This window comes from Mytilus californianus, unplaced genomic scaffold (assembly GCF_021869535.1).
Source record: "Mytilus californianus isolate M0D057914Y unplaced genomic scaffold, xbMytCali1.0.p SCAF_5, whole genome shotgun sequence".
In the NCBI taxonomy this organism is placed as follows: Eukaryota; Metazoa; Mollusca; class Bivalvia; order Mytilida; family Mytilidae; genus Mytilus; species Mytilus californianus.
This window is the reverse complement of record NW_026262701.1, coordinates 116,849,605-116,918,859: the sequence shown is the minus strand read 5'-3', so window position 1 is coordinate 116,918,859 and position 69,255 is coordinate 116,849,605. Positions and strand designations below refer to the sequence as shown.

The 69,255-nt window shown below is 32.4% G+C and overlaps 2 protein-coding genes across 2 annotated transcripts; one reads left to right on the top strand and one right to left on the bottom strand.

Annotated features, from left to right (window-relative positions):
- Nucleotides 1–24,555: 24,555 nt before the first annotated feature.
- On the bottom strand, nt 24,556–54,006 carry LOC127700778 (mitochondrial import receptor subunit TOM70-like). Its single transcript, XM_052204431.1, has 12 exons — nt 53,758–54,006; nt 43,515–43,694; nt 42,529–42,655; nt 40,806–40,915; nt 39,831–39,973; nt 38,983–39,187; nt 35,063–35,197; nt 34,102–34,207; nt 31,883–32,016; nt 31,339–31,436; nt 29,997–30,119; nt 24,556–28,173 (listed from the first exon to the last, which is right to left on the bottom strand). Exons 1-12 carry the CDS (start codon nt 53,995–53,997, stop codon nt 28,002–28,004), a joined length of 1,773 nt encoding a protein of 590 aa, XP_052060391.1. The 5' UTR covers nt 53,998–54,006; the 3' UTR covers nt 24,556–28,001.
- Nucleotides 54,007–54,218: 212 nt separating this feature from the next.
- On the top strand, nt 54,219–68,475 carry LOC127700784 (phospholipid scramblase 3-like). Its single transcript, XM_052204440.1, has 7 exons — nt 54,219–54,285; nt 57,898–58,052; nt 58,564–58,647; nt 59,283–59,484; nt 61,670–61,784; nt 64,483–64,579; nt 65,528–68,475. Exons 2-7 carry the CDS (start codon nt 57,923–57,925, stop codon nt 65,626–65,628), a joined length of 729 nt encoding a protein of 242 aa, XP_052060400.1. The 5' UTR covers nt 54,219–54,285; nt 57,898–57,922; the 3' UTR covers nt 65,629–68,475.
- The last annotated feature ends 780 nt before the right edge of the window (nt 68,476–69,255 follow it).

The following is a 69,255-nucleotide window of genomic DNA, read 5'->3' as shown; positions in this document are numbered from 1 at the left end:
CATAACATATCCATCTGAAAACTGAAACTGAAAACCCCTTAATAGCTATTTCTTGTTTCACTGACTACTGGACAATACTATGTATAAGGGTTAAACATTTAAAGATTCATTTATTATGTAAAAACAGTTTTGATTTTCATACATGTTAACTCTTACCATGCTGAATTCTTTTCAGAAAATGTCTAATTTTCGTTTATTTTCAAAAATATTCAAATTACATGCAAATGAGCTTTAACTTGCTGCTGATGCATATTGATTCCTTTAAATCTAAGCTAGTGGATCACGGGGCAGGGTGCTTGGGATGAGGAGGTGGGGGTGGGTGGGCGGTAATTTGCCCCAAAGTTGGTCATCAGGTGCAAAAAGCGTCAATTTTTTGACGATTTTCGTCCCCTTTCTTGAACAGGAAGACCGTGGGGTGCTGATAGATGTATCCCACTGTAGTCTGCATGTAGCGTGGACCCCAGTGAACACATTAATCAGAAAAAACTAAGGTGGGAGTCAAACTGATCTGGGTACAGCAATCTAAAGAAGGTCATTTGCACAAAAAATGCGGAATTTCTCGATTTTTTCCGATTTTTGGCTTCAACTGGATCTGCAACCGGAAGTAGTCGTTCAATAAGTAGATTTCAATAATAAACACGATCAGTAGTTATATTCCCGCGGGTTGACACTATTTTAGAAAGTTTTAGGCCTCTGAACTGCGTGTGTCAGACACCGAAGTGAAGCCTACCTCTCCAGAAAAACCAGTTTTATCCGATTTCAATTTTCCAAGTTCGTATTTGAGCTCAAAATGCACCTTAAACATAAGAAACATGACAATACAAATCCTCAGGTTGAGGGAACATGCATCAACTTCGAAATTAATGTCATAAAGTTGACCTCCAAAAGTATGGAGAGCCATTGGAGCCAAATAAAGGTAGTTTAGGTAAGACCGTCATATTACGGTCACCGCATGGTTAGGGTTAATTAACATGGTTGTTTTGAATTTTGATATAAAGCACTAAATCCATCGGATGGTGGATGTGTACTGATTGATACTTTAGTCTTAGATACATGATTTTTAATTAGTTATTTGCTTTGAACTAGCTGTCAGTAACTACGAGTACTGTCATATCTTTCCTTAGTTTTTTTGTGGGATGTATAGATACGCTGTCACGTCCGGTCTGTGTTTTCGGTAGATTTTTCTGCTTTGTTTTGATCTGATGAGTTAAACCCTTTTCAACTGATTTCTAAAGTTTATTCTTATGTTGTACTGGTATACCACTGTCCCAGGTTAAGGGAGGGTTTGTCGCCAGTAAACTAGTTCAACCCCACCACATTCTGCATGTGCTTGCATGCATGTGCAAGTCAGGAGCCTGTAGTTCAGTGGTTGTCGTTGGTTCATGTCTGTCATATTTGTTTTATAGCCGAATATACGTTATGGGATTTTCTCATTGTTGAATGCCGTACGATTGCCAATAATTGCTTTTAACCACTTCATTTGAACTTTGGTGAATAGTTGTCTCATTGGCAATCATACCACATCGCCTTTTTTTATACTGAATTAAATTAATTGTGTCTGTTTGTTTTGTTCACGCATCGTTGTCAATATAATGGAATTTGATGCGACTGTCATACAAGTGAGAGTTTTAGCTAGCTATAAAACCAGGTTCAATCCACCATTTTCTACATAAGAAAATGCCTGTACCAAGTCATGAATATGACAGTTGTTATCCATTCGTTTGATGTGTTTGAGCTTTTGATTTTGCCATTTGATTAGGGATTTTCCTTTTTGAATTTTCCTCGGAGTTCGGTATATTTGTGATTTTACTTTTTAAAAGGTTTAAACAACTGAACCAAACCAAAAAGAAAATCAGGACAAGCATATTGAAAATATATAGAAAACATAATAACCCCAGAAGATAATGAGGACATCCGATCACCAACAAAACGATTCTGGGCCTACATCACTAACACAAAGTGATAAAAATTGAGTAGCACTACTTATTAGAAGTTAGTAACTGATCCAATAAACAAAGCAAATACCGGTATTCTAAATGATCAATTCCAATAGGCCTTCTCCGCTGCATGTCCAATCAGTAAAAGATATTTTGACAGAAAACATTCATGACAAATCTACCAGAAAACTATCCAAACTGCGATAATATAATCATCACTAATAATGAAGTGGAAAAGCAACTACAATCTTAACTCACATAAGGCTGCTAGACCAGACAGCATCGAATCAATGCTACTGAAAGAACTAGCTAGTGAAAATGCTCCGATCCTAAATATAACCATCATTTACAATTTGTCAATGGAGAAAGGATACCCGATGACCAGCGAACTTCAAATGTCAAGAAAGGTCAGAAATAAATACCAGCAAACTATAGGCCAATATCCCTTACACGCATCTGTTTCAAAATAATAAAACAAATAGTAAACAGCAATATCATGAAACATGCAGAGATGAATAACATCCTACACCCTCTACAACATGGCTTTAGAACAGTAATGAACGTGGATAATTGCTAAGGCGGTTTATGTCACGGCTCCCACAAAAAGTACGATTTAATGTGTATCAGATGTCATTAGATAATTGATTTTTGTTCAGACGAATTTGTTTAAGAAGTTGGAAACTTTTTACAATCGTAAGATGTCAAATTCTGCAAATACTGCAAATAAATCAAGTGAAAACTCAGAGGTAAACCAAGACAAAAACAATATGGCGGACACCATTGAAAAGGGTGAGACCTATTCTTCAATCTTACAAATACAAAACACCAAAAACAATTATGATGTTGAGGATGTAAAACCAGTTTTCATATTAGAAAGCGACCTGTTTGGTAACAATAAACCAAGCAGAGATCAGTTTCTAACACATATAGAACTATACAAAACCATCGATGCTACAATCTGCCCAGCCAGCCATCTAAAAGGGTTACAGCGTGTTCGAGGTTTATGGAGAATCTATTTTGATTCTGAGATCGATAGAGAATCCCTCATTACATCAGGCATAACAATTCGAAACAAATATATCCAGGTTTACACTAGAAACCCAAGGATAATTGTTAATGAAAGACCAACTTACCTGAAAATACGGGTTAAAAATGTTCCTTGTTCCGCCGTGGATGGACAGATTGAGCGAAGCTTAGAATTTCACGGATGTGAGGTTTTTAATATGTATAGAGAACGGTTGCGGGTAGATGGTCTGTTATCAAATTGCCAAACCGGTGACCGAATCGCAATGGTAGCTCCTCTAAGTAAAGCTTTACCAAGATCTGTAATTATTGGTAAATACAGAGCAACAGTTATTCACCAAGGACAAGAAAATCATAATCATGCTGAAATCTCATGCAATAAATGTCTACAGAAAGGTCATAAATTTTCGCAGTGTCCAAATGACTGGGTTTGTCTTCATTGTAACAAACAAGGACACAGACAAGCAGAGTGTGATTCGCACCTAAGTGAAAGTGACGACACAGAAGAAGATAATTCAGATGAGGATAAATCGGAAACAGAAAATCCTGTGCAGATATCACAATCAATACTGCAACCAATCCCCAAAGGAACTAAACCAAGATCACCTACTATCGCTCCACTTAATAAAGATCAAACTGCCACTTCTACCAATACAAATACAGACAAAGATGATACGTACAATCATGACCCAGTATTGGAAGATATAAATATTAACACTTCCACCGATGGCTCACAGAAAAAAAAAAAGAAAAAAAAACTGACTAATAATCAAAAAAAGGCACAAGGAGATATAAGCCAATATTTCCAAGGAACGAACCAAACTCCAAGAAATAAAACTGATAAGAGAAATGCAACAACCCCAACAGAAGAGTATCAAGAACGTACAGGTCCTGCACAAAAGACAAGTAAAACGTAGGACCAGTACCATATGTAAATCTATTACAAAACAATTGTAAAATAGTTAAAACAGTACAATGTTCAAATATAAATATATGTACATAGCATTTATTATTTTTATTTTATTAATTAAAAAAAACAAAAAAAATGAATGTGATGCAATGCCAGATTGCATACATTCAAAAGAAAATGACTATTTGAATGTCAAACATATGTATGTCATAAAAAAGATTTATGTTCCAAACAATCACCTGTTAGTATGGTACGCTATAAATAGAACATTACAATTTGAATGTATATTTGGTAAAAACAAAATCATTGATATTAATATTGTAAGAAATTTCTATATCCAACAATTATTATTCCATGTGAAAAGAAATCCATCAGTCACATATGCCACGTTTATAATCCAGAGTGGTAATATATTTCAAACTTCTTTGCAATGTATAGAAAAGGAAAACCCAATTCTATTTTTAGAACACGAAACACAATTTATAGCCATCCGTGTTTTCTTAATATCCGTATGTAAATCCAATAATAGTACTTTTCATTCTCGGTTAATACTTGGAATACGGTATATCACAAAGCCATCATTGAAATTGTTTTCTTTAAATAACGTCTGGTGTTCGGACATATCACTTCAACTTGCTAATCCGAATCTGGGTCATTGTCTGACGGAAGTCAAAGCCAAGTGCGGTCTGAAAATAGATAATGAAATAATATCAAAACAATGTGTAGTTTTCATATTAAACATGTTAAAATGATTACTTACAACAATATTGTAAAAATATTGACAAAGTTATGTATAATGTGTATATTAATATTAATACAAACTGTATGTGCATGCTGTAAACACAAATGCTGTTTATATTATGTATGAGAAAACTTTTACATTTTTAATTTGATATTTATGACAAACAATGAGTGAAAGCATACATATATGTTCATTAAATTGTCAAGGTCTTGGTTCAAAAGATAAAAGACAAAGGCTTCATACATGTATGTGGATGAAGTATCAACACTGTAATATTTTATTTGTACAAGAAAGTCATTTCACTTCTACTTTAGAGAAACAATTTAAAAATGAATTCAAAGGTGATATATATCACAGTTATGGAAATTCACAATCAAGAGGAGTATCAATTTATATTAGCAATCACACAGATTATCAATTAATTGATAAATTTCAGGATGAGGAGGGGCGAATAATTTTGATCAATATAGAAATTTCAGAAAGTATAAGATAAGATAAGATAAGATATTTTATTTCCAATTATGGGCCCCAAAGGGCATAAACATTACAACATCAATAATTTTTTCATAATACAATACAAACAATGAGATAAAAAAGAAAAGAAAAGTTAAACGAGAACTATTTAAGTTCTTAAAGAATACGTAGATAAAGAATCTATAGTATGTTGTTTTTTTTAATACTAATGCATTTTATTGCAAGTGTGGTTGATATAGATAACAAACAAGCAGCCCAAAAAGAAAAAAAAGAAAAATAGATATCCACATATGTATAGTACACAAAGAGTTGGATCAATTAAATATATAATAATTAGCCAAAAAGAAAGTAGAAATTAAACATGTCCATGACTCATCCTGTGTCAGCAGCAAATAGGAAAGCATTATGGTTTCCTTAAGGCAGCTGACACCAGGGGGCGATACCTTATGGGCCATAGGCATGTAAAATGTGTGTAAATGTCTCTTTCCTACCTGTATCAAAAGCAAACAAGGAAGCATCATAGGTAACTTGATTATATATACTTTAGTTAATATTTATGCACCAAATCTTCCCAAAAATAGAAATGCCTTTTTCAAAAAAGTAAATGACATGATACAGAAAAACAGTTTAGGGATGGTCATAGTTGGGGGAGATATGAATGATACACTATCTAATATTGACAGCAAAAAAAATAGCAGAAATAAAAAAAAACAAAAACCAGTCAACAGTTTAAAAGGGTTAATCAAAACACATAAGTTAATAGACATTTGGAGAGATATACACAGTACCAATATACAATTTACATGGAGACGGAAAAATAAGATAAATGAAGCTTCACGCATAGATTACTTTCTTGTTTGTTCAGAAATAAGGTCACATATATATTCAGCAGATATAAGACCTGCACTTATTTCGCATACAGATCACCAAGCTATATCGCTAAAGGTAAAAGGGAGATCACAATCAAAAGGGAAAGGATATTTTAAAATTAATAATAGTATCTTGGATAATATAGAATATAAAAATATAATAAAAGGTCTTATTATGAAATATAAAAATAAAACAAAACTTACTGATAATATAGGACTTCAATGGGATCTGTTCAAAATTGAAGTTCGAGAACATACTGTTGCATACTGTAAAAGAAAAGCAAATCAAAATATAAGTGAAATACACATATTGGAAAATAAGATTAAAAAACTAAATGAAAGTATAAACAGAAATTGTAAAGATGATGTTATTAAACATTTTCAAGAAGAATTAATTTATAATGAATGTAAACTAAGAAAACTTTATGAAATAAAAAGTAAAGGAGCTCAAATAAGGTCAAGGATACAATGGGTAGAAGAAGGAGAGAAAAATACTAAATTTTTTTTGGGGTTAGAAAAAGCTAGACAAACTAGAAAGACTATAACTGCCTTGAAAGATGACAAAGGAGTTGTACAGACAGAATCTTCTAAAATTTTACAAATAGAAAAAGAATTCTATCAAAATATTTATAATAGTACAAATCCAGATGTGAAATCCATAGATAATTATATTAATGATACAAATATTGATCATAAATTAAATACACAAGAAAGTGAGATAATGGAAGGTACTTTAACCATTGAAGAATGCACGAATTCATTATTCAAGATGAAATTGAACAAATCACCAGGAATTGATGGACTAAGTGTTGAGTTCTATAGAACCTTTTGGGATGAATTAAAAGAATTTGCTGTATCTACATTTAATTATTCATATAAAAAAGGGGAGTTAACGAGTTCTCAAAAATTAGGAGTTATTTCTCTTATACATAAAAAGAATGATCCGCTTTGTTTAAATAATTATAGACCCATAACTTTATTAAATATTGATACAAAATTAATTGCATATTCATTGGCTCAGCGCATTAAAAATATCCTACCAAAAATTATTCATAAAGATCAAAATGGCTATGTTAAAAATAGATATATAGGTTATAATATTAGACAAATCCAGGATATAATTGATTATGCAGAAAGATTTAATATAGAGGGGGTACTACTATTTTTAGATTTCTCAAAAGCATTTGACTCTTTAGAATGGGATTTTATGATTTCAGCTTTAAAAAAATTTGGATTTCAAAATTCTATGCTTAAATGGATTAAGACTTTATACACAGATATTAAAAGCGCAGTAATAAATAATGGATGGATATCTGAACCCATTAACATTCAACGTGGAATCCGACAAGGATGTCCGTGCAGTGCGATAATTTTTGTTATAGCAGTAGAGATATTAGCCTGTAAGATAAGGCAAGACCATAATATTAAAGGCTTTGAAATTAAGATAGATGGGAAAACACATTCATTAAAAATCAGCCAACTTGCAGATGACACGACACTTTTTCTAAAAACACAAAAAGACATTTCAAAAGTTTTAAATATGATTGAAATCTTTGGCACATTATCAGGGCTTAAATTAAACAGATCAAAAACAGAAGGCATTTGGTTGGGTAAACATAAACACTGTAAAGAAAAATATGAAAACATCAACTTTACAGACAAACCAGTGAAATGTTTAGGAGTTTTTTTTGGTTGTAATAAAAATGTGTGTCAAAAACTCAATGCTGAAAAACAATTAGAAAAATCTGAGAAAATAATTAAAAACTGGGAGAAAAGAAATCTAACATTATTGGGGAAAATAACAGTTATCAAATCACTGATTCTACCCAATATTACTTTTTTAGCATCTGTTTCACACATAGAAAAAGAATATATTGATAAATTTAAAAAAATTATTTATCAATTTTTATGGAAAAGCAAAATAGAAAAAGTTAAACGTAAAGTATTAAGCTATGAATTGCTAGATGGTGGTCTAAAAATGATTAACATAGATAAATACATAGAATCCATCAAAATTGGATGGATTAAAAGATTAATATATGGAGATTTAGCCAACTGGAAAGTTATACCATTATTTTATTTTAATAAATTGGGCAAGAACTTCCTTATCTTTCATATGAACATTGATGGCATTAACTCAATTCCAGGTTTAAATAAGTTGCCAGAATTTTATTTGAATGTAGCAAAAGCATGGGTAAAAAACAAAAAAATAGAGCAGCCTAAAAACTTTAAATCTATTCGTCAACAAGTAATTTGGGGAAATCAATTCATTAAGATAAAAAAAAAAGTCTTTTATTTCAAAACTGGATAAATAGCAATATCATCTATGTAAACGACATTATAGATGAAAATGGTAACATATTGGAGAAACATATTTTGCAAAAGCTCAGGATTAAATATAATTGGATGTCAGAATTTTCTCAATTGAAGAAAGCCTTTCCAAACGAATGGCTTAATATTTTACAACAAGAAAATTCAAAGAAAACTAAAGTAAAGACAAATTATGTTTTATACATTAAGAATAATTGTAATTATATAGAAAAATTAGAAACTTTAGACACTAAAAAAATTTATAATATATTTATTCAGAATGAGATTGAAATGCCTGTTGGTTTTAACCGATGGAAAACAGTGTTAAAAATTGAGTATATTCATAGTTCAACATGTAATATATTAAAATTTGTTCATCATTATTTGAAAGAAAATAAGTATAAAGTGTTTCGTTGGAAACTGTTACACTTTATTCTACCTTGTAAAACTTTATTAAAACAGTGGAATATCTGCAATACTTCAAATTGTCATTATTGCAATACCACTGAGGATTATGATCATATGTTTCTGAAATGTCACTTTCTTGATGACTTCTTAAGTAAAATAAAAAATCTTCTTGAAAAACTGAATATTGATAATAATATTCTAACATTGAAGAATTTAGTATTCGGTTATAAAATTAATGATGAACAATATTATGAAATCAATTATTTGATTACATTAATAATGTTTTGTATATATAAAGCTAATTACATGTCTGAACAGAAAACAGAATCTATAAATGTGTATGCTGTATTTAAAGCAGAATTTATGTATAGTTACAAACTGCAGGCAAAATGTAAGAATACAAAATATAAATGTATTCTAGATAAAACTGCCAAATTGTTAAAATAATGTCTTTGTTTGAGAAGTATATGATCTAGCAAAAATAAATGGATGAATAAATTAATAAAAGAGAAAAATTTTACGAATTACACATCTGGAACTGATCAAGTATATAAATTCTACCTATCACCGCTACTGTACATGTACATGTGATGATTGACAAACAAATGATTGATAACGAGACTATTTACCGTTACAAAAAGAAGATTAAAAAATGAAATATTTATTTAATCTTAATCTTCTTTATACTATAGAAAAATTTTAATTCAGACATACCTGTGAATATGCTATATCACATCTGTTTATTTTTTTATTTTTTAAGTCATGGCCGGTGTGACAATATTTGTTTCAAAACCAGGAAGATGTTTGATAGAAAAACAATTCACCCGTTTACGGAGGAAATATGAATAATTTCCGGATACAATACCCAAAAATAAATTATTGCTAGATGATATATATAGTAAATTGTAAAACAAATAAGTACCATTGATATATACTTGTTAATTTCATTGCTGATAATTTTATAAATTAACTGTTAAATTAAAACTAATGTTAATTTAATATAATGATGCTTACCAGAAACAACCCTGGATTTCTGGTATTAACAAACAGGGACTCTTCACTGGAATGCTGGACTAGTGAAGTACATTGTTAACAGCAGAAAGTGCAATTAGTTGTTGTTGAATAAAAAAAAAAAAAAAAACAACATGGCTTTAGGAGTAAAAGATCATGCGAATCAATTTCTTGAATGTATTGATGATATTTATAGATTATCGAAGGTTGGGAAAAGCTTTGGAAAATGGAGTTCCACCCTGAAAAATGCATCGTCCTCACAGTCACAAAAAAGAAAAATCATATCAAGTAAGTCTACAAGCTTCACTGTCATACTCTGGAGCATGAAACATTAACCAAATACCTGGGTTGCGCCATCGCAAATGATCTAGATTGGAGAGAACACTTTAAAAAAATCACACGTGAGGTCAGCCGAAGCCTTGGTTTCTTACATCGAAACCTTCATATCAGTTCAAGAGCATGCTAATAAAATACTGGTAAGACCACAAATGAAATATGCAACGACAGTATGGGAACCGTACAAGCAAAACCACATGGATAAAATCGAAAAAGTACAAAGAAGAACTGCACGACAATATGTAACCAGCAGACATAGAAATAGATCAAGTGTCAGCAACATGATAAATGAACAAGTATGAAAGATTACAAACAAGGCGAAAAAAAGCTGGACTCATCATGTGTTACAAAATAACAAATAATCTTGTAGCCAAGAGTGAATTCTTACAATCAAAGATCTGATAGCTTTGATGGGGGGAAGAAGATACACAAAAGGATAACTTGAATTACAGTGATAGCAGACCACACTAACCCAGACTACTCTGTGCCAATGTTTCTTTCAACATAATGTTTTATTCCAAAAATAATATATTTCACCAAAACAGATTTAACTAGATATAAAAATCGTCGAAGACGCTTGCCTGGTTTAGATAAAGAAACTAAACAAGAGGCTCTCAAAAGCCTGAAATGCTCACCTGTATTTCAGAGGAGAAGATTTTGAAATGTTAGCAAACTTGATAAACAAATTGTGTAAAATTGTCTTTAAAGGGCAATAACTCCTTAAGGGGTCAATTGACAATTATGGTCATATTAACTTTTTTGTAGATCTTACTTTGCTGAACATTATTGCTGCTTACAGTTTATATATATCTATAATAATATTCAAAATAATAACAAAAAACTGCAAAATTTTGTTAAAAACTACCAATTCGGTGGCAGCAACCCAACAATGGGTTGTTCGATTCGTCTGAAAATTTCAGAGCTGATAGATCTTGACCAATTGAACAATTTTATCCCGTGTCAGATTTGCTCTAAAAGCTTTAGTTTTTTAGATATAAGCCAAAAACTGCATTTGACCCCTATGTTCTATTTTTAGCCATGGCGGCCATGTTTGTCGATGGATCAAAACTTAGGATACAATTTATAAACTAGATACCCTAAGGAACATTTAGTTAAAGTTTGAAGGTATTTGGCCCAGTAGTTTCAGAGGAGAAGATTTTTGAAATAGTTTACGACGACAGACGACGACGGACGCCAAGTGATGGCATAAGCTCACATGGGGCCCTTCGGGCCCAGGTGAGCTAAAATTGATACAAAAACTAAATTGATGAAGACGCTAGAAGCAAGTATATAACAAGAAATGATTGTAACAGGATGCTGTTACGAAGTCTCCCAAACGAAGCTCCCATAATTCGTCATTCCCAGTTGTCTACTGTCTGAACAGATTACACATTTATAACACCATAAAAAAATATAGGTTGTTTCTAAATATCATTTCATTTACTTATCAATAAAAGTTCCACATAAAGTTTTAATAAGATAGAGAAAATATATGAAATCCTTCTGAAATTCTTTAAAAAAAGGAAACTTTTACATTAAATTTAGTATTAATTTAAATGTTCTTATGATTGTGATTTTATTTCCTGTGAAATTCTCTCTTACATTCATAAATCAACATTTTCATCATTTATAACTGTATTTCACATGACTTTTCACTGTAGTAATATTAAAAGTTTCAATTGGTCAAATAGAGAAGGTAATCTAATTATAAATATTCACTCAATCAGAAGACCCAAATACTGAATTTTTATAAAATTTGAACACAGGATTTCTTATTGCACAGTTTCTATGGTCTTAACATTAAATATAAATAAATTATATTAAAATTTGTAAACATTTATTTCTAAGCATCTTTTTATATTAGAGAGAGAGCTATCTTTGTTCTGATTTTAATGAAATTCTGGAGTAAAAAAAGGATAGGCACTGAAACAATTTTTCAATCATTTGTAACATCAAAAAACCGATAGAAAGAGTATAAAATGTTTCACCAAATGAAAACTTTTTAATCTAAATCATGTAAAACATTAAACAATATGATACATTATTATGATAAGCTTTCAAAACAATTTCATGTAAATTAATCAAACAGATGAAGTAGGTTTCATTATCTTAAACAATCATATATTATTTAATTTGATTGATTGGTGTTTAACGCCACTTCAGCACTAATTCTGCTATTTCGTAGCGTTCAGTTTTTGTTGGTGGAGGAAGCTGGAATGCCAGGAGAACACCGCCGACCTTCGGTAGGAAAACTCACAGTCACAATCCTAGTCAATTAAGATTGGAGTCCAGCACACCTACCAGATGCAGGATTCGAACTCACAACTTCAGTGTTGACAGGCTTGTGATATAGCAGTAATTAGACTACTTAGACCACAGGTCACAGAGGTCCCGAAATAATCATATATATATGAAGTAAGGTAGCATCCAAACAAATTTCATCTAAAACAAACATACATTTGATCTCTAGTGGAGAGTTGTCTCATTCATGCATTGGCAATCATACCACATCTTCTTAATTTTAGATGAAGTAAGTTGACATTCCAAAAATATTCCAACTACAACAACCATACAGATGAAGTAATTTATCATCCAAAAATATTTCATCTAGAACAATCATAAATGAAATGAGGTAACATCTGAAATCATTTCATCCAAAACAATCATAAATGAAATAAGGTAACATCTGAAATCATTTCATCTAGAACAATCATAAATGAAATAAGGTAACATCTGAAATCATTTCATCCTAAACAATCATAAAAGAAATGAGGTAACATCTGAAATCATTTCATCCAAAACAATCATAAATGAAATAAGGTAACATCTGAAATCATTTCATCCAAAACAATCATAAATGAAATAAGGTAACATCTGAAATCATTTCATCCAAAACAATCATAAATGAAATAAGGTAACATCTGAAATCATTTCATCCAAAACAATCATAAATGAAATAAGGTAACATCTGAAATCATTTCATCCAAAACAATCATAAATGAAATGAGGTAACATCTGAAATCATTTCATCCAAAACAATCATAAATGAAATAAGGTAACATCTGAAATCATTTCATCCAAAACAATCATAAATGAAATAAGGTCATCTGAAATCATTTCATCCAAAACAATCATAAATGAAATAAGGTAACATCTGAAATCATTTCATCCAAAACAATCATAAATGAAATAAGGTCATCTGAAATCATTTCATCCAAAACAATCATAAATGAAATGAGGTAACATCTGAAATCATTTCATCCAAAACAATCATAAATGAAATGAGGTAACATCTGAAATCATTTCATCCAAAACAATCATAAATGAAATAAGGTAACATCTGAAATCATTTCATCCAAAACAATCATATATGAAATAAGGTAACATCTGAAATCATTTCATCCAAAACAATCATAAATGAAATGAGGTAACATCTGAAATCATTTCATCTAGAACAATCATAAATGAAATAAGGTCATCTGAAATCATTTCATCCAAAACAATCATAAATGAAATGAGGTAACATCTGAAATCATTTCATCCAAAACAATCATAAATGAAATAAGGTAACATCTGAAATCATTTCATCCAAAACAATCATAAATGAAATGAGGTAACATCTGAAATCATTTCATCTAGAACAATCATAAATGAAATAAGGTCATCTGAAATCATTTCATCCAAAACAATCATAAATGAAATAAGGTAACATCTGAAATCATTTCATCCAAAACAATCATAAATGAAATAAGGTAACATCTGAAATCATTTCATCCAAAACAATCATAAATGAAATAAGGTAACATCTGAAATCATTTCATCCAAAACAATCATAAATGAAATAAGGTAACATCTGAAATCATTTCATCCAAAACAATCATAAATGAAATGAGGTAACATCTGAAATCATTTCATCCAAAACAATCATAAATGAAATAAGGTAACATCTGAAATCATTTCATCCAAAACAATCATAAATGAAATGAGGTAACATCTGAAATCATTTCATCCAAAACAATCATAAATGAAATAAGGTAACATCTGAAATCATTTCATCCAAAACAATCATAAATGAAATAAGGTAACATCTGAAATCATTTCATCCAAAACAATCATAAATGAAATAAGGTAACATCTGAAATCATTTCATCCAAAACAATCATAAATGAAATGAGGTAACATCTGAAATCATTTCATCTAGAACAATCATAAATGAAATAAGGTCATCTGAAATCATTTCATCCAAAACAATCATAAATGAAATGAGGTAACATCTGAAATCATTTCATCCAAAACAATCATAAATGAAATAAGGTAACATCTGAAATCATTTCATCCAAAACAATCATAAATGAAATGAGGTAACATCTGAAATCATTTCATCTAGAACAATCATAAATGAAATAAGGTCATCTGAAATCATTTCATCCAAAACAATCATAAATGAAATAAGGTAACATCTGAAATCATTTCATCCAAAACAATCATAAATGAAATAAGGTAACATCTGAAATCATTTCATCCAAAACAATCATAAATGAAATAAGGTCATCTGAAATCATTTCATCCAAAACAATCATAAATGAAATAAGGTAACATCTGAAATCATTTCATCTAGAACAATCATAAATGAAATAAGGTAACATCTGAAATCATTTCATCCAAAACAATCATAAATGAAATGAGGTAACATCTGAAATCATTTCATCCAAAACAATCATAAATGAAATGAGGTAACATCTGAAATCATTTCATCCAAAACAATCATAAATGAAGTAATATATATGCAAAAGCAAGATGTAAAATTCAATACATTGTATTTAAAAACAAATATTTCAAATTAACAATAATTGCTTTCTAAACATTAAGTTTTATCATTGTATTTATATTGTTTTATCTCAATTTATAATTTACTTACCACCAAACACTATAAGAATAAGTCACATAAAATATATGTAATCTTATGTAAAATGCTTTTAAATTTCAAAAATGTGTAGGCACAAAAGACATAAATAAAATAATCTGTGCTTGTATAGACGTAGCCTGAGTTGATGTTGATATTCAAAACTACAGGACGATCTCTTCCTTGCTTCCCAATGTATTGGAAAAACTATGAATGTGGTTCGTGTTTACTTTAAATCCTTCAGTAAATATCAAACAATTAACCATGCAAAGAAAAAGAATTTTCACAGGTATGTTTACAAGCTTACCTTGGGTTACCTGTAATTTAACATACCATGGAGTAATTAAGGTTCCATACAAAAGTTCGCTATTTTCTTTTTGTTGATCTAACTTCTATAGTTAAATTTAAATGATTGTTATAAAAGGCTAACATCATTAACTAAATAATGAAAATCAGCCCTTGAAGAAGTACATTACAACAGGGCTTCAAGACAGTAATCAAATTACACTATTTAACCTCGTACATAATCATCAAAAGTCATGGATATGAATTAAAATTGAGAATTAAAAATTATGAATTCAAAATCTTTTTTTCCACTTCAAGTCTTAGCACACAAAAGATTTATAATTTTTTTCTATTTTTGTGAGAGAAAAAAATAATCTAAAGAAATCATTAAAATTGAATGAATTATTGAATTACCACTAATTGTCTTCATTGCTAATTCATAAATGTAATAAGTCTTCTGATATGGCTTCAGCTGTTAAGGTGTAAAAAGTATCAAGTCAAAATCATTAAAATATAATGAATACATTTATCTCTATTTTTTAAAACATATCTGATTAACTCAGTTATTCCACTTCCCAATAAATTCTTAAAGATATTCAAGTAAAACCAGTAAACCTTAAAATGATCAAATATAACAAGTGGATAAAATTTATGGTATCAGCTAATCTGCATAAAATGTATTAATATTATCTGAATAATGCTGGATTTATGATAACACCTGTACCCTGCCCAGAGATAATGTCACCATTGTAAGGTGTCAGAGGTGACACTGTTGTTTAATTATCTAAATCACTCTCCATGTTTCCATCTAGGGGTGAATATATAATCAGGTATTAACCTTAACAAATGTTTCCTTATTGGTAATCAATTATATCTAGTATGGAGCCTTTCTGCAGCAGATCACAAAGTCGAGATAAAAGGATGTATAACACAAAAAAAGGATAACAGGTATTCTAAATATATTGGACAGTACAGCAGAACAAAATAACACCTTTGAAGAAGAAAAAACACATGGCCTAACAAAAACAGCAGTTAGAATTCAGAAACCATGATATAAAAACATTATAACACCAAAATTGTGCTTTTAATATTATACACATAGTGTACTCTGGGACATAATATTAGTATAACAGTCCCTGGTGTACTTTAGTCTCAAAATTTCAAAAACAAATCCCAAATAGAACAAAGAAAAGGCATTATTATTGTTTGGATTACCCCAAAATCTAGTCGTCCATTGGTTAATATAGTCGTCCGTAGGTTGATATAGTCGTCCGTTGGTTGATATAGTCAAGTGTTGGTTAATCTAGTCGAGCCTGACATCACAAAGTCCAGTGAAAATTGGTTTGTTCCTGTATAGTTATATGCATTAGTGATGTCTGGGGACTGACCATGTATATCATTCAAATCTTCTTGACATGCCTAATAAGACTATATATGGTTTAGGGGTGGGGATCTCAACCATTTATAAGATATTAGATCATTGGGGGTGGGGGGACCCCTGGGGACTGACCCTATATATCTTTTGAATCTTTATGACATGACAAAGAGGAATATATATGGTTTAGGGGTGGGGATCTCAACCATTTACAAGATATAAGAACTTTCTCAAATGGCAGGGGGTGAGGGTGATCCCTGGGGACTGACCCTATATATCATTCAAATCTTCTTGAAATGACGAATAGGAATATATATGATTTAGGGGTGGGGATCTGGACTATTTACAAGATATTAGATCATCAGGGTGGGGGGACCCCTGGGGACTGACCCTATATATCATTGGAATCTTTGTGACATGACGAATAGGAATATATATGGTTTAGGGGAGGGGATCTCAACCATTTCCAAGATATTAGAACTTTCTCAAATGGCAGGGGATGGGGGTGACCCCTGGGGACTAATCCTTCATTTCATTTGATGGACTGTATCATGACAAACCAGAATATATATGGTTTAGGGGTGGGGATCTTGACCACTTACAAGATATTAGAACTTTGTCAAATGGCAGGGGGTGGGGGTGACCCCTGGGGACTAACCCTTTATTTCATTTGATGTGCTTTATCATGACAAACCAGAATATATATGGTTTAGGGATGGGGATCTCAACCATTTCCAAGATATTAGAACTTTCTCAAATGGCAGGGGATGGGGGTGACCCCTTGGGACTAACCCTGTATATCATTCAAACCATCTTCGCATGACAAACCAGAATATATATGGTTTAGGGGTGATAGATCTTGACCACTTACAAGATATTAGAACTTTCTTAAATGGCAGGGGGTGGGGTGATCCCTAGGGACCAACCCTGTATTTCATTTGATGTGCTTTATCATGACAAACCACAATATAGATGGTTTAGGGGTGGGGATCTTGACCACTTAGAAGATATTAAAACTTTCTCAAATGGCAGGGGGTGGGGATAACCCCTGATGACTAACCTTTTGTTTCATTTAATGTGCTTGATCATTTAGAACATTTTCAATTAAAAAGATTGGGTCTATCACAAACGGTTTTCAATTTATAATCATTTGAAAATTTTTACAAATAAAATGCAATACGGTTCTATAGTAAAACCCTCTTTTTTTACCCCTCAAAGTACCCCTTTACAAACCCCATTGCACAAACAAAACCCTGATTGCACCACTAGACATATTAGTCTAACATATTGTAGAACCCTAAGTTAATCTGACAAGCGGTTTTGGAGAACGGGTGCAGACAAGTTCATTTAAAAAAGTGGCGGAAAAGGAAGAGGGAAGAATAATAATAATAATAATAAGAACTGAGCAAAAACAATAAGTCTTCCCAAACTTCGTTTGGGAGACTTAAATATGACAAATATAACTATCAAAGTGAGTAGCGTTTGCAACCGTGCTTCTAATGTTTGATAATGAAAGTCTCTTTTTACATCCATGGAGCTGTCTATTTTAGAAGTAAAATTTGATTTTTATAAAAAGGCTCTAGTAAAATTCGGGCCAAATTGTCACTGCACTTTAATAAAATTTTATCAACGCATGCGTTCTACCAAATCAACTTAAAAATCATTCGGTTAGAGTAAATAGAAAATCTCGATTTACGTTAGGTTGAAGATTAAAAGGGAGATACTAAAACATTAAAACAACGAGAACGTAACACCTAACTGTACATTTGTTTCGCTGTCTTGGTTTCAGAAAATAATGCACACTATTTTACTAAACTTGCAACCGATCATGTGTACAAATCGGTATTGAGATGAGGCATGGAAGTTATAAAATTATAAAGTCAAACGAAGAGATACGGTAACACTTCTGGTTCGTGATCTTAGAAACAGCAAAGCAGTATAGGATTTCAGAGGACTGGAAAATCTTCTTCCCCAAAAAACTAACAAGAAGCTTCAGTCGCACAGGACATCATACATACTTATTACAGCCAGCCACCAAAAATTGTAGGAAATAGTCCTTCATTGTAAACACGGTCAAGGACTGGAACAAACTGCCTCCTGATATCACAGCAGTCTCTTAAGATATGCAAGTTTCAAGTGACCAACACCTCTAATTTATCAAATAAACAATATAGTTTTCCCGTTTTTAGTCTTTTGCAACTTGACATGTTGAATTGGGCAGTATTTATTACTATCTATCTGTGGGTATTAAATGGAAATTATACAAAAATGAGGCGCTTTTGGAAAACAAAAACTAGAGGCTCTCAAGAGCCAGTGTCGCTCACCTGATTCTACTTTGGTTTTGGAAATCATGTAAAAATAGATTAAAATCATAACAGATACCCTAATAATGAGTGAGGCCAAATTTGGTTTAATATTGGTCCTGTAATTTAATAAAAAAATCCTGGTGGCCATCTTGAACAGTAATTCGGCAACAAAGTAGCAACACTTCATCAGCACCTCATAAGAAACATTTATGCCATGTTTTGGTTTCATTCCATTCAGTGCACCCCAAGAAGAAGCATTTGTATGTATTTCCCATAGGGTCTTATGTTAAAGGAAGTCCCCCCATTGGCGGCCATCATGGATGAAGGATCAACTTCAAAGTAACAAAACTTAGTCAGCACCTCATAAGGAACATTCATGTCATGTTTGGTTTCAATCCATTCAATATGTGGTTCTCTAAAAGAAGACATTTTTATGTATTGTCCATAGGGTCCTTTGTTAAACATTGTCCCCATCTGGCGGCCATCGTGGATGAAGGATCAGCTTCAAATTAACAACACTTGGTCAGTACCTCAAAAGGAACATGCATGCCATGTTTGGTTTCATTCCATTCAATGGTTCTCTAAAAGAAAACATTTGTATGTATTTCTCATAGGGTTCTATGTTAAACTAAGTCCTCCGCTGGCAGCCATCTAAGATTATGGAGCGGCTTCATAGTAACAAAACTTAGTCAGCACCTCATAAAGAACATTCATGCACTGTTTGGTTTCATTGCATTTAGTGGTTCTCTAAAAGAAGACATTTGTATGTATTTCCCATAGGGTCCTATGTTAAACTAAGTCCCCCGCTGGCGGCCATCTTGAATGATGGATCAGCTTCAAAGTAACAACACTTGGTCAGCACCTCATAAGGAACATTCATGTCATGTTTGGTTTAATTCCATTCAGTGGTTCTCTAAAAGAAGACATTTGTATGTATTTCCCATAGGGTCCTATGTTAAACTAAGTCCCCCGCTGGCGGCCATCTTGGATTATGGATCGGCTTCATAGTAACACACTTGGTCAGCACCTCATAAGGAACATGAATGCCATGTTTGGTTTCATTCCATTCAGTGGTTCTCTAAAAGAAGAAGTTTGTATGTACTTCCCATAGGGTCCCATGTTAAACTAAGTCCCCCGCTGGCGGCCATCTTGGATAATGGATCGGCTTCAAAGTAACAACACTCAGTCAGCACCTCATAAGGAACATTCATGCCATGTTTGGTTTCATTCCATTCAGTGGTTCTCTTAAAGAAAACATTTGTATGTATTTCTCATAAGGTCCCATGTTAAACTAAGTCCCCTGCTGGCGGCTATCTTGGATTATGGATCGGCTTCAAAGTAACAACACTCGGTCAGCACCTCATAAGAAATATTCATGCCATGTTTGGTTTCATTCCATTTAGTGGTTCTCTAAAAGAAGACATTTGTATGTATTTCCCATTGGATCCAATGTTAAACTAAGTCCCCCGCTGGCGGCCATCTTGGATTATGGATCCGCTTCATAGTAACAACACTTGGTCAACACCTCATAAGGAACATTCATGCCATGTTTGGTTTCATTCCATTTAGTGGTTCTCTGAAAGAAGAAATTTGTATGTATTTCCCATAGGGTCCTATGTTAAACTAAGTCCCCCGCTGATGGCCATCTTGGATGATGGATCGGCTTCAAAGTAACAACACTTGGTCAGCACCTCAAAAGGAACATGAATGCCATGTTTGGTTTAATTCCATTCAGTGGTTCTCTAAAAGAAGACATTTGTATGTATTTCCCATAGGGTCCTATGTTAAACTAAGTCCCCCGCTGGCGGCCATCTTGGATGCTGGATCATCTTCAAAGTAACAACACTTGGTCAGCACCTCATAAGGAACATTCATGTCATGTTTGGTTTAATTCCATTCAGTGGTTCTCTAAAAGAAGACATTTGTATGTATTTCCCATAGGGTCCTATGTTAAACTAAGTCCCCCGCTGGCGGCCATCTTGGATTATAGATCGGCTTCAAAGTAACAACACTCGGTCAGCACCTCATAAGGAACATTCATGCCATGTTTGGTTTCATTCCATTCAGTGGTTCTCTAAAAGAAGACATTTGTATGTATTTCTCATAGGGTCCCATGTTAAACTAAGTCCCCTGCTGGCGGCCATCTTGGATTATGGATCGGCTTCAAAGTAACAACACTCGGTCAGCACCTCATAAGAAACATTCATGCCATGTTTGGTTTCATTCCATTTAGTGGTTCTCTAAAAGAAGACATTTGTATGTATTTCCCGTAGGGTCCAATGTTAAACTAAGTCCCCTGCTGGCGGCCATCTTGGATTATGGATCGGCTTCATAGTAACAACACTTGGTCAACACCTCATAAGGAACATTCATGCCATGTTTGGTTTCATTCCATTCATTGGTTCTCTAAAAGAAGACATTTGTATGTATTTCCAATAGGGTCCTATGTTAAACTAAGTCCCCCGCTGACGGCCATCTTGGATGATGGATCGGCTTCAAAGTAACAACACTTGGTCAGCACCTCATAAGGAACATTCATGCCATGTTTGGTTTCATTCCATTCAGTGGTTCTCTAAAAGAAGACATTTGTATGTATTTCCCATAGGGTCCTATGTTAAACTAAGTCCCCCGCTGGCGGCCATCTTGGATGATGGATCGGCTTCAAAGTAACAACACTTGATCAGCACCTCATAAGGAACATTCATGCCATGTTTGGTTTCATTCCATTCAGTTGTTCTCTAGAAAAAGACATTTGTATGTATTTCCCATAGGGTCCTACGTTAAACTAAGTCCCCCTCGCTGGCGGCCATCTTGGATGATGGATCGGCTTCAAAGTAACAACACTTGGTCAGCACCTCATAAGGAACATTCATGCCATGTTTGGTTTCATTCCATTCAGTGGTTCTCTAAAAGAAGACATTTGTATGTATTTCCCATAGGGTCCTATGTTAAACTAAGTCCCCCGCTGGCGGCCATCTTGGATTATGGATCGGCTTCAAAGTAACAACACTCGGTCAGCACCTCATAAGGAACATTCATGCCATGTTTGGTTTCATTCCATTCAGTGGTTCTCTAAAAGAAGACATTTGTATGTATTTCTCATAGGGTCCCATGTTAAACTAAGTCCCCTGCTGGCGGCCATCTTGGATTATGGATCGGCTTCAAAGTAACAACACTCGGTCAGCACCTCATAAGAAATATTCATGCCATGTTTGGTTTCATTCCATTTAGTGGTTCTCTAAAAGAAGACATTTGTATGTATTTCCCTTAGGGTCCAATGTTAAACTAAGTCCCCTGCTGGCGGCCATCTTGGATTATGGATCGGCTTCATAGTAACAACACTTGGTCAACACCTCATAAGGAACATTCATGCCATGTTTGGTTTCATTCCATTCATTGGTTCTCTAAAAGAAGACATTTGTATGTATTTCCAATAGGGTCCTATGTTAAACTAAGTCCCCCGCTGACGGCCATCTTGGATGATGGATCGGCTTCAAAGTAACAACACTTGGTCAGCACCTCATAAGGAACATTCATGCCATGTTTGGTTTCATTCCATTCAGTGGTTCTCTAAAAGAAGACATTTGTATGTATTTCCCTTAGGGTCCTATGTTAAACTAAGTCCCCCGCTGGCGGCCATCTTGGATGATGGATCGGCTTCAAAGTAACAACACTTGATCAGCACCTCATAAGGAACATTCATGCCATGTTTGGTTTCATTCCATTCAGTTGTTCTCTAGAAAAAGACATTTGTATGTATTTCCCATAGGGTCCTATGTTAAACTAAGTCCCCCTCGCTGGCGGCCATCTTGGATGATGGATCGGCTTCAAAGTAACAACACTTGGTCAGCACCTCATAAGGAACATTCATGCCATGTTTGGTTTCATTCCATTCAGTGGTTCTCTAAAAGAAGACATTTGTATGTATTTCCCATAGGGTCCTATGTTAAACTAAGTCCCCCGCTGGCGGCCATCTTGGATGATGGATCATCTTCAAAGTAACAACACTTGGTCAGCACCTCATAAGGAACATTCATGTCATGTTTGGTTTAATTCCATTCAGTGGTTCTCTAAAAGAAGACATTTGTATGTATTTCCCTTAGGGTCCAATGTTAAACTAAGTCCCCTGCTGGCGGCCATCTTGGATTATGGATCGGCTTCATAGTAACAACACTTGGTCAACACCTCATAAGGAACATTCATGCCATGTTTGGTTTCATTCCATTCATTGGTTCTCTAAAAGAAGACATTTGTATGTATTTCCCATAGGGTCCTATGTTAAACTAAGTCCCCCGCTGACGGCCATCTTGGATGATGGATCGGCTTCAAAGTAACAACACTTGGTCAGCACCTCATAAGGAACATTCATGCCATGTTTGGTTTCATTCCATTCAGTGGTTCTCTAAAAGAAGACATTTGTATGTATTTCCCTTAGGGTCCTATGTTAAACTAAGTCCCCCGCTGGCGGCCATCTTGGATGATGGATCGGCTTCAAAGTAACAACACTTGATCAGCACCTCATAAGGAACATTCATGCCATGTTTGGTTTCATTCCATTCAGTTGTTCTCTAGAAAAAGACATTTGTATGTATTTCCCATAGGGTCCTATGTTAAACTAAGTCCCCCTCGCTGGCGCCCATCTTGGATGATGGATCGGCTTCAAAGTAACAACACTTGGTCAGCACCTCATAAGGAACATTCATGCCATGTTTGGTTTCATTCCATTCAGTGGTTCTCTAGAAGAAGTTCAAAATGTAAAAAGTTAACGACGACGGACGACGACGGACGCCAAGTGATGAGAAAAGCTCACTTGGCCCTTCGGGCCAGGTGAGCTAAAAAGTGAAAAATGTAATATTTTGACCAAAGATAGATTGGATTAGGTTTCCATGTATATATATTATCTAACCATCTCTGCCTACTCTAAACACCAAAACCAATATTTTTATATATAGGTTAATAGTAAATATTAAACATTTTTAATTTATTTTACTTCATAGGTTGTAAATCAATTTACTACTTCAAACATGTGTGGCTGCATTCCATAAAGAATATTTCTGGAATAAAGAAAATCTGCAGTCACAAGAAGAGCATATGGAGAGTGATCTTATGTAGTCCTACTTAATCAAAAATGAGAAGAACATACCAAGAGGGTAATCACAAATGACAGGTGAAAGAAAAACAGACAACACGGTCAAAAAAATAATGGAGAAAGCAAAAAACAAAAGTCTACAAATACTACACAGAAAACTAAATACTGAGCAACACCAACCCTACAACAAATCAAGGGAAATCAGTTGCTCCAAAAGAAGTAAGGAGTTTTTACTAGACTAGTGGCAACCATTGTGTTGTTCATGTCATGGCAAGTATAATATTTGGTGATAAAGTCATATTTGGTGATGTCATAATCTAGGGAGAGAAAAAAAAGACCTCTCATTTCCAACATGGTCAGACAAGAAGTCAGAACTATGCAATCTTGGTATAACAATTTGCTCTAATTTTTTCTGCTTATTCAACTGTTATTAAAAAGAACAAATTAAAATACTATTCTATTGGTATAATATTATTTCAAATATTATGTCTCATGTATATTCAGACCATATCCCTTTGTTTTCGAATAATTTGTGTTCATAATTCAATTAACAAAAATATAAGAACAACTAATGTAATAAAGCTACAACAAATCTTTAATAAGTGCAACATCAGCATGTTCCTACCACATCTGTATAATTCTGGTATCAAGTTCACTTCAAATATACAAATATTTTATTCACACAAATAAAAACAAAATCTCTCTCAAACCAAATAACAAAGTCAATGAAATATAATCATATATTACGGTATAAAAACTTAAATAAGGTTTTCAGAATGGCTACATTGTGGTATTGACCACAACTAAAACCGTCAAATGTATGTAGATGAAGATTTTGATGTAATGATATTTATAAATTAAGTTTGGTTATACAGGTTTTGATATTCTGATCTACATGTATTTAAATATAGACATCCTTCAAAGATTTTCTGCTATTTATTTTCAACACATCACCTACATTAATTATGTATCTATAGAAATTTTCTTTACAAGCATCTGCAATTCATATCAATTTAAGTGCAGTAATGAGAACATGTATCTTTCAAGGGGAACAAGGATTTTTGAAAGGGTGGCATAATTCCAGAAAACAGAATATATACTGCCAAGCGGAGGGAGGCAAATTTTTTGGGGACAATTTTATGCTAAAAAATGTTTTAATTTTTAAATCAAAAAAGGGGGCAGGGATACAATGTACATAGATCCTCCCATTAATCCACCACTACCCTTGAGTTGGCTCATTACGCTTGTCTGTTTAGTCTGTCCATTATGTGACATAACTGTAAATGAATGGACTTAACAGATGAATGAAATTACAGCCAGCATTGTATATACAACATTAACAAATAAACTTGTTAACAAAGGAAAATACATTTTATCACTTTTTCTACACAACTCAGACTGGAGATAATATGTATTTTTATATAAACTCATTTGTTATTTCTTTTCGAACATAATATGTATAATCCCAATATATCCAACTGAGATGAATAATCTTTAAGATGAATTTGATCGAGTTTTCTGTTTAAAAAATTTAAAACATATCTGTAAATCTAAAATTTGAAAAAAGTTTTAAACATACCACTATTTTGTGTTTGGTTTTTTATTTCACCACATTTTGATGATCTTTAAACCTCGGCAAGTGATAAAGCGACACACACAGTTGTACAAAAAACGAATATTATTATAATTGTACCCCTAACTTCATGTTTTAAAATTTATTTTTTTTTTTTTTTTTTTTTCAGAATGTCATTGTTGTACATTGTGATACAAAACAAACAACTAAACTCTGCTTACATATTTTGGTTCATTTTAATGTCAGGTCAATGAGACATCAAAAATATACAAAAGAACAAACATATAGAAGACAAGGGGGGGGGGGGGGGGGGAATTGTCACATTATCTATCACAGAGAAGACGTCTTAACTGCAAACAAAATGCTATTATTACATATTATTTAAAACAGCATTTGACATAATTAAGATTCACACAGCAAGCTTATGAGTGATTCCATCAAAATATACATGAATTTTAATGTGCGTATTGTTATGCGTTTACTTTTCTACATTGGCTAGAGGTATAGGGGGAGGGTTGAGATCTCATAAACATGTTTAACCCCGCCGCATTTTTGCGCCTGTCCCAAGTCAGGAGCCTCTAGCCTTTGTTAGTCTTGTATTATTTTTAATTTTAGTTTCTTGTGTACAATTTGGAGTTTAGTATGGCGTTCATTATCACTGAACTAGTATATATATTTGTTTAGGGGCCAGCTGAAGGACGCCTCCGGGTGCGGGAATTTCTCGCTGCATTGAAGACCTGTTGGTGACCTTCTGCTGTTGTCTGTTCTATGGTCGGGTTGTTGTCTCTTTGACACATTCCCCATTTCCATTCTCAATTTTATTGCTCTTTACATCTAATATCACAACTTTGGTGTTTATTTCTCTTAGTGAAAACATTTGAGAACTGTTTTAGTTGAATTTATGAATGGCTTACTATTCTCTCTCGCTCGGAGTACCATATTTGCTAAATGGACAAATCCCAAAGAGGAATATAATAATATAGAAAATAAAACTTTTATATTCACAAATTTATAGACAATAACAAAACATGAACTAACAGATGCATTATTTGCTAGAAAAATATTTGATGAACTCAACAAAAACTTAATAAATAAAAAGAAACGAGCTGACAGGTTTTATCAAATATTTCAAAAATATTAAATGAAAAGTTTTGTCACTATACTCATTTGCAATATAAAATAGAGACGATAAATTTATTGTACAAAATATACAATCTATGATAAATCTAAATCTTATGAGCTGTCTCCCCTCATAAATGACCTCTTGAATTTTTACATTCATCAATGTTTTCTGAGTTTTTATTTTCTTAATTACATGCACCACAAAATTATATAGTTTTAAATTCTGCAGGTAAACGGAAATTCAAGCCAACAAACAGCATTTCTGTATTAAAATTTGCAATAAAATCTATCAGCAGATTGGTAATCCTAAGCAGCCACATTTTTTTTAACTGCGCAACTACTTATAACATGATTGACAACAAGATGAGAGGACAATCCCCATTTCATGTATCTTAGAATAAAGTAAACATGATTAATCTTATGTAATTCAAGATACTTGAATAAGCTATTGGTCCTCTTAACCTTGTGTTTTCTACCAAACTTTAATATCAAAAGTACAATGAAACCTGTCTATAAATTTGGCCCATCAGAGGTGTATATTTCATAAAATCACAAACAACTAAGATTTTGGCCTATCAGCACTGTATGTTGCACACAGATCAAATGATTTGGAACCTTGTGAGCTGTATATCATATAAAGATCAAATAAAACTAAGACAGCAATGATAAAGGTTTACTACTAATTGTAAATTTTTACCAGTGTTCTCCCCAGAGCCTTTTAGCATCATGGTAATGTGATGCTATATTTCTAGAACGTGATGCTATCTAAAATTAGTTTCTTAGAGATTGTGTTATGGATGTGATGCTATAGTTTCTAGAAAAGATGGTATTTCATAATTTCCTGTTTACAAGGATGATATAAGAAATTTCTAAGGAGAACACTGTTTTACACATGTAAAGTTCCTCACAATTCAATTCTGACAGGTTTCTGTTTTTAGTAATGGAACTAGTGGTGTAAAGTGGGTTTTTTCACAAAGCTTAAATTTGGTAATTTCAAAAGCCAAATCTGTTTGCAAGGTCTTACTTTCACATTTTTCTTGATATTGATCATCTTTTAAGATCAAATTATATGTGGGGATATTTTCATGATTTTCTCTTCATTAACCCCAAAACTAGCCAAAATAAACCCTTTGCGAAATATCCCATTTTACAGTATTGTCTTACAATTTTTTTTTTAACATTTCAATCTTGCAGTTATTTTCAAACTGTTAATAACAAAACACAAAATAACTTTTAGTTCATAAAGAAATTTCCTTCTGTTTATCTGTAGATCTAAAATATCTAAATGTCTGATTCACAATTTACACAAACTCTGGTTCCTTTTTCATTTATGGCATTCCCATACCCATTGGGCCAGGTAATGTGATTCCTAAATTTTTTGCAACCTTCAACTGAGCATGTGCAGCATCTAGTAATGAATATAGATGTGCCATCTCTGATTCTGTTCTGGATAAATGTATTGCTTTCTGGAACAAGTCCATAGCTTTCTGCATGTTTGATCTAAAATAAAGTAGATAACAAATTTATAATACCATATAATTTTAGACACAAGTTTTACAACTTAATAATGTCTCTGGAGAAGACATTATTAAGTTGTAAAACTTGTGTCTCATCCATTTGTTTAGTTTCTGAACAATAAGATATGTTTAAATTATATAATTTTAGTTCACTGTATAAATCTAAACAACTTACAATTCTTTTGGATTGAAGCCCTCTGAGTCAGGGCAAATGTACAGTAATTGAATACACTATTGATATTGATGTAAAAGTATCATGCTTACACAATTCACAATTACAGGCGTTTAGGATGAAGTTCACAGATTATGAAAATGTAATAATTGTGAGAGTTTCTGTCGAAAAGAATGAACTGACCTTTGTTATTTCTAGTTATCGCATTTCCAATCAGCACTTTTAAAAGACAAATTTCATAATCCTGCATTTTCCCGTACTTTTCCAAAGATGCTACAATGCTTATTTACTGATTTCACAATAAGCCCGAGTTGTTTGTTCAATGATGTCATATATTAGACCAATATTGTTTTTAATAGTATGTGAACTTACTTTCTTACTGAAAAAATTTATTTTGACTTTATTTAAGAAATTAGGCTTTTACCAAATTTGTTTCTTTTTACTTTCATTTCAATTTTTATTCCTAAGATGTGGAAGTTAATTGAAACAGCCTAAACTAATGATGACATTGCCGATCAGCTAACATACATTATATTCACATTTTATAACGGGTATTGACTTGAGTTTGAAGAGCTTCATATTAGCATCACTGTTCTTTCTATCAATATACATATTAAGTGACAATTTTAAAACTGCTAAGTTCACAGGACTTCATATACATGTATACCTATTCAGTGACAATAGCCATTACCCTAGAACTTCCAGTGTTCCCAGTACTTCATATGCATATTCATTGACAATAGCCCTTACCTTTGAACTTCCAGTGTTCCCAGTACTTCATATGCATATTCAGTGACAATAGACCTTACCTTTGAACTTCCAGTGTTCCCAGTACTTCATATACCTATTCAGTGACAATAGCCCTTACCTTTGAACTTCCAGTGTTCCCAGTACTTCATACGACTATTCAGTGACAATAGCCCTTACCTTTGAACTTCCAGTGATCCCAGTACTTCATATGCATATTCAGTGACAATAGCCCTTACCTTTGAACTTCCAGTGTTCCCAGTACTTCATATGCATATTCAGAGACAATAGCCTTTACCTTTGAACTTCCAGTGTTCCCAGTACTTCATATGCATATTCAGAGACAATAGCCTTTACCTTTGAACTTCCAGTGTTCCCAGTACTTCATATGCATATTCATTGACAATAGCCCTTACCTTTGAACTTCCAGTGTTCCCAGTACTTCATATGCATATTCAGAGACAATAGCCCTTACCTTTGAACTTCCAGTGTTCCCAGTACTTCATATGCATATTCAGAGACAATAGCCCTTACCTTTGAACTTCCAGTGTTCCCAGTACTTCATATACCTATTCAGTGACAATAGCCCTTACCTTTGAACTTCCAGTGTTCCCAGTACTCCATAAACCTATTCAGTGACATTAGCCCTTACTTTTGAACTTCCAGTGTTCCCAGTACACCATATACCTATCCAGTGACAATAGCCCTTACCTTTGAACTTCCAGTGTTCCCAGTACTTCATATACCTATCCAGTGACAATAGCCCTTACCTTTGAACTTCCAGTTTTCCCAGTACTTCATATTCCTATTCAGTGACAATAGCCCTTACCTTTGAACTTCCAGTGTTCTCAGTACTCCATATACATATCCAGGACAATAGCCCTTACCTTTGAACTTCCAGTGTTCCCAGTACTTCATATGCATATTCACATTTATTATCCACATCAATAGCTTGGTTTATTATTTTTATAGCTTCCTCAACATCTTGTTTCCATTGTAACTGTAACAACCTATATAATGCAGACAATATTTGTTGAAACATATATTTCAGAATATATCCAAGTCAATTATAAAACATGACTTTTTTTTCTTGTTATTTTTTATGAGCACTTTCGATGCATCATGCAGGTTATAGGAGATAAATGTATTTTAATATCAGCTAGCATTTCTCCTTCTTGTCAATTATTCAGTTTATTTTTGTTCTATGAAAACAAATTCATTTAAACAGGACTTGAAATAAAGTTAATTTGTCATATTTGATTCTATATAGTTTGAAAAAACACTCAAGAACATCAAATACAGTGGAAATTGGTAGTCAAGATACTAATCTAACATCTAGTTTTGACCACTTCCAGTCACTGTACCTAGTCTTTCAAAGTTTTATCTATTACTAGCGTCATTAGGATAGAAGCATTATAATTTGGATAAATTCCATTTATCAACTACTATCTAATTTTACTTGAGGGCTGTTCCAGAAAAAAATGTTTATTGGGGTCAGAAGTACTTTTTATTTTGCCCCAGGTATTGCAAGCATGAAGGACTCTTAAACATCAGTTTTTAAAAGTCTTAGCATATATCTCATACTGTATATTAGTCACTGTAATAGAATATAAGAAAATTTATCCAAATCATCCATATCTTCATATAGTCATCATGAGCAGGAGAAATATAGATTTCACCACTGCAACAAGTGTGTTACAATATTTCTCCACTCGAGACAGTTAAATTTTAATATTTAAAGCGTGAGGCTTGCCGAGCTTTTTAAATAATTAAAATTTAACTGTTGAGAGTGGAGAAATATTGTAATACATGAGTTATAGTGGTGGAATCTGTTTCTCTAATGATTTTTATCATTCCTTTTTCAAAGATTTGCAGAAAGTTGTGTTCTTTATATGTGACGTCATCAGACATGGTGGCCTTTTTTCATGATGTCACAATAGGAAATTCAGAAGAAACCAAGAAAATTTAACTTCATAATTAAATTTCGACCAATCATTTGCTGAGAACAGATATTTCACACGTGAGGAGAAATATTTTTCTCACACTGATCAAGAAATGTGAAAATAGCACAAAAATTAGAGAAACTATTATATATTATCTCTGTAAGACTACTGTAATCTGTTTCTGTCAATTACTATGTATGGAAATGGATATGATTAAAAAATCATTTATCACCTATCCCTCTAGCCATGAATTCTTTAGATTTTTACTATTATAACATTTACATACCCTCTGTGTACCATTGCTGTGGCATTATCTGGTTCTAATTTGATTGCTTTTTCAAACTCTCTGTCAGCCTCATCAAATTTTCCTGCATCTGTCAAGGCCTAAAGTATATTCAAAATACTAAAAAAAATTATTTGAAAAAAAGCTTTATTCTAGGATATATAATATATATTAATGTTTACAGTTTTATACATAATTGTTTTTTTCTGTCAGTTTCATGTTTCAGACAGCTGCCTGCATTTTCTTTTAGATAAAAGTTCTTAAAAAATTAAAGTGTTGAATAAATTAATTAATTATTTTACTTAGTTACAGCACTATCTTACTTTTAAAGCCGTATTATTTTGTAATATCTATTAAATACAGGATTTCACACATTCACACAGAATTCGTTTGTGACAAAATTTACAAATTTTAACTTTTAGACTTAGCACCATATTGCTGCTTCATGCAAATTCTAATAAATAAAAATAAAAAAGCATGCAAATATAATGAAAGCAAATTAAATGTTCCTAATTACATATTCACAACTGTATCCCTATTATATTACCTGTGCATACAATGCTCTAGCATCACCATTATCAGGGAACATGGTAACATTATTTTTATAAGATTCTATCACAGTTTGAGGTAAAGGAATTTTGGCACCTGAGTTAGCTATTATTTCAGCTGACTTTCTGTGCTCTACAATTAAAAAGATAAATTTTAATACATAATTGTATAAATCTAATTACATTCTTTTTCCTTTGCCTTTTGATTTTATCTTTGTTTTTAAAATGGTTTTTCAAAATTTTTCAATTTAAAGATGTTCGCTGGTCAATGCATTACAACTTTTGACCTGAAAACACTATTTTTCTCATTATATCTTAAAAACATGCATCTTAAATACCGTACACTTCTAACAAAACATTCTCATATTTTTTTTATTGTTATAATTTCTTCCCATCTACATTTATATGAAATCTCCAAAGACATTGAATAAAATATTTCTTTTATATTACTTTATTGTCAATTTTCTATAAATAACTTTATTTATAATAAAATCATTATGTATTTTAGCAATGACAATCCCATAAAGACACATTGAAACTTGGTCTATCCTGAACTACCTATGAATTCAACTTTTAGTGCTGCTCAAGGAAACTGTATATCTTCCATAGATCTTATATGAAAAAGAATCCCAAGTAACATCTTTTATTTAGCAACATACTCATTGTAAGAATGCAAATGCCTTTTTTTAACTTAGCATTTATTCTTAAATTCCAAAATTATATTTGTATTGATCATACCTATATTTATTTTTGCTTCGATAGTGATCAATAAAAGTGGCAGTGTATTATTTCTTTTAAGACTATTTTTTCTTTCTCATCAAAATTGTTTTTGCCTTTTTTATTGTTGGTCATTCATGCATACACAATGGTACACTTGTAATTTTTTCACTTGATTATAATATTTCTTATTACAGATGTGACTGAATAACCCAGCAGAAATAGGATTTGTAGTTTACCCAAAATACACAAAGCACTCTTTCTAGAATCATTTATTTTGAATACTAGGCAATTAAGGCATGTAAGGCATGTAAGGGTCGAAGATCAATATGTTGGTCATTTAGAAGGCAAAAAAAACTAGAGGCTCTAAAGAGCCTGTGTCGCTCTCTGTGGTCTATGTGCATATTCAACTAAGGACACTCTCCAACATTGTAGATGAGAATAGAATTCATGACAAAAATCTGTTTTGTTGTTCTTGTATTGCTGATCATTTAATTTGTTTAGTTTCTCTCTATATTCTTTAGTTTTTGCTCAAAACACAAAAGAGGGTAAAAAAATCCTCATTTAAGGGCAATCACTCCTATAAAGAGTGACAGTCTTCTAACTATATCAGCAAAATTTGACTTGTTAGTAGATCTTGCCTTGCTGATCATTTTTGTGATTTAAATTAAAGTGTATATTTATCTATTATAATTTAAATCATATAAGGCAAAACGCTAAAAAAATGGTAAAAATTGTCATTAAAGGGCAATAACTACAATAAGGAATTGTCAGACGATTTCCTCCATAAGTCTTAATTGTAGATCTTGTCTTTCTGATCATTTTTGCTTATTTAAGTTTCTATCTATCTATTATAATTTTTAAGATATAAGGCAAAAACGCAAACAATTGGTAATAAAAAACGTCATCAAAGGGCATTAACTCTAACAAGGAGTCAGCTGACGATTTATACCATGAGACTTATTTGTGGAACATGTCTTTAGATTATTTTTGCAATTTAAAATTTCTCTCTATCTATAATAGTTTTCAAGATAATAGATAAAAATTTTAAAAAAAGGTAAAATTTGTCATTTAAGGGAAATAACTCCTATTAGAAGTCGTCTGACAGTTTTGGCGTAAATAGACAATTGGTAGAGCTCTTCATTCTGAACATTTCTGCTACTGTCTGATTTTCTCTATTTATTTATAACGGTTTTCAAAATAATAGACAAAACTTCATTTTGCCCCTATGTTCTATTTTTAGCCATGTCGGCCATCTTAGTTGGCAGGCAAGGTCATCGGACACATTTTTTAACTAAATACCCCAATGATGATTGTGGCCAAGTTTGACTTTAATTTGCCCAGTAGTTTCAGAGGAAAAGATTTTTGTAAAAGTTAACGACAATGACGATGACAGACGCCAAGTGATGAGAAAAGCCTGTTATAAAACACATATATATTTTTATGACCTGACTTAATATGTGACCACTCATATATGCTACAGACAACAAATAAAGCTTACCAGCAAATGATTTTTGCACATGTGATGCTGCAAAAGCAGGACATTTAGATACAGCAAATTCTAAATCTCTGATAGCATCATCTACTCTATCTAACTGTATGTTGTGCTGTAAATAGAAAAAAAATAATATTAATTTTTAATAATTACATTACATTAATGTCTAATAAGGATATGTAGCTTTGATTGGCAGATAACCATTGTGCAGTGTTCCAATATTATATTTTCCAATAAAATGCAACTTTCAAGACTGCATGTGCTCTCAATCATGTCAATGCCAAAAATGCATAGTGTCAATTATATTGCAAATATTCCTTTGGAATTTTGTGTCTTCCTTTTTTGTATTGATCATGTCCATTTTGAGAACTATACAAAAGGCACTTAAAACTGAGTCTCTGTGCATGGAAGTAAATGTGACAATGTTTAAAATTTGGTCTGAAAATCAGATGTTTGCTAAATCAAATGAAAGCTGGAAACATTCTTTGGTATGAATGCACTTTCAGTGATTAAGTAATCCTTACAACAAAGTTTTTATAAACAACAAGATCTGCCAGAAGAGTGTATGTCTATACCTCATGAAATTGACTTAAATATGTATATACATGCAAATGTATAGTTATTAATGATTATACCACATTGAACTTTTTAGCTTGAATTGAAATACATTTGTGTACCCTTTATACTGCCATGTCACTTAGTGGTTGAATGGTCAAGATTGAGGGGACCAAGAGGTAAATTATTAGTGGGCAACAGTATTATCTGAACAAATGTTTTTAAATTAAAATGAAGTTGAACATTTAAATAGTTGATGATTTATGGTATAAGTTTTCCCTCACACAAACACTTTTAATTATTGACCTGCCTTTAATCTTTCTTACACTAACCTTATGACAATGTTCACTAGGTTACTAGGAACTAGCTGCAATAAAGTTCAATCTGACCTTCCGTTGTCATAGTTACTTACATGACCTCTATGATGATATATATCAGCATTATCAGGATCTAACCTGACAGCTTTAGCAAAACAGTCCAATCCATCTGTTTGTTTTCCTTGTTGTATTAATATACTGCCTTTCTTTATTAAAGCATTTACTCTAATCTGAAATAAATTATACAAATGTTTTAGGCATGTTATTTGTGGTGTCCAACTATTGGACAAAACTGTCAATAGCTAAATCTGAACAGCAACTACAATTCTTTTTGTGATAAGAAGACCAAGTTCCAATTGTCTACAGGACATTTATTAGCGTCTGATGGTAACTTGCTATGAATTCCTAACCTGTCAAATTACTTCTTGGTCCGATTAAAGTCACAAGGATGATTTTATGTATAAGGCATCCAACAAAAAGCGAGTAACCCTATTTTATCTGTGTCAAGTGTAAAACAATGATTTTAAAACACTGAGATGTCTCACCTGCTTTACAGATCATGATTGAATTTATGTTGAAAGACTTTACAATGTTCAGCATATAACAGGTATCACATAAACATAACATTATCAATGATCCATGAAATTGAGGTCAAAGTCAGATGAACCCTGCCGTATGGACATGTACACCTTACAATCATTTCATACATCAAAAATGGCTGAGCTATTGCTTTTAGTATCTGAGAAACTGACATAAACACAAAAACTAAACACTGACCAATGAATCATGAAAATGAGTTGAAAGTCAGATGCACATGTACGCCTTTCAATGATTCTATACCGAATATAGTTGTTCTATTACTCATAATAAGCATGATAAGTGAGAAAAAGAGTTTTTTCAAGCAATCACTAATCCATGAAAATAAAGTCAAGCAGAAATTTCAGAACATAAGGCATTGTAAGGCATCAGATGATCTGTATGCAAGATATGAAGTATCCAGGTCTTCTACCTTTTAAATGCAAAACTTTATATATCAGAGGAGTTGTGTTCACAAGGTGTTATTGTTACAATATTAAATCAAAGCATCGTTGATGTTGTGATCCAGCCATATTCATAGCTAGTCTGATAATCTTTCTGACCATACTTTTTTCTAATTTTTTTCTCTTTTCATTTCCAATCTTACTGTAAAATTTCTATGTTATTGTCCAAAGGTAGGGTATTTCGCAATATTGATGCAAATATAGATATATATACTGATCTTTCAATTTTAGACTCTGTCTGATTTTATTTTTGACAAGAACGGAAAGGAAAATTGTCAAACAAGTAATATATTTTTTATATGCCATTAATAATGACAGGTTTAATAATTTCCAGAAAGAGGCCTTATAAATGCACTTTCTCAACAACAAAAATTAAAAAGATAATAACTGTTTTTTATCTAAATTGGTGTTCATTCTTCAATAATAAAAAATACATTTCCTGTATTCAAATCTGAATGTACAAATACCTAATGCTGAGATATTTCCAATTACTGTTAAATAGCAATATAATGGGATATAAATCATGTAAATGTAAAACAAACAAATAAATTTTATTGCAGAAAATGCTCAGGTAAGAGTTATGCAATTTTGTTTTAAAAATATTTCAACCAAATTTCTGACAATTGTAACTAATTAATTAGAACTTGATTATTGACTTATGTCAGATGATAATGGCACTGATTTTACAAGTAAAATAAAATTTGCTTGCATTTTTTATACATATTTTTTTTCATTTTAAGTATTTTCTTTGAAAAAAAACACATCAGATTAATCATTCAGCTAGCTAGCAAAATTAACAGAATATTTTAATGTAGTAAATAATTAGTACATTTGTAGGTTTACTATTGAGGTCAAGAATGTGTGTATTCAGTTAGGTGTGTAATAAATTGTGTCTATTTAATTATGTAACAGGTCATGAGATATTAACTGTTTTGATTTAAGCCTGGGGTTGTTTCTAATTAATACTTATTTGAAAATCATGACAGTAAATAATCATTCTGACTCTTACTTGCCTATGGAAAGAATTGGACTAATACCATTTCAAACTAGAGGCTCTAAAGAGCCTGTGTCGCTCACCTTGGTATATGTGCATATTAAACAAAGGACACAGATGGATTCATGACAAAATTATGTTTTGGTGATGGGGATGTGTTTGTAGATCTTACTTTACTGAACATTCTTGCTGCTTACAATTATCTCTATCTATAATGAACTTGGCCTAGTAGTTACAGTGGAAAATATTTTGTAAAAATTTACAAAATTTACAAAATTTATGAAAATTGTAAAAAATTGACTATAAAGGGCAATAACTCCTTAAGGGGTCAATTGACAATTTTGGTCATGTTGACTTATTTGTAGATCTTACTTTGCTGTACATTATTGCTGTTTACAGTTTATCTCTATCTATAATAATATTCAAGATAATAACCAAAAGCTGCAAAATTTTCTTAAAATTACCAATTCAGGGGCAGCAACCCAACAACATGTTGCCTGATTGGTCTGAAAATTTCAGGGCAGATAGATCTTGACCTAATGAACAATTTTATCCTCGACAGGTTTGCTCTAAATGCTTTGGTTTCAGAGATATGAGCCAAAAACTGCATTTTACCCTATGTACTATTTTTTAGCCATGTCGGCCATCTTGGTTCGCGGGCAGGGTCATCGGACACATTTTTTAAACTAGATACCCTAATGATGATTGTGGCCAAGTTTGGTTAAATTTGTCTTAGTAGTTTCAGAGGAGAAGATTTTTGCAAAAGATTACAAAAATTTATGAAAAATGGTTAAAAATTGACTATAAAGGGCAATAACTCCTTAAGGGGTCAACTGACCATTTTGGTCAAGTTGACTTAATTGTAGATCTTACTTTGCTGAACATTATTGCTGTTTACAGTTTATTTCTATCTATAATAATATTCAAGATAATAACCAAAAACGGCAAAATTTCCTTAAAATTACCAATTCAGGGGCAGCAACCCAACAACGGGTTGTCAGATTCATCTGAAAATTTCAGGGCAGATAGATCTTGACCTGATAAACAATTTTACCCCCCATGTCAGATTTGGTCTAAATGCTTTGGTTTCAGAGATATAAGCCAAAATCTACATTTTACCCCTATGTTCTATTTTTAGCCATGGTGGCCATCTTGGTTGGTTGGCCGGGTCACCGGACACATTTTTTAAACTAGATACCCCAATGATGATTGTGGCCAAGTTTGGTTTAATTTGGCCAAGTAGTTTCAGAGGAGAAGATTTTTGTAAAAGTTAACGACGACGGACGACAATGACGGACGCCAAGTGATGAGAAAAGCTCACTTGGCCCTTTGGGCCAGGTGAGCTAAAAAGTGTGGGAATCAACTTAGATATATTAATACACATGTTGACCTACATTTCATTGAACAATAATTTACACAAGCAAAAGATACTAATATAATACTTTCAAAATTCTTATCAACTGATTCAATTGATGTACAAATACTTTTTCAAATTAATTCATAAATAGTAAATCATCATAAATTTTGATTTAGAAAGGAACTATATGCAAGTGTATATCTAAAATAAAGTCACTATTCGACCAACCTTTTCTTAATTTAAGGGCAAATAACATGTCAAAAGTTTGCAGTTGATGATTGAAATGGTGTAGAAAGTTTCAGCAAATCATGAAAAAACATAATTAGTTTCATGATATGTCATCAACTTAGTATTCCGCACCATCTCCAAAACCAGAGTGATAGCATAGATCCAGCATGGCTGAATCAGAAAAAATGTCAAAGTCCCAACTCTTGTAAATATTGTTAAATCAAACTGTCATGCGGGGTCAAACATAGTTCTTTTGGCAGACATCTTTTGTTTTTGTGTCATTTGGTTGTTCTCATTGACCTCTAGTCAATATCCTATAGATACTCTGACATATATATCAAGGAGAATTTTATAAGCAAACATAGAAACTCTGCACACAATAAGAAGGATGACTACCTTTTTATTGACATCGTCCTCTGTCAATAGTTTGAGATCAGCCAAAGAATTCTCTGTTTCTCCACCAAGGAAGTAAAATGTTGCCCTCAGAAGTCTAGCTTCCATACATTTACAAGACTGATCATTATCTATCTCCTTGGTACAATTTGGAATGATTTCTTCATATTGCTCTGCATTCATCTGTCTGAGAGCTTCAAAATAGGGGCTGTAAGGTAAAAAGTTAGATATTCTATCATGGCTGTTAGGTAAAAATTAGACATTCTATCACTGCTTTTTTTCACAAAGTTCCTGGTAAAGTTAACCATTGTAAATTGATTTTAGTTAACAATAAGTTAACAATAATAAATATTTTGTTATAATTAGGATGTTAGTTTTCTCAATTGAATTGTTTCATATTTTTCACACAGGGCTTTTTAAGCCAACTGAATCAGGTATGGGTTTTTCTAATTGTTGAAGGCTGTACAGTTGCCTATAATTGCTTACATCCACTTCATTTGAACTAGTTGTCTCATTGGCAATCATACCACATCTCCTTTAATATATCTATAACTTAACAATCTGATGATAACTGAAAAATATGTGGAAAGTCTATGAGATGAAGGGCTTATAATATGTATCAAACTACTACATATAACTAATTACAGATATTAGTTCTTTTGTATAGAATAAGGTTACAATTTTACCAAAAACACTGCAAAGGCAGAATGGTACATATTTTTGCTTTGGAGGGTAAAATAAGGGTACTAAGGGCAGGCACCCTTCTATTTTGGGAGGCTCCCAACCAAATGGCCATCATGTCCCCTGTAATTAAATGGAATAGTCATTACAAATAATCATGTTTTCTATACCTGTCTGTGTCTGGAATGTCTGTCTCACCATTCTGTACAGATGACTGGTCCAAGGTACCAGCTTCATTGATTACTGGATCCTGGGTAAACGCCTTTAAATATGTTCTAATAAAATGTTTTGATGGCATTGTTGGTTTTCTATTCTGTCAAAAGAAATCAGTAAATATTTACAGTTTATTCATGCATAATGATTTTATTATTTATATGTTATAGAAATATGACCAGGTTTAACAAGCTATTTGTGAGCCTGTAATTCAGTAGTTGTCGTTTGTTGCTGTGTAACATATTTGTTTTTCGTTCATTATTTTGTACATAAATTAGGCTGTTAGTTTTCTCGTTTGAATTGTTTTACATTTGTCATTTCGGGGCCTTTTATAGCTGACTATGCGGTATGGGCTTTGCTCATTGTTGAAGGCCGTACGGTGGCCTACAGTTGTTAATTCCTGTGTCAACTGGTCTCTTGTGGAGAGTTGTCTCGTTGGCAATCATACCACATCTTCTTATTTTTTTTGTTAATTCCTGTGTCAACTGGTCTCTTGTGGAGAGTTGTCTCGTTGGCAATCATACCACATCTTCTTATTTTTATGTTCACTATTTTACTACATTTGTATGTTGTCTTCTCTAATTATAACATTGTACCTTTTCTTACTCAGTTTTTATTTTTGGGTAATTAAATGTGGCTTGATTGTATTCAGCTCTGCCATGTCTGCTATGGCTAAAATTAATTTATAACAAAGATTTTGTTTGCTGTTTTAAGATTTTGCTATTTTCATATAAACTTTATAAATGGGACCATGTCTCTAATTGTAACGAAAAAAGATCAAATTTTTTCACAGCTGTGGATAAAAAATTCAAAATTAAAACCATCTCTTAAATTAAGTCAACTCTGAAACTTAAACATCATAAATTAAATTGGTGTGGCTGTAAATATATCAATATGTCAGAAGTCCATTTAGATATACATGACATACTTACAGCATAAGTTTCTTTGGCTTTTGATTGTCCTAATTGTTTCAAAACTCGATCAGCTGTCATCAGTGATTTTGGATTCTGAAATCCCTCTAATATACACAAAGCTGTCACATCTATAACATACAATACAAAAACAATAATTATTCCCATTGCTTCTAATGATCACAGAGCTGTTACACCAGAATTTATTATACTACAATGCTTGCAATGATTTGAAATTTGAATAACTTCAAATCAAATATTTACATCAAGCTGTTACATCTGAAACCATACATGTATGATCCAGTAGTGAACAGGACAAAATGTCAATTGTTGTCCCAACAATTTTTAAAAGTGCTGTGGTAAGTGCATGATATTAGACTGTTTACCTTTTGCATTGTGACGTGATGTAACATTTTTGATTGAAAATTAAAATGCAAAAATGAAATACATTTGTTAATATTTAATTTAATTACGCCTTCCCTTTTTTATATGAGTAAGCATAGTAAGTATATAGCACAGTATGCATCTCTATTTAGTTGTGTATCATAACATTTATTCAATGTTTCATCTGAACCCTATTTTTTTTAACAGAAATACAATTCTATTTTATTTTTAAGGTTGACTATCAATTAAGAATGTTATTTGCCAATTGAAACCTGTTACAACTTGCAAAGATTATGTGTAGAAACTTTTATAATATATTCGAATTATTGCCACCAGGAATATGTCATAAGATTTAACATTACTGGTTACAGTCAAAATTGTCTCCCTTCAACTTCCTGTTTACATTTTGACAATATGGCTGCTTTTATGAATAATTAAGTGCTAATTCAAATCCAAGCAATCCTCTGTTAGATTCATATAATTTTCAATTACTGCCGATTGATATTTGGATAGAAACTCAATATTTGGGATATTAATTTCAAGCAATTTTTTTCACCCCTTTCATCAGTCAGGGGTGCTACTTAAACAAGTGATTTCATCATCACTTATTTCAGTGATTTGATAAATTCAGTTATCACCTATTTAAGTGATTTTAGTGTTTTCTTTGATCTTCAAATGCTAATTTCATTGATTTTCCATATTTTCACAATCTTTTCTATAATTTTCCTACATAAATCAATTATCCTTTTTTCTTTGTATATTAATTTCACCAGTGCGCTTGGGCAGTAAGTTAGTGCGCTAAAGCTTTTAAAAGTACCCTTGGGAATTTTTCTGTAATCAAAAATTCATTAACTATTCTTACTATCAGACAAAGATCAACAATATTAGGTAACCTGATTGGTTTTCTTTAGAGTTAGAATGATCTACTTCAAGGTTATGACCTGATCTACAAACTATTCCAGTTTTTGCATATTTTAAAAAAACTGTAAAAGTGTCAGGCTTATCAAGCAAAAGACAGTTTCTGCATGTACATAGTTGTTTTTTCAATGGAATTGTTGTCTTTTTACCAATAAAAAAATCAAGCTTGTGGGAAAAATATCAAGAAAATGTTATAAACACTTATTAAAGTGATTACATTTTAACTTCTAAAATTACTTGTTTCAGTGATTTAAAAAAGTCTGTGTGAAAATTTTTAATATTTCACAGCCAAAATCACTCGAGGAAGTGATTCTGAAATCACTTGTTTAAGTAGTACCCCTGACTGTTCATGAAATTTCCGCATCTTTATATTCTTTCAAGTGAAATATTTTAGAAAGAAATAGGTCTTTTTGGACCACAACATAAAGTCTGATACATTTACCTTCTAAAGCCTGTGTTAAATCTCCCAGCTGTTCAGCAGCATTAGCCCTCCTCATCAGACATTTTGTATATTTGCTATTGTTTTTCAAAGCCTCTGTACAATCGTCAACAACCATCTTTAGATTCATCTACAACACAATAAGTGTATAATTATTAGCAAGCCAACTTTACAGACAAAAATTTCCATTTCATTAAATTCATCTGAAGTAATTTTTCCATTATTGAAGTGTTATCATGATTTCCTATTTCAATCTAGAAACTGTACTTTCTGCAAAGAGTACTTTTTCAATAAAGTTTAACATCAACATCAACAAGGTTAGGAAGAGTTCACAAGAATCAGTCTGTCTGTCTGTGTGCTAAGAAAATAGTATGAGTACTGCTCATACTTGAATAATTATGCTACCCAATTTAAATCGACTATGATCATGATGATGACAAACTATGTTTTCTCCGGAAACTCTAAAAATTATTTGTATCTGAAAATAAAGCAGCAAGTCCACAAACTATGACATGTATGAGGTACCCATGAATCTATAAAAGCTTAGTTTAGGAAAGTTAATACAAAGCAAACACTGATGAACAAATAAACATACACAACGATCACTCATTACATAAGCAGGGATATAATTATGTAAATCCAATGTTCTCCCCAGGATCTTGAAAATTCTATATTTTTTAAACCATGGTGCTATTTGAAGATTTTAAAATACAATATATTATAAATGTGGTGCTATAATTTTAGGGAAACTGTCCCATTTTAAATCCAACATTGTCCAAAGGTGCTATTTCAAAAAAAAAACTGGGAGGACAACTAAAATATATACATGATATAAGGAATCAATGCTATCAGAATAGACAACAATTTCAAAAAGGCAAAACTCTGTCAGTATGGTCATGGTTCAATTCCATAATTTCTGACAGAACATCTCAACCCACTAAATATAAGCTGATTGAGCATGTTAAGTGTGTCCTTTACAATCTACTTACAAGCTTTTCATATGCAGCAGCTCTATTGTGGTAAAATGTTGCTAAATCTTGTTTTTCCTCTGGTGGGCAAACTTTAATAGCTTCTGTGTAACAATGAATAGCCTGGTCATAACGTCCTCCTTTGAAATATTTGTTTCCTTTATTTTTATCTGCTTGGGCTTTCTCAAGAGGTGACAACTCCTGAAATTCATTAAAACATTATGAATACAAGGATAAGTGTTTATTTTTCAATATGACAGCAACCAAACAAAACAAAAGAAATCTGTCTGTCCTGCCCGCCAAAATTTCACCAGGTCAGCCATTTTTATCTTTTGTGCTGGTCCCATTGTCAGTCTGTTCCGTTTAATGATGAACACAATTTTTTTCAATTGCTTTATTTTTATATTGTCCTAGAATCACTTACAAACATTTTCAAAGTCCACTTGAAGATGGAACACAGAGTTTTCCAAGAAAATACAACAAACGATCACACACAATTTGAAATTACTGCAATTTCACTAGAAATTTTAAACAAGTGACAGAAATTTTCCCTTGATTTCCCATGGTGAAAAAGGGTGTGATGACAATGTACCATGTATTAAACACAGCTTTTATGGTTCTGCCCCTTACTGAATATATTGATATGAGTTTGATTTCCTTGATTAATTGTTTTAATAACAAGCTTCGGTGGGTTAATATGAAAATTACTAGCAACTTTGATAATAAGGTAAACCTAAGTCAGCATGGAACTGTGATTGTATGAATCATAAAGCAAGAGAGAAAACTTATTTCAATAACTTTTGCTCCTTTGATCACATGTCTTTTCTTTCATTACCTAGTATCAATATCATCATTTTTTAATTGGCAATCCATCTGAATATTTGTTTCTGACAAGTCTATTTAAAGCACAATATTGCATTTTGTATCAAACCAAAGAGGACATAGAGCTGATATTAAAGTACATGTAAACATGGTAAAGAGATGTGGTACGATGGCACATCTATTCACTAGACTAGTTTACTATTTCAAATTCAATTTTAAGAATGAATTGCCCCAGTTGACCTTCAGTCATTCTGGGGAAAACATTTACGTCATTAGACATAGTGAAGATATATATTTGCTTTGTGACTTCAATTTTTTCCAGAAAAAAGCACCTGCTGAAAGATCATGTATTGAGAATTAGCAGAGCTGCCAACTTCCATGATTTATGGGGGATTTCCCCCATGAGAGGTGTTCAGATGAATTTGGAAATCCTTTATTATAACAATTGAACAACTCAAAACAGGCAATCAAATGAGTTAAAATGGTATTTAAGCACAAACATACTCATTCAATCAATAAAGTAGTAGATTAAAAACATTAATGACAATATAATAGCATTAGTCCTCTTGCGTATAAAAACCCCCATGGAGATTTTGAAAAGTTGGCAGGTATGAATTCTACTTCTATTTCTACTTCTACCGCTGAGTGACCACCGTCATCAGTTGACTATTCTGTCACTTTTGGGTGTGCATATGAATAATTTTGAAAACACCAAAAACAAAAATAAAGGTGCTATACATATATTTAACAATGTTTAACAGTGGGGGTTAAAAACAAGTGACTATAGATTTAAATTTTAGTCAGGAGATGAAGGATTCAAGACTACTGACAGATGTCACTGAGTAGGGTAAGGCGTTCCAATCCCTAACGATTCTTGGGTAGAATGATTCTTTCCTCATTGTGGTGTTCCATGATGGAATCAGGAAAAAGTTTTGAGCCATATTTCTGGAGATTCTTTCTGGTGGTATGAGTTTATGACTTGCTGTAATGTTTACTTCTTGGTTGCTGATCTTATATAGTATGGTTAGACGTGCATTTTTTCTTCTTTCCTCTAATGATGTACAATTTATATGTTCTAGTATGTATCTATTACTGTATTGTTTGGTCATGTTAGTTATATATGTAGGACTCTAAAGTGCAATGTTAGTATTGTTACTCTAAAGTACGATGGTCAGGCTAAAATGCGATGGTCTACGCTAAAGTACGATGATGTCTCACGCTTAAGTGCTATGGTTGTTTGATTGCTAAAGTACGATGGACCAATAGCATGAATAGGGTAAGGTTTGAGGGCTTAAAACATTAAAGTACATGCATGTTAAATCAAAGCACTGTAAGCGCTGTAGGCAGTTAACCAAAAACCAAGGCAAACGTAATTATGAAAACTGTGGCAATGTTGCTTCAATTTTTTTTTAAGATTTGAAAGAACAAACATTAAACATTCGTATATTGTACATTTATGTTCATTAAATGAATTGATTATTAAGGCAAATTAATTAATATTTCATCAAGGTTTTCAAAAGCAACTCGTATATCAATGTAAATGACTCACATCTTCACCCCCAAGTGCATGATGTTACTCCAAGTTTGGAATAAAATGACAGGTGATTATAAAACAGTTGGTCAATTATTCTCGGGCTTTACACTGGTTGAAAGATTTATATGTTTTCTTTAAAATGAGCCATAAATGAAAATTATTATAGGCCCAGAAATAATTTAATAAACAATTAAAGTAAATTCAATAATCTAGACTCATTTTTTTTATAAAAAAAAATTTATAATTAACAAGAAATAATTGTAACAAGATGCCGTTACGGTCGAAGTCTCCCAAACAAAGCCCCCATAATTCGTCATTCCCATGGTCTCCTGACATTGGGCAAAGTCCAGTTCATATTGGTTTGGTCTAGTAAAGTGATATGCATATGTGACACCAAGGAGATTGACCCTGTATGTCATTCAAATCTTTTTGAAATGATGAACAGGAATAAATATGGTTTAGGTGTGGGTATCTCGACCGTTTACAAGTTCTCAAACAGGAGGGGGTGGGTGACCCCAGGGACTCACCCTATATTTCATTTGATTTGTTATATTGTCCCATACATGAATACATATGGTTTAGAGGTGGAGATCTCGACCATTTCCAAGTTCTCAAACAGGAGGGGGTGGGGTGACCCCCGGGACTCTCCCTATATTTCATTTGATTTGTTATATTGTCCCATACAAGAATACATATGGTTTAGGGGTGGGGATCTCGACCATTTCAAAGTTCTCAAACAGGAGGGGGTGGGGTGACCCCAGGGACTCCCCAAATATTTCATTTGATTTGTTATATTGTCCCAAACATGAATATATATGGTTTAGGGGTGGGGATCTTGACTGTTTACAAGTTCTCAAACAAGAGGGGGTGGGGTGTCCCCATGGACTCCCCCTATATTTGATTTGATTTGTGTTATTGTCCCATACATGAATATATATGGTTTAGGGGTGGGGATGTCGACCATTTCCAAGTTCTCAAACAGGAGGGGTGTGGTGACCCGAGGAACTCCCCATATATTTCATTTGATTTGTGATATTGTCCCATACCTGAATATATATGGTTTAGGGGTGGGGATCTTGACTGTTTACAAGTTCTCAAACAGGAGGGGCGTGGTTGTCCCCAGGTACTCCCCCTATATTTCATTTGATTTGTTTTATTGTCCCATACATGAATATATATGGTTTAGGGGTGGGGATCTCAACCATTTCCAAGTTCTCAAACAGGAGGGGTTGGGGTGACCCCAGGGACTCCCAATATATTTCATTTGATTTGTTATATTGTCCTATACATGAATATATATGGTTTAGGGGTGGGGATCTCGACCGTTTACAAGTTCTCAAACAGGAGGGGGTGGGGTGACCCCAGGGACTCACTCTATATTTCATTTTTGATTGGTTTTATTGTCCCATACATGAATATATATATTTAGGGGTGGGGATCTTGACCATTTCCAAGTTCTCAAACAGGAGGGGTGGGACGACACTGGGGACTCCCCCAAATTATTTTCATTGATTTCTTTTATTGTCCCATTCAAGTATATATATATTGTTTAGGGGTGGGGATCGCGACGGTTTACAAGATAAAAGTACATTTTCAAATTGAAGGGGGTAAGGATGACCCCCAGGGACTCACCTTATATTTTGGTTGATTTTTTGTATTGTCCTGTTCTCATTACTGAAGACTGCATGTGTCTATCACCTACTGTTTTCGAGAAAAAGTCATTTGAAAATTAAAAAAAATAAAATCCCATAGGGTTCTATAGTAAACCCCTCCCTTCTTCAGGCCCCTCCAAATACCCCTAAATAGACCCCAATGCACAAACAAAAGATAAATGGCTCCGCTAGACATGTTAGTCTAATATTTTATGAAACCCTAAGTAAATCTGACAAACGGTCAAAGTTGTCTTCTTAGACGGTTTGAGTGGATTCGGTCCGACTTGTCTCGGGGACGAGTTGTCCACATTACTTAAAACATCCCATCAACGTCGATTTCTGCATCTGTTTTCCTGACCTCGTTTCATTCATCGTTTCATTCATAAATAACAACAACCTTATTTGGCAAGATAAGTTAGAAATTACCACCCATTTATATAACTTTATTTCCTCTATCATAGAGATTTGTTGTACATGATCAATATTCCTGCGCATTTTGCCATTTGGGAAATATAAACGACTTGTAATTACCGATTTTTGGCAATGAAATATTTCATACAATTGTTCTTTGACATCGTAGCCTAAAGCACAGGGGATAATAAACTACGTACGGATTTCTATTGAGCACTACTTCCTATGTGCAACTTCAAAAGTTTTGGGTAGTTCGACGATCATTTAAGGTTTTTCTGGTCATATTTTTTGTATTCCAGAAACAAAAGTATTAAAAAAATGTCCAATTAGTTATAAATAACATAATAGCCAGCTAGATAATAACATTGGCACGTATTTCAGCATTTATTGGGTAGAACACAAATCTAGGGTGCTCGCATAAGGCAGCTTAACTGCCTAAAAACGGTCTTTTTTAAAAGCTTGTATGCTAAGGTATAACATATGTGACAGGCTTTATAATTCACAGGTAGGCTTAAGTGATTGTTTCTAAATTTAGAAGACTGACCACATAATAATTGCTAAAAAGGTAAATTAGGTGTCACAAAATACTATATTTCCTGTAAATGCTTTTTTAACAATTCAGGCGTAATAAATATTAATTGGTGTAGCTTGCCGTTCACACACCTCCCCTTACAGTTGTCATTGTAAATTACAAATACAAATTTCATTCATTGTCGGAATAAGTAACATTCATTTGTACAAGCTTTATTTTAATTGCTAGAGAAAGGCGATGTTCGCCAAGTTTCTCCTTTTTCGTAGCGAGTACAAATACATGTTATATTTTCCTACAATGGTGACAATATGCAAACTATGTTTTAGCTGATAATTTATAATTTATGCTTGAAAACATGTACCCTTATTTTACCAACGTTACTTTTCAATAAAATCGACAATATTTTAACAAGGACCGCAAAGTAAACTGCAACGTAAACAATGATTTAATGTATCCGTTCACTTCCAATAGAAGCAGGATACAGGATACCTATGTGTATACTATTTTGTATCTATATAGTAAAATGGTCAACTGCAGGACACAAGTCCTTCTTCCAGCACCAGAAAATAAAAAAAACACATTTCCTTTAGCCGACAAAGCACAGTTAAGTTTAAATTAAGTCATGGACATTTGGTTTAAAAGTTGATAATCAAATATCTTCCGGCATGTTCATTTTCGGTTTGTATAAACGACTGTTTACGTCATAATCCAACTACATTTCTTACGTCTATACTTTCCCGGACCATCAGACTTTAACGTATGGAGGCATCACACTTTAGCGCAGACCATCTCACTTTAGCGTGACCATCGTACTTTAGCGTCCCCATCGCACTTTAGAGTCCTACATATATCTAGCTGATCTTCTCTGGATTAGTGATGTTCCCAAACATGTTAATGTTAAAAGCATGATCCTTAATCAGTCAGGGGACTTATTGAAATAAGTGATTAATCATTTTTAAATCACTTATTTAAGTAGTAAATTCGAAGTTTTGTCACAAATTGTGATTTTGTAGTTTTACCAAAATTTTAAACACATAGGTTTACAATGGTTTAGATCAAGGCTTCCAAAACGGTCATATATTCCGGACATTTGTATAATGTCCGGTAAAAGTCCGGCTAGGCAAAGCACGAAATGGTCATCTACTTTTTAGATTTCAAGGCTTTCTTAAGAGACGGTCATTTTAACATAATTCGCGATCTTTTTGACCCAACCTTTTGCCTTTAAGTACTATCAAAACAATCCCTACTTTAATACCTTCTCATTTTAATCAATGCTAATTAGTTGTCGAACAGCTGAAATTTTCCTGTTCAGGTGACAGGTAAACTATTTTGAACCGGACATTGATCGGTCTATTCAAAGTTATTTTCTTACATTTCACCGGTTTGCATCTAATTAATTTAGTCAAAAAGATTTAAATTATCAGAAATACATTTACAAATAAGATTTGATGAAAAAATTAAAGAGGTGAAAAGGAAAAATCGTCATAACCACGTTGTTTTAACCAGAGACATGTCTCTGTTTGAACTAGTAAACGTGTGCGCATGTGCCTGTGCGCAGGTGTGAAATTTAATTATGCATCCTACTTTCTTAAAAAAAATGCTTAAATTGTCATTGATACCTTTATCTCACGTTTATTTCGAATATTTTCTTGAAGAAATAATGTAGAATGAGCTACTTACACTCATTCATGCTTTGCAAACGTACATGGAATTTACGTATCCGTCTCTGGTCCATGTTTTACCATTGTCAAGATAACATCCGGTTTCAGATTTAAAAACAAAAGTAAAGTTTTTGACAACGTTATTTTGCACAAATAAAGAGTCTAAGGCAGATATAAATACGCTGATGTTGCACACTTCGGATGATGCACTGCCAATTTAACAGTTTACGTCAGAACTTCGAATTTGAATCAAAGAAAGTTTAATATTGTTTTTTTTAAATATCAATCATTGGGATGGCCAACTCCGCAACTGATTACCATAATTGCCTTTTGTTTATTTAGTCTTAAGGGATTAAAATCGGGATAATATATAGAATTTCCGGCTGGCTAAAAATAATTTTGGAAGCCCTGGTTTAGATAATATCTTTTCATTAGAAAAATTGAAAAAAATGAACTTTCTGCTTCTTTTAAGCAGCAAGGTTTATATCTTTGATGCAAGCATTTAGCTGCAAATTCTATTTTAGTTGAAAAAATGCTATAAAAATGGCTTTACATAATGAACTGATACTTTCTTAACAGATTTTTCCCAGCAGTGGGAGTATTTTTCCTGTAAAATTCAAGGTTTCATCTTATAGATTATGTAATAAAATTCTACTGTTCCCGATCAACTGTTCGGGGGTGTTGAAATTAGTGGGGGTTATTAAACTAATGATACTTAAAGAAGTGATTTTTTGGAAGGAAATTGAGGTATGATACTTAAACAACATGAACAAGTGATTTTTATGTCATTATCCTAGATTTAGTACAAGGTCATCACCTGACATGACCCGGTCATCCTATCAACACAGATGTTGGTTCTGATAATTTTAGCAACATAATTAGTCCCTGGATCATTAGCATTCTATATTAAAGCTACTATAAAATTAAATCACTTAGTCTAGTGATTAATTTGTACTACTTAAATAGGTGATTATTAAAGAAAGACAACTCTTATTTCCAACCTTTATGGACATAATGTTACTTGAATCAGTGATTTAGAAAATCACTCATTTAAGTAAGTCCCCTGACTGTTAATTCATTTGTAATTGTTTTATCAAATTAAACACTATTATACAACACAACAAAAAGAAAATAATAATTAGGGAAAACAAACCAAGGGCGAATCACAGGCACTAGTCGTTCTTTCAATCATAATAAAATATGGACAATGGGAAGAAAATAGTGTCAATAAAATTGAGAATGGAAATGGGGAACGTATCAAAGACAAAGAGCCTAAGGCCACCAATGGGTCTTCAACACAGCCGGAAAATTTTCAGGTGTTATATAAGTTGAAAATGAAAGTAGGGTTGATGACAATTACTTTATAGTCACCATATGTCTTAAACTGTTAAAACTAATTTGATGTTACCCCTAGTCCAAATAATTATGACGTCTAGGAAGGCTATTTAAAAAATTTTGCTTTGAGGACGTCAATTTAGGATAAAAATAAATGTGGATAGTGTCCACATGTGGACACAGATGATGCCCCCGCTTGCATATCCTATAGTTATAAAGGGACATAGCTGAAGAACGGTAAAAGTGACGCTACCCAAATTTGAACTTGATCCGAGTTTTGTGGTAATAAGCATTGTGTGTAAGTCTCATAACATTTGGTTGAGGCTAACTTAAGTAGAGAACAGAAACTAAAAATTCAGCAATTTTTCTATTTGTAAACATGCATAACTCTAGAACGGTTGTGTATAAGTTTTATAACATTCGGTTGAGAAAAACTAAAGTTAGAGAACGGAAATGAAAAATTCAGCAATTTTTATGTTTATAAAGGGACATAACTCAAGAATGGTAAAAGTGTCGCTACCAAATTTCGTACATAATCTGTATTAGGTAGTAATAAGCATTGTGTAATAACATTTGGTTGAGGCAAACTAAAGTTAGAAAACAGAAACAAAAAATTTGTACTTGATCTTAGTTTTGTGGTAATGAATATTGTGTATAGGTTTCATAATGTTTGGTTGGGGCAAACTTAAGTTACAGAATGGAAACTACAAATTTTGCAATCTTTCAATTTATAAAGGGGCATAACTCAATAATGGTTAAAGTGACACTACCCAAATTCAACTTGATCTGTGTTTTATCAGTGGAAGTCAAAATTAAACATTGCATTGTTTAAAGCATTGATTGTATTTGATTCAACTATAATCATGGACAAAGGAAGATAACTCCAATTTTAAAGATTACTTGATATTTAGAAAATAAAAATTTTGCAATTTTTCCATTTTTAAAGAGGCATAACTCTAGAACAGTTCAAGTGACGCCACCAAAATTCAAACTTGATCTGTGTTTTGTGGTAATAAGCATTGTGTATAAGTTTCATAACATTTGGTTGAGGAAAACTCAAGTTAGAGAACGGAAACCAATTTATGGACGTACGTAGACGGACAAGGGTAAAACTTAATGCCCCCACCGCTACGGCGAGGGCATAAAAACTGCTTCGCTAAGCGCAGCTGGATACGCCCGCAGAGGTCCAACCCTGAACAGTTGGGACAAAAATGGACACAATATTCAAGCTTGATACAGGTTTGAATTTGGATTGTATTAAATATTTGACATATTATAGGTTTCTGAATAAATGTAGTCAAAGAACTTGAAATTGGGTATATGAATTGAATTTATATTCAATTAAAGATTTCTTGCTGTTGTGCAATACACTGTGCTGTTGCGCAATACTTAGTAAATCTGTTGTCAGACTTTAAACAATTAAAGTTCAATTAATTCACAATGTCATGTTAGAAATTTATGAAAATGTAAAGGGAGCTTACATCAATAGATATAAACAATTCACCAAAGTTTCATGAGAATTTCTGACATCATTTTTGAGTTATTGTCCAAAACTGGAAAATCCCCCCTTTTTTAATGAATAAAACCCCATAACCATGATCTCAGAAATGTAAAATGTAAAATTTATAAAATTCTAAAGGGAGCTTACATCAATAGATATAAACAATTCACCAAAGTTTCACAAAACTGCTGAAAGCATTTTTGATTTTTTGTCGGAAAACTGGAAAATCCCCCCTTTTTTTATGAATAAAACCCTGTAACTCGGAAAAGTAAAATCTAAAATACATATAAAAATCGAAAGGGAGCTCATGTCAATAGATATAAACAATTCACCACAATTTCTTGCAAGTTGGTGAAAGCATTCTTGAGTTATTGTCCGAAAACTGGAAATTTCTCCTTTTTTCAATCATGTTAATGAATAAAACCCCATAACTCGGAAAACATAAAATATAAAATTTATAAAAAACGAAAGGGAGCTCACGTCAATAGATATAAACAATTCACCAAAGTTTTATGCAAATTGGTTAAAGCGTTTTTGAGTTAATGTCTGACATGTTGACGATGGACTGACAGACGGAGGGACAGACAGATGGACAACAGTATACCATAATACGTCCCGTAAATGGACGTATAAAAAGTCAAAATCGAAAAATACCCACAGTAGACGGCATGATTATCTGGACTAATGATGTTACCCCCAAAACTTTTATGTGTTATACGAGGTTGAAAATGAAAGTAGGGGTGATGACAATCACTTTATATAACATGTTACATGCAAGTGTCATAATTTGAATAAACCTTTAGTTAAACAAAGTACCTTTTCTAAATCATTTTGTGATTCCAATTTATCTTGAACCGGCTTATCTTCACCGGTGCTTGATTTCTTTTTGGCTCCATTTGGCGATTGTTCTTTACCAGATTTTTTATTTTTTCTTCTTTTGTACAGTAAATAGCTACCGACAACTACTACTGGAACCCCAACAGCCAATCCTATCTGCCATTTAGACCAGCCTTCTGATGAAGGAGACGATCCCACACTTCCACTGGAGGCAGCCATTTTGATGGACCACGTGACACCACGAATAAATTGTATATATTCCTAGCATATTTATTCAATGATGTGGTAGTTTTTCTCTTTGATTATATGTCGTAACTATTTTCATATATTATTTTCTATTAAAATGAATGTTTTATTCAATAAATGAGGTATGTTTTGTCGGATAGAATAATGAAATTAAAAGGTCGGAACTTACAAGGAAAGTTTTTAGCACATTCTCTTTAAAAATTAATTTCCCGTGAACATGTAAACAACAGAAAACCACATTGGTTACGATACATGAATAATGTAATTTATCTTAATATGTACATCTACAATGTTATTGTTCCCTTCACAATTTTTGCAGTTCGTCGACAGCATAACATTTAAAATAGCCCCTTTTTTGTGCCTATGCCTGTGGGGTTTATGTTGCTCAGTCTTTGGTTTTCTATGATGTGTTTTGTGTACTGTTGTTTGTCGGTTTGTCTTTTTTTGTTTGTTTGTTGTACAATACTGGTATACCAGTATTGCGATCGCCAAGTACAGGAGATCCCTAATATATATATCCTCGTCTCATGCCATGGGTTATCAAGTTACTAAGAATTCATTGTGATGTCACGATTTCCATAAATATTTACATTTTTGGTATTTAGCTGAATTTTGTCTCCAAATGACCTAAGATCTGTCTCCGAATAACCTTTCGGACATCAAGCAACAATCACTTTTTAATTATGACGTCAATTTTTTTAAATTGTGATGTCAAATTTTATGTTAACTAGCTGTGATTTTAAGTAATGGCGGACAAATTTGCATACAAGTGTAAAAAGCATGCATAGTACGAAAACCTATGATGTGACCATACATACATACTTATACAGTTAACACTGGTTTTACTAGTTCACCCTTTTTATAAGTTGTTTACTAAATGACAGGATACTCAGGGTACCCTGTAAGACGATTAACATTTAAATTCTAGTTGAATGGATCTTATTGCTATTTGGAAATCTGCGACACTTGAACTACTGACAAGGAGCATAGCTAGTTTAAACATATTTTATTGTTCAAAAATACAAAATGACAAATGGATCAGACACAAGTTTTACAAGTTAGTAACGTCTTCTCCAAGGAGCATAGCTACACATGATTTTCAAACCGGTGCTTTTTCCTGGAAAAATTGGACATCATCAGGCAAATGCTTTCATGTCACAATGTCCTATGACATGTTTTTTCCCTGAATGACATTGGTCAACCAGGGAAGTTCATAATCATAAATCGAAATTGGAAACTCATCTATGATCTGAAACAGTCCAGAAGTACCATGGTCTGATAGTCTGTTAGTCAGACATTCTGATGGACCAGCAAAAGTCACCCTCCATGAAGCTTTACAGGTTGGATCTAGTCTTCATATAAACCTGTAACTGCTTACTACCACTTCATTTTAACTGTGGTTGATAGTTGTCTCATTATTATCATATTACTTGTATACCATTGTATACTGTAGAAATGCCAGTGTAACAGTAAATTCGTTCCGATAGTAAATTTGTCCCTGGACTTCTTTTCCTAGGTAATCAAGTCCATGACCATAATTTTCTTAGTCCCAGGCTAAAATTTCATAGGAAAAACTGTCCATAGCTAGTAAAATATGTCTGGCACTTATTTTCATAATAATGAATGACATGGAAGTTTTTACCTAGGAATATTAATGACATAGACATGAATTTCTAGGAAAATTTGTCTGGGGATAAATCTCAGCTGTGTAATTTCTGGTTTTTAAATTATAAAAACAAACCATACAATATTAAAACATAGCAATTTCAAATTCCATTGTTTACATATAAATTATTTCTTTCCTTACAATTTTTCCTAGAAAAATAATGGACATGGATGTTTTTACCTAGGAATATTAATGACATGGGCATGAATTCCTAGGGAAATTTGTCTGGGGACATAAATTTTATTAAAAGATTGAAGCACTTGTAACTGTTATACAATATTTAAGCATTACAATTGCAAATGCCATTGTTTACATGTAAATGATTTCTTTCCTTACAATTTTTCCAAGTAAATTAATGGACATGCACGTTTTTACCTAGGAATATTAATGACATGGACATGAATTCCTAGGAAAATAAGTCTGGGGACATAAATTACTGACATCCGACTAAAAATACTAGTAAATTCTGTAACCATGGATTTTTTATACTACTAATATGTGTCCGCCCGGACACATTTTACCAGGTCTAATTATCTCTTACACCAGATTGTTCAAAAGTTTTAAAGAGGGATGCGTTGTAATGGGATCCCAACTAAATCCTATACTGTTTGAACAAATATTGTAAGATTCCATTTCTGTTAACCATCATGACCATGTTAATGTCTATGCTGAGAATGTCTGTTTACATACATGCAAATACATGTACATTTGTAAAGACTTTATTCATTGTTATTGTAGATGAATGCAATGTAATTAAAATAAAATCTTTGCACTCGCTAATTTTTTTATGCTTGGTTTCAGATTATAAGTCTGACCCCCTATTGATGTCACACCTTTCTTCTGTTAAATGTCTGTGGTGTCAGAATTTTTTCTTGTGATGACAAAATATCTGAGAACGTCTGTAATGTCCTGTTATGGCTGACAAATAGAGACAAAGTGTATGTCAGACATAACATTTAACTCGTGTTTGAAGTGATCGGTAGCTACATTGTAAGAAATAAGATTTGACAAATGATATTAAAAATTTATTGTATCATTTAATACTAACAGTAGCGAAAAATGGCCATGGGTGTTTGACAATAAAGGTCAGTTCTACAAATGATTTCATACCATATGAAAATAAGAAGATGTGGTATATTTGCCATTGAGACAACCATCAACCAGAGTCCAAGTGAAATGGAGGTTACATGACCATCAACAATGAGTAAAACTCATACTGTATAGTCAACATAACCATTTGAAGTGATGTTCGGATTATCAATTTATCATATAAATCTAAATTCAATTGATTATTTAAAATTTTCAATTAACAGTGAATAATTGATTATAATTTTCAATCATCGATAATCAATATATATAAACAAGTAAAAAATATACATTAAACTGTAAGTTTGTTTATGGAAACTACACCTACCTGTAAATGTAAGGAATCTATTAAAACATCCATTAATTATTTATATTTATTATAAAGTTAGGGATTATACTTACACTTGTTTTTTTTTATTTACTTGTACATGTATATAGGTGTCGTTAAATTATTTTGGAGGCAGAGTTATACCCTTAGACCTTCAGATTTTTTTTACTTGATGAATGCATGTATACGTATTAAATAAGTCAAATTTTCTTCTTTATTGAATTTCTCCTGACTACATTACTTTAATATATAGAGTGTTTAATTGTCTGTCTTTATCAGTTGTCTTTACTATTCATAAAATTATAATTTCATGGACAATGAAAATGTTATTTGTTCCATATGTGCCAGTTGAATGTATACCATTTTGTATGACCATACATATTTCCATTAGTCCTGGAAATTTTTACAAACACTGGTTTTGGTAAATTTTAACGAATTTAATTTTAAATTCTGTATAAAAGACTGGGTGGTATCCCTTAATTTGAAAAAGAGGATACGTAATCATTCATTTATTGAGTCATAGCTTACATTGGAAAAAGTAGTGCAAATTTGTATATAATTTAACTATAAACATGATAAAGTTAGTAGACTAAGGAACTAACCATTTGCCTTTAGTGATATCATGATATGCCTATCTTAGATATCAAGTACAGTAGATTTAATAAACATAATTGCTTCCAATATTGGTCCTTCACCTTATTTTCTGGTATAAAAGTTCTTTAACATAGGATTCCAGTTTATGCAGAGACTGGTTTAGACAGATTGTATTGAAATGTGATACTTTTTATTTCAGTTGTAGTCAATGATACAAAAAGAATATGACTGCTGTAACCACACAGCCAAGGGATGAAAAACAACTTCCTCCAATTACAGAACTACCTCCTGGACTAAAGGAGCTACAGAATATTACAGAGATCAAAATACATCAGCATCTTGATTCAACAGAAGGTAAGGAAAAATTGTTACAGGTATGAAAATAAGCCCAAATCTTGTGTCAAAACAACCCACATCACAAAGTTACTGAACCTTTATAGCTCAGCATGACCATATCTTCTGTGTTAAATGTTAATTCATTAATTGAAAATGTATATTTATGTCAGTTCATATATTTTAAAAAGATAAAGGAAAAAAACTATTGTGTGCGCTCAATAAGGAGATAACATCACAACCAAGGAAAAGGAAAATAACAATATGAATGAAAAAGTCCTCTTGTTTGTTAGTTTTAGTATGAAGATTATTGTGAAAATTCTTACATAAAGGTATAAAAAATGGCAATGGTCACTTTTATCCTTGGGCTGATTTAGAGTTAGTCCATTATAATATTTGGGAAGATGTCTAATTCACAGATAATGTTGTGAATATCCCTCAATTGGTGTTTGATAAGGTCTTTAGATTTGACCCTGATTTATTGAATGATTAGATTTGATGTGTCAATCAATGAAGTTATATCTATTTTCAGTATTCTGTTGTTGGCAGAGACCAGCCAGATACAGTCTTTATGATGGAACAAAGGAAGAAGACCATTTTTTATATGCACAAGAAGGTAATTATGGAATCAATCTGTCGAAATAGCACATTTCAACTTGCAGTGATCTTTAATATTTTTTCCTGAAATATTTGTAGCTGAATTTTAAGCTCTTTACCAACAATCAATCCATCAAACTTAGTTATCAAACATTTAGTACTGTGAATTCAGAAATTATTTCAAGATTTGTATTAATGTGAATTTTATGCAACTGGGTGAGAATCACAATTATAAGAACTTAGATTCTGATATCTGATACATAGTAGTATGCAGATTTTTCCTGAAATCTCAATAATTAATCTCACATTTTTATCCATTCTTCAAAAATTTCAATAATAAATGCACACATAATTTCTGAATTTAAAATATAAAAATAATTGGAGATGTGTTACGATTGCCTATGAGACAATTATCCAACATATGTGTAGTTCAAATGACATTGATGTTACAATTACAGGTCACTGTACAGCCTTCAACAAAGAGAAAAACTCATTTTAGGACTATCTCATTCGCTCTAAGAATCTTTTCACGATGTTAAATAAAAATTAACAAAGTACTCAGAGTCTTGTATTCTATAGTCCAAAAAAACAAACCATCACCAGAAAATGGATTGTAGTCCCTAACAACATGATTAACGGTAAATGTATTGATAGTTTCAGAATGCTATGCAAGACAGTGTCTTGGTGCAAATAGAGGCTTTGTAATGAAACTAAGTAATGCAGATCAACAGGAAGTACTTCGACTTCAGCGCCCTCTACGATGTCCATGTGGTATTTGTTGGTGGTGGTGTTGTTGTATACAGGAATTAAATATAGAAAGTCCTCCAGGGACACATATAGCAACAATAAGTGAAGAGTAAGTTCAGGAATTAAATATAGAAAGTCCTCCAGGAACACATATAGCAACAATAAGTGAAGAGTAAGTTCAGGAATTAAATATAGAAAGTCCTCCAGGAACACATATAGCAACAATAAGTGAAGAGTAAGTTCAGGAATTAAATATAGAAAGTCCTCCAGGAACACATATAGCAACAATAAGTGAAGAGTAAGTTCAGGAATTAAATATAGAAAGTCCTCCAGGAACACATATAGCAACAATAAGTGAAGAGTAAGTTCAGGAATTAAATATAGAAAGTCCTCCAGGAACACATATAGCAACAATAAGTGAAGAGTAAGTTCAGGAATTAAATATAGAAAGTCCTCCAGGGACACATATAGCAACAATAAGTGAAGAGTAAGTTCAGGAATTAAATATAGAAAGTCCTCCAGGGACACATATAGCAACAATAAGTGAAGAGTAAGTTTCAAATAAAATGTAAAAGTTTTTGAAGGATACAATGAAAGAAAATGTTTGTATTTTGGCATTCTGTCTTTTTTTTTGTACACAAATCTCTTTCCATGTATGATTCAGTTTATTTTTTTTCAAATTTTTAGAAACTTTTAAGTCTCATGTATCCTGAAATTCATATGTCTTGTAATTATTCACAAAAAATTTCATATCAAGTAAAAGCTCTCAGTGAATACACCTTATCGCTATTTGTCCGCCATTACTGGACATCACAAAGGTTCCCATAAAATTTTGACATCATAATACAAAATATCTGACGCCACAATGGAAAAGTGATTGTTATATGACGTCAATAGTTCAAGCGGGACAGATTCTCGGGTCAACCGGGACAGAATTCCAAATAACGATAAGGTGTATTGTTACTATCTGGTACTTGGAAACTCCCATGTCTATAAATAGCTTTATAACTTCTGGAAAATCTCGAGTTTGTTAGTTATATATATGTAAGAAAACATAATTTTTGAGAAATTAACTTAAGACTCACAATTATCACATTATTATATTTTAGTAAATTTGGATATTTTTGCCCGCCTATAATAGAAGGGTCATATTGTTTTCTGCTTTTTGCATCCTTCTGTCCTGTATCAGGTTAAATAGATATAAAAGATGTGGTATGAGTGCCAATGAGACAACTCTCCATCCAAGTCACAATTTATAAAAGTAAACCATTATAGGTCAAAGTACGGTCTTCAACGGGGAGCCTTGGCTCACACCGCACAGCAAGCTATAAAGGGCCCCAAAAAATTACTAGTGTAAAACCATTCAAACGGGAAAACCAACGGTCTAATGTATATAAAAAACGAGAAACACTTATGAACCACATCAACAAACGACAACTACTGAACATCAGATTCCTGACTTAGGACAGGTGCAAACAATTGCAGCGGGTTTAAACGTTTTAATGGTACCAAACCTTCACCCTTTTTCTGAAACAATAGTGTAACATCACAACATAGAAAGACACACTATAAAATATCAATTGAAATGGCTTAACTCAATCAAAAGACATATTAACACAAGTGAACTTACAATGAACAAATAAATTTGATCTATGATACAATGTAAATACAAAATCAATAAAATAAGGGATGAGTAACAGTATTATACGGCTGTGAATTGTTAAACAATTTCAGAAAAAGTTTGGTTTAAGGTAGTTGACCATGAAGTTTGGGTTACATCAACTTGAAAATACAAATTCATTGTGATGTGAACTTTTAACAATATATGCCAAATTAGGGTTTCGACCATCAAATTAAAACTTAGTACTCAGGTTCATTATGATGTGATCTTTCTAAGTATATACATTTACTAATTTTCAACATATAACAAACTTGATGGCACTGTCAAATCAATATTTTATTAACATATTTTCCAAGTCTGGTTGAATAAGTGGTGCAATCCCTTTTGAATCTGCAATATGATAAGGGGACGAAATTCAGATCAATGATAAGGACAGAACCTATCTAAGGGCTATTCCAGAAAAAAAGATTATATGTACTATATTTATTTTCATTCAAAGTTTTTGTTGCTGTCCAGGATATTATATAACTACATGTACCATATTTATTTTCAGTCGAAGTTTTTGTTGCTGTCCAGGGTATTATATAACTACATGTACTTTATTTATTTTCAGTCGAAGTTTTTGTTGCTGTCCAGGGTATTATATAACTACATGTACTTTATTTATTTTCAGTCGAAGTTTTTGTTGCTGTCCAGGGTATTATATAACTAGTGATGATGACAGAATCTTATTCAGGATTAGTTTCAGCTGTTTTTTATGCAAACTGTGTGCTAGTGTATCCATACAGGTAAGTTGATGCCAATATCCCAGTATATGAATACAGGTAACATGCTGCCAATGTCCTAATATATGAATACAGGTAACATGCTGCCAATGTCCTAATATATGAATACAGGTAACATGCTGCCAATGTCCTAATATATGAAAACAGGTAACATGCTGCCAATGTCCTAATATATGAATACAGGTAACATGCTGCCAATGTCCTAATATATGAATACAGGTAACATGCTGCCAATGTCCTAATATATGAATACAGGTAACATGCTGCCAATGTCCAAATATATGAATACAGGTAACATGCTGCCAATGTCCTAATATATGAAAACAGGTAACATGCTGCCAATGTCCTAATATATGAATACAGGTAACTTGCTGTCAATGTTCATATATATCCACACAGGTATTTTATATCATAGTCTCATCCCTGGGATAATGACAATTTGATATGCATTAATATTCGTAGGATACATATTGTTTTTGTTTTATCAGTCATTAAAGTTTGCTATTGCAACATTTTCATAGTTTGGGGTTTCCTTTATATAGAAGGATAACTTGGGAGTGAAGAACAAAAGACAAGTAACCCTGATTGTGATTATGGAAAAATAGCCAATCCTTTGTTCTTTTGTAACCATACAATTAAAAAAAATTTAAAATGTTGATATTATACTAATTTTTTTTTTTTTTTAAGTTATTTTTATATATATTTACAAAAAGATATTGCCTGGCGTTAACTATTTAGAGAAAACAAATTAGCCTGTTACACTTTTATTTGAAAGATGTATATCTTTTCTGCTTATGGAAAAATTATTTACTTACAGAATATTTCCATACACCAATTTTTAGAGCTTTCCTGTAAGTCCTAAGAGCTTTCCTGTAAGTCCTAAGAGTGACATTTGCCTTTTAATAATTTAATAGTATTTAACTGGTAATCAGAAGATAATAATATCACTATGTAATAACTCAATATCTATTGTTGAGTTGTTATTACTATTACAAGAATTTTTTTTTATTAAATCTATAATCTAAAGTGACCTTGCAGATAAAGTGGTAAACATTGAAGAGTTTTATATTGAAGAGGGATAATTTGTTTTCTATAATTTTTACCTGATTTATACTTTTACCTACCTGTTGATAATTTTTTTAATAATCAATGTGTGTGCTTGATCTCAGTTCTTCATGAAAAAGCCAATATTTCTCCACTCTCAACAGTTACATTTAAAATATTTAAAAAGCTCAGCAAGCCTCGCTTTTAAATTCGAAAATTTAACTCTCACCAGTGTAGAAATATTGTATCACACTTGATGTAGTGGTAGAATCTATATAAGCAATATAAAATCTGGAGAAAATGACAATTGCCAATAGCCTATTACATGTATATACATGGATATCATTGGTATTGTGTTGTAATGGTATATTATTGAAAAGGTTTAGTTAAATATTTTGGAGAATTCAATTTATTGCTAATTGTAGGTTTAAAAAGTTCACAAAATATGAAGAAAAAAAATGTAAAGAGACATAAAGGGGGAATAAAAAACCTGTAGTCAAAAAAAAAAACCGACAACACCTTGGTCATTTGAGAAAAGTTGATAAGACCAGCAACAGTCCACAAAACGCTACACCGAAAACTAAAGAATGAGCAACATTAACTCCACCAAAAACCAGGGATAATAATAATAATAATATAATATATAATAATTTCTTTATTTAAAGAGGGTAAATAAGTTTAGAATACAATACTAATCTCCCCTGATGCCTCTTAATAACTCAAAATATAATAATATAATATGTACATATACATACATACAGCTTTTTATGCAAAACAAATGGTGAAAACCTACAGATTTTTTGATACTCAGTGTCTGGTTTAACAAAAAATGTGAAAGGTAATAAGTGAGTTCCTTATGGTTACTTGTGAACTCAGGTGCTCTGGAAGGGTAAGCAGTTACTGTTCTTCTACTTTATATTGCATGTAGTCCTGTTTATGTGTGACTCACAACCGGTTATTAAGCAAAAAACAATGTCTGATTGGTAAATGTGTTTTATCTAAGCCTCGGACATTACCCAATGTATAAACCATGAGTACATGTAAATTCCTTTACTCTAATAACTGATTAACGAAGTGCTTCAAGGACAAACATAAACCAGACTCTGAGATATTCAAAATATTCTACATACAAAACTAAAGCAAAAACTTTTCAAAGAACTGAAGGTGAACTCAGATGAGATCTGGAAGGTTGAGCAGATCATGATAATTTCACATTTATTAGTTCATAACAGCAACAAGGAAAGAGATCGATTTCTTTGATGTTAAACAATCTGCTTTGGAGTTAACAAGATGATATATTTTACTTTTGACCTGTAAGACTTTGTTGAACTCAATGTTTTATTAAACTACACCAGATGGTTAATTGGTAAAAAATTAACAATTTTATTTGCTGTTTGTTATTTATATTAGAATTACAAATTATATATACTATAGCTTAGAAATTTTAGTAATGATTTTTATAATTGTGAAAATTGCGATGTGGTAGGTTAGGCAAAAATAAAAACTAACATTTAAATTGTGAAAGCCTTATTTATATGCATATTTTTTTTAAATTGTAAAAAATTTAATCATATTTTTGTCCGTTGTTCAAAAATAGCCGTAATAAATGCATCCAGAAATTTGTGAATTTACATTTAGTTAAGATTATTGTTGATAGATAACAGAGAGAGGTGAACCAGTAGCAGAGATTACAAAGAACTGTTCAGGAAACTGTAAAGATTTCTGTGGTACTGAAAATGAATACACAATTAAATGTATGTATTAGTAATTCTATAGAATGGGAAAGGTAGTAAGGGAATTTCCCATGGTTACTTATGTGAAAAGTTATTTCACAATTAACCTGTTAAAGTATATGGATAACTAAATCCACTATTAATTACTGTTCCTATGATGTTTTTTTTAATTAGAATGCGATGTGGGGGATACTTACATGAGACAGCAATGTAACTACAAAATGGTTATTTCATGAGATTGATTTCTCATATAGTTCACCATATATGGTGTCCTTTAAGGGTCTATATTAATCTAATACCACATCATCTCCTTACTCACTGTTTTTTTTTCCTCAATGTTATATTAGCATTTGAAATTGAATTTCTATTTGGTATTGTTTTTTTATTGGCATAAAGGTTGCATTGATGCAAGCAAAACACTTATGTGGCTGGCTTGATAGTTTTCCAGACTTTATCAATTCTTTTGAGATAAAATAAACAAAATCAAAGTGCATTAAACACAACATTCTGTACATCCTATACATGAACTGCTCAGTGGTCTCGTGCTTGAATCCAGTGCAATACTGTCCATGGATTTGAACCCCTGCCAGGTCAAACCAGACCTGAAAATTGTTATTTGCTGCTTCTCAGCTAAGCACACAGTATTTATGAGTGAGAAAAAAAGACTGGTCGGCTGGCAATCAGAATAATATGTCATGGTAAGGTGACATTTATGGACACAGGAAGAGATCTCCAACTCAGGATTGCCTTCAAATGCTTAGTTTTTAGGTTCCACTACAAATGAATGTAATCTTTACCATTCAGAAGCACTTTGATTTTTACAGATATTATAATCTAGGATTTTTAGTACAAGGTGTTATCCAGCTGACATGGAAATAAGGTTTAAACTTTTTTACATGACTTAATGATTAATAATATAATCTTTTGAATTGTAATTATTTCATTGGAATAATAATTTTATATTTTCAGTTCTCAAAGATCTGCACGTACAGGATAAGATTATAATTTTAGGCAGTAGTTTCCTGATAGACTATAATTTCTTTGAGAGACAACAAAGAACTTGTTGCTGATCATATAAAGTTACTCAGCATTTATAGAAAAGAGCCAAGATCTGACATTAAAGATTCATTTGGTTGTCAAACAGCTGGTTCATTATATGCAATAATTTATTTTTAAAACAGAAACATTTTGTAAACTTAATAATTTTTGTAAAATTCTTTTAACATATGATGATGTTACATTGTTCTGACATCTGACCGATTCAATGTGCTGACTTTTCCATATAAGATTAGTCACTGTGAAATATTAAACAGTCACTCTTTTGTAGAAAAGTAAGACTGGTTGGATCTGAGTCTCTTGATTAAAATGTTTGAATGTAGAAAAATCCACCTGAAACATTTCATCTGGACAGATTGTTTCTATAAAGAATATCAAGTAGAAATAGCCTACATTCAAATATAGATTTTAGAGGATTAATAATTGTTAATGAATACAACTTTGAGGGCAGTTATTAAAGGTCTATACAACTTTATCTGGATCAACATTTTACACATTGGTAATTACAATTCCTAGATAAGACAACAATAAGTGGTGATTATAAATAATGTTTAATGTCCAAATAAAAAACAACATTCATGACTGCAAATGCACTCTATGACAACCTTATAAACAATGCTTAGTGATATCTATATATAAAATAAAATGAACAAAGTGCTTTATTTAACAGAAAATTCCTTGGTTTAAGCAAAAAAATGGAATAATACTAATTCAATTTGATTATTTTTTTCCCGTGTAGTTTATAAATTATAGATTGACCATGTACACATTTTCAGCTTCATACCAAATATGCTTCAGTCAATTAATATATATTAACCCAATAAAACTACATAAAAGAAGCATTTAATTCATAACTAACTTTGTGTTACTGCTCAGATTTATAACATTTCCAAATTATAAAGGTGAAAACATTTGGTTAAATTCAGTAATTAAAAGAGAGGTGAAAGATACCAAAGGGACATTCAAACTCACAAGTCAAAAACAAATGACAATGTCATTGCTAAAAAAGAAAAAGAAAAACAGACAAACAACAGTACACAAAACACAACATAGAAAACTAAAGACTGAGGAACACGAACCCTACCCAATACTGGGGGTGATCTCATGTGCTTCTGAAGGGTAAGCAGATCCTGCTCCACATGTGGCACCCGTCGTGTTGCTCATGTAAGCACAAACCTGGTGATAAGTCTAATTCAGTAGGTCACATTCGGAGGGAAATGTGGCCAGGATTGTAGTTACGACAATTGGAACATATCTGTTGTCATCGGTGAAACAGATATTCAATAACTGTCAACCAACTCATGATGGCGGCCGTAAAATTTATGAAGGGATGATTTCAACTTCACCACTTGGAACTCATGGTTTAAAATCTTCTTTGTGAGTAGCAACCCTCTATCAAGGAAATCTTGATAGGAAATACAAGCCCTGGAATAACGAATCAACTGAGAGATATATACTCCATATGCAGGCGCTGCTGGAATGTTGCTACATAGAAATGGAAAGTTCACAATTGGGAAACTGAAATCATCTCTTTTGTCGTTAAGTTTTGTTTTCAACCGACCTCTGTAATTAAGATCATTAAGGCGTTCAATTATATTGTGCAATCATCACAAATGTTTATAAAGGATCTCCATATGGAAATCTGTTCTATAAACTTTTATTTTTGTCAACTGTTATTGTCCAATTTTAAAAGATGCATTTAAATGTTGTCTTTCATCGAGCTATCAATAAACATATGTACATGGTTTCATTGAGTTGTTCAAATACTGTATGTCTGTATCAATCAGTAACTGATTTGGAACGTAAATTTTTAAAACATTGCTATTCAAAGTTAATTTGTAGATTTTCATCCCCTCCTGTCCAAAATATTCAATCAATGTGCCAATTTTGTCTAAAAAATATTTAAGTTCTTTGTAGATAGAATTCTCCTGTTATCTGAATTCTCCATACCTCACAACTAAGAAATCAACAGTAAACTTTTTGTTTTTAGTAGATATTCAGAGAATTGTTCTTGAATAAAAAAGAATTGAGTCTCCTTTTATTTGAATTAATCCTGAGGAGCTTTAAGTAGTTCCTGGAAAAATTAAAATAGAGCCCCTTCACCCATCCCATTTTCCTATTAACTGGTGAATGCAGGTTTGTGTGGCTTTAAAGTTAAATAAGATTGTTTCTATAAATTGCTATCTGTATAGTTAATAAAAATAGTTGTCAACAGCACCTGTACCTGTACTATAGCCCATGGTCAAGGCACCAAGTTAGAACAAAACAGCTATTGGTGGAGCACAACAACCTTATTGATATTAAAAATTAATGTTTATGGTAGATCTTTGATACTTGTAAAAATTTAGTCACAACTTTTTATTTTTTAAAGTTTAGAGCTTCACATATTGTATATTCCTGTCAATTGTTGATGACTATGTTGCCCTTTAAATGTATTTGGTTATTTGTATTGCTCAGTTGCTGTCTCATTGACTATATCCCACATCTATTATTCATTTATGAAGTAATTTTTTTATGAATAATATGTTCTAGTGATATTTTGTAAGAAAGCATTGTTCATTATGGCTCATCTGTTAAATTTCTTTATCAGGGGATACTTAAATGTAACTCCCTGTAAACAAGAGGTTTATAGAATAACCTAAATGTGCTATCTAGTTTATATTCAAGATGTAATGATGTAATGAATAACTTTTTGCTATATTTTTTTTTGCTTGGTTTAGCAATATCATATTAACAGATTTTATACTAATCCTTATATTCTGTGATATACATTTTTTATATGGCATTAAAGTTTTACTTCTTTTTATTATATATATTAATTTTGTTATTGTATTTTACAGTAAAAGATCTGTACAATTAAAGTCTTAGTTGTTCTTTTATTAGTTTGCCATGTGAAGCTTGTGGTTGCGTTATATTCATGTTTATGGATATTTGATAAATATCTGCCAAGCTTACATGTACCAATGGTAAATGACTTGGTGATGTCTTAGTGTTAGTCAAAAGACAATTAACAATCAGATATTGTGTGATGCTTCATCACCAAATATATTTAATCAACAGGATTAAAATGAGTAACACAACAGGTGTCACTAGTTAAAACCTTCTTGAGCACCTGAGTTCACACCTGGGTTTTGGTGGGGTTCATGTTGCAGGAACTGCTGAACCTTCTGGAACACCTGGGTTTTGGTGGGGTTCATGTTGCAGGAACTGCTGAACCTTCTGAAACACCTGGGTTTTGGTGGGGTTCATGTTGCAGGAACTGCTGAACCTTCTGGAACACCTGGGTTTTGGTAGGGTAATGTTGCAGGAACTGCTTAACCTTCTGGAACACCTGGGTTTTGGTAGGGTAATGTTGCAGGAACTGCTGAACTTTCTGGAACACCTGGGTTTTGGTGGGGTTCATGTTGTTGGAACTGCTGAACCCTTTGGAGCACATGAGTTCACATCTGGGTTTTGTTGGACTTCTTGTTGCACAATCTCTAGTTCGTGTTGTTGCCAAAGAGACAACTCTCCACCAGAGACCAAATGACATAGAAGTTATCAACTATAGGTCACTGTCACCTTCAACAATGAGCAAAACCCATACCACATAGTCAGCTATAATAGTCTTGATTTTTTCTGTTTTTAATCAAATTTTGGTT

Excerpts from the sequence above, each read along its gene's own strand:
- LOC127700778 (XM_052204431.1), bottom strand. The coding sequence starts at position 53,997 with ATGGCTGCCTCCAGTGGAAGTGTGGGATCGTCTCCTTCATCAGAAGGC. Across the intron at positions 34,208-35,062 it reads TATATCATCATAGAGGTCAT|CACAACATACAGTTAGATAG; the intron begins GTAAGTAACTAT and ends TTCTATTTACAG. Across the intron at positions 31,437-31,882 it reads CTAGAGCATTGTATGCACAG|GCCTTGACAGATGCAGGAAA; the intron begins GTAATATAATAG and ends AATATACTTTAG.
- LOC127700784 (XM_052204440.1), top strand. The coding sequence starts at position 57,923 with ATGACTGCTGTAACCACACAGCCAAGGGATGAAAAACAACTTCCTCCA. Across the intron at positions 58,648-59,282 it reads TTTTTTATATGCACAAGAAG|TTTCAGAATGCTATGCAAGA; the intron begins GTAATTATGGAA and ends ATGTATTGATAG. Across the intron at positions 64,580-65,527 it reads AAATGAATACACAATTAAAT|TTCTCAAAGATCTGCACGTA; the intron begins GTATGTATTAGT and ends TTATATTTTCAG.